Here is a 66149-nt window from a genome sequence, read left to right as displayed (position 1 = left end):
ATAGTCAGATGCTACATGGATTACATACTTGAAAAAAACTGAAAGAACAGAGTCTTCCACCTGTTTGTTTCCATGGAGATGTTATTATTTTCCTGAAATGTTCCACAATGTGCCATTAAACTGATTTACCTCCATGGAGACAAATATGTGACACCATCATGTTGTGTTAGAGATCAGATCTGCGGAAGGGCAACCATGCTTGCAGTAAAAAGGCAAGCTTTTGAAGATACTTTTGAGTGATAAAAACACCAGTAATTGAATAAATGCAACATGAATATGTTAAAGGCACTGAGCAGTCGATTTTTGGACCTTCAACCTGAAAAGTTACATCGGTTCTTGTGTATACTTTAAATTTGTACCATTTACACAATTTCAAATTCCACCAAAAGACAACAACAAATATTGACATTATCAGCAATTTAATCAAAATGTTTGATTGCATAAAACAGTGAAAGGTTTATGCAAACGTTTAGCTTTTGCTTTAAGCCATGTTATAGTTTTGTAACTTAATCAAAAATATACCTGGAGTTGTTTTGTGTAATTTGAGTGTTTTGAGTAATTCTTTATTATTGGTTTATCTACATCTCTATCTTAAAGTTCCACCTTGTGATGTCACCAAGTGGTAGTTTTCAAGTTAACAGCTACCTTTGTCCTTTAGTTCAGTAGAGATATGATGTATGTTGTTTACATCACAGTGGAGCACTTCCTGTATTACCATATGACATCACAAGGTGGAACAGAGTGTTTGCAGTTTGAGAGAACTCAGCCTAAAGACTTTTGTGTTTAACATGAATGAAACCAAACACAACTCCAGGTATGTTTGAGATGAGGAAACAACATGAAAACATAAATCAGAAAGTAGCGTAACATGGGTCCTTTAAAGTTGGCATATACACTGTAGTTTAAATGAAAAACTAGGTCTATACACTGCAAGAGCTTTTTGTAAAATGCACCAATCCACTTTAGAAACAGATGGAGAGAAAAGTGTGCTGACAGATGATCTCACTGTGCTGTCCTAAAGAGCAAACAAAGCTGAACAACAGCAGGACCGGCCCAAGCTTTATGCACTAAAACCATCTAATGACAGGGTTATGAGGTGAGCCAAGAGGCAGATCTCATCCCCACTCCTCCAGGCAACCGTCAGTGTCTTGGGCTAAGGCTATTTAAAATGTCTATAAATTCTCTGGAGCCACCCTGAAGAGCATCTTATCTGCTCTAAGGGGATGGCCTGAGTGGATTTCTGCACTTGATCCTGTAAAAAGGTCTTATCCCTCAGTACAGCTCCTGGATTGGGACCAGAGCCTGTGGCAGGTTGGAGCTCACCCCGGCTTAGATGCTCTGCTCCAGCTAAGTCCTGCATATCGTGCAAAACATCCACCTAAAGAGTAGTATTGTATTATTTAGAAGGTAATTGATTGTACTTTAAATGTTTTTTTTTTTTTTTTTTGGTATTGGATTACTAATAATCCACAATAGTTTGGTGAATATACAGTATATTTGAGGACCAAGTATTTTGATAATGCAGTGACATTGCCATACCTGCCATAATAGAGTAACTATATAACTATATAACCCCAGTTCAAAATGCTCTGTTCCACCTTGTGATGTCATGAAGTGGTAGTTTTCAAGTTAACAGCTACGTTTTACCTTTAGTTCAGAGACTGGCATATCCAGGGCTGAAATTATCCAAATGATTCTAGTGAAGGTGCATGGCATTAAAAAACAGTGGAGCACATGACATCACTAGGTGGACCAGATTATTTTCAGTTTGAGACAAAAGCTCATCTTAAATTTGCAGGGTTTGTGTGCATGAAACAAAAAACAACTCCAGGTCTGTTTGTGATGACGAAACAACATTATAACATAGATCTGAAACAGTATAATATGGGCCCTTTAATGTTAACATATTACAATAGACTTTTGTGGCAAACACAGAACTTTCAATTGCATTTAAATTCTTCCTTGATTAATCGTCTGGACATGTTTGTTAGTACAGGTCTTGGTAGTCATTCACAAGTGACAGTGGACACTAGATACTGCCGAGTAGAGGCTTGAAGGCTGTGGGTCCCTTGGAGAGTTTGTCCTGGATCAAAATGTGGCTCATTGTTCCAGTGGAGAACAGGTGCTTTCAACAAAGATGCAGCCCTGTGGGAAATTAGAGAAAATATCAAGGACTCGCAATTTCCACTGTGGCCTTTTGAAGAGAAAGCAGGCTGCATAGGCTCAAATAGTGGAAATGTGTTTTCTAAATGAATCACTAATGTGTCTATAGAGGAGACAGTTTAGTGAACCTTTCGTTTTGTGTTGGTAAATCTTTGGCACCACTCGTGGAAATTAGGACAGCAGTGGCTTTGTGGTTAAAGAGCTTGCCTACCACTGTTCAGAACAGTAAATGTACTCACCTTAGCTTTACTCAGACTAACAGCCTTGCTTCCCTCAGTCTGATCAAGAAGTTATGTCGCCATGAATAACACAAAATTATAAAGTGAACACTAATTTTGAATAATACTTTTCATACAAACCTTAAAGGTACAAGTGCAGCACCTGATTGTGTCCATGGAGATACATTAGGGAGATCAGAGTATGGCATGACTACTAAACGTATTATTTTATTATAGGTGTTTTTTGTGATCAAACCTTGGAAACCTTGAAAAATATGCATTCTACTGTAAGTGAGCCCACCTCTCCACAAAACTGACCTGTAAATTGGCATGGTGCTTGTCTGCATAGAAATAGATAAGTTTAATGTAATACTGTGTAAAATTCCAGGCACAGCAACAACATCTCCCTGGTGACAGACACACCCTGGAAAGTTACACAGTGCAGTTTTAAAAGTGTTATGTCTGTGTATAGGTGTACCAACAGATGCTAACTGCAGTGAGCTTACGCAAAAAAATAAAAAAATACTCTCTGTGTTAGATGTTCTGGTTTGGACTCTTGAGGTACTTAGCGCTGTCACATACCAGAGTTTACATTACAAATCTCCATGTAGGGTTACCTGTGTGAGCTGATGGCAGCCTTGAGAGCAGCCCTTGCCTCATTGACTGCTCCCTTTTCGGTTGATACAAGGCTGTGGTCCCTGTCAGAGAGGCCTGATGTCTCTTTGATCGCAGCCACATGACAAGGCTGTGTGGTCCCAGAGCCCCAGGACTCGTCTGTCCACAGCTACAGTTAGACAAGGTCACAAAGGAGAACAGGGACAGCACCTGACAAGAGACTATGGACCTGTATGAGTGGTGCACTGGAGGAGATGTAGAAAGTGCTTTGTAGAAGATTGTTTTTAAAATTGCTTTTATCGTATCGTTGCAATTCTTGATAACATTAGGATTTGAAATGGCAATTTTTTTTGTAATTATTGTCTATACTTTTAAAAAAAATATTGTCTATACTAATTATATATACTCAGTCATGTTCATAGACTATATATAAATGACATAACTAACCTGCTAGCAACTCCCATAGGCTCTCTTCAGGCGTACGTCACAAACCAGGAAGACTTTGGGAAAGATGCGGTTACAACTTCTTGTGTAGTTACTGACAATGGGCTTGCCTAACACGAATCTAATAAAACTGACTGTGATAAAACCCATTGATGTTAATGTCATCAGTGGTAAAATGAAGACTGCATATGTATGTGCCGTTTGAAATTATCTTAAATTTGGCACCCTCATCTCTTCTAATCACATGTACCCAGTGAGATTTGAGTTGTGTGTCAGTGGGGAAATGATGATATCTGAGGTGTGGTTGCAATTGTTGATTAGTCGAAAATAACGGAACACTACAAAGACATTTAGATGAAGAAAACTGAGCCTGGGAAGTTGTAATCACATCTTTGCAAACGTCTTCCTGGTTTGTGAGGTACTTGTGAATAGAGCCTATTGGAAGTGTTCATGGAGGTGCTTCCAGCTCCTTTGGCTCTCACTGGCTTTACTTTGAGAAACTGTTGCCCTCTTGTTGTAACTGCTGCTGTGAGCCTCGTCATTTTTGGTTTTAAAATGTTTGTATTTTTTTTCTGTGCATGATCCTAGTGTTTTCCAAATAAACCCCTATAACCTCTAGCATCGTGAACTTCATTTGACTGGAGCTGAACGCCACTTCTTTATGCAGTCTATGATCATTTTACTAATAATTGTTAAATAGATAAATGTCAAACAATTTTAATTTTTAATAGAATTTATGCATGTTCACTTGATTTGGTCACCAGTCATAATCTACTGGTTCAAATGGCTCTCCACACAAGATAAGTGAGTCCAAATTGTTATACACATTTCATGGGATTTTAAAATGTGGATGATTATTTCAATTTGTTTATCATTTTTCTAAACTATAAAACTTGGGGAAAAAACTCCAAACAAAACATATCTTACTCTTCAGTTACAAATCATTACCATACTGTATCTCAAAGCTCTGCAGTTTTGGGCACGGTGTCAATGCGGTGAGGAAGACCCAGCACAAACATGATAAGAGGTTGTCGGTTAAATTACAGACTGCACTGCGCTAATGGAGTTCAGCTCTGGGACGAGGGAAGTGTAAGGTCACTCAGTCATTCATCCCCTCTCTCTTCTCTGCTTCCTACATTCCTCAACACCAAGGAGGAAAAAACAGCATGATTATAGGGCCCACCTACAACACACAACTTTATGTCCAAAATCCACAGCGACTGGATCCAAGTGAGAATGCACGCAGGACGCTTTGAGAAAACAAGTAAAGGCCAATGCAAACATATTATTGCACATTATGAAGTCATTCTTAAAGGCTAATCACACTCATTAGCATTGGGTAAATATTACACAATGCATAGTCTGGGAAATGTATGCCCTATTTTTATTATATTATCATTACAATTTATTAACTTTTCTAGACAGTTTCCATTCAAATGTTAACACAGGTCAGGACACTTCAGTACACTGACTGACCAGCAAATGAATGAGAGAGTGAAGGTTTGTTTATATATGTATGTCAACCCTGTTCTGCTACTGTCCCAGGTAAATCCCACTGAAGGCCCAGTGATGCTTTGAGAGGCTCCACTGATCAACCATAAAACATATTTAATAGAACAATGTTGCAAAAAAGTATTGCCATTACCGTTACCCATTACCCATATATTTGTTCTCATAAATTTGTAAATTATGCAGAACAAAAATCAGACTCGTAGACGCTGCTTCAATTAATTGGAAAACATTTTATTTATGACAAACTTGAGCCACGAGCCATGTGAGTCACTACATGATTGGCTGTTCAATGATGGTCCACTGTGCATCACTTCTCTGTCTGAAAAAGCTGTGCTAAAGCTGTGCTAGTGACCAAATAGTTCTTGCATGTGAACACTAGTGATGTGTCAAGACATTTGTAAGACTCAAGATAGAGACTATTTAGAAAGATTTAAACATACATCATTTTTCACAGTTTAAACATCAGGTAGCCCAACTTTAAACTATTCAAACAGGATCCAGCTTTTTAATTAAGATGTATTATTATCATTTCCTCATGGTTATGTGCCTATAAATCTGTCCTTGCCAAACCTGTGCCAGTGAAGGGAGGATCCAGCCTGTCCTTCAGGTCACTCGCTTCATGTCATAAATTGTGAGCTGAATAAGATCCAAGACGATCCGTGAAATGCCAAGGCTTCCTTGAGGCATTTCTATTAAAAATGCTGTGTCTGCCACATGCTTACAAACTACTTGATGTGGATGTAAATTTGTTTCTGTAACCACTTTTCTATCTTGAAAAATATTCCTAAAACTCAACATGTTTTGGTATTAAGGCTAAGGTACAGTTCATTGTCCCTGCAGAGAAATTTCTCTTCTGCATTTGCCCCACATTTCAATGTCACTGCGGCAACCTGTCAGGAGCAGTGCTGTTGTCAACTTGGTCAACAAACTTTGGTTGAGAATTAAAATCGATTGATATGAATATTGCATATTCATAAAATAGCACATCCAGTAAAATATATACAGTATATTTTTAAAGCATTTGTTTCTAATCTTTCTCCTTTTCCAAAAATCTTGTGAGCTTAGTGTCCTTACATAACCAATCCTAAACACAAGCAGACCCGTCTTTGGAGCTCTGTGTGAGTAAAGCTGGAGCTTTAGGTGTGCTAGCGTGTGTGTGCATGTACAGTGTCAGAACAAAACAGAGTAATGACAACATGAGTGCAGCTGCAACACAGCCACACCTGGGCAAACACTCACAGCAGACCGCTTTATGAAGAGGTGGCACTGAGGAGAGGGCCACAAGCATCAAGTATGGCAACACTTACACAGACAGCACTGTACATGTCACTGTATTGTGCTCTTACTGTAAAGAATGACACTGTTGTGGCTTTTGATGTTGCTTCAGAACAATTATAGCTGGGGTCAAGTAGGGTTACGTTTGGTCTGTGTTTTTAAAAAATGTTAGTGATTTTTTGTTGTTGCTTATTCTGAATTATTGGTTGTTGGGACCTGTCATAGAGGTTGCCTTTATTGTCTCCTTATGAAAAAAAAAAAATCATGTTGAACAAGTAATGAGCATGAAGGCAACAGAGCCCAATCACTACGCATCCATAACATACAACTCGAACAATGGATGGTTGTTCAAATTATTGGTACAAAGATAACAGCAGTGGACAATTTTTTATGTATGCCAAAGTAAAGGTGCACTCTGTAACTTCTGCCACCCCCTTGTTTCCGTTGAGATGTTATATATAGACCAAGAAACACCGCAAGTGCAAGAACAACCTGATTAAGATTGCTTTGCATGAGAATTTAACCCACAACCTTGTAGTTAGTTGCCATGGGACAACTTTTACAGTTATATCTACAGCTCAACACCAGTTTATTGCACACAGAACATGAACTGTGAGCCTGACCATAGTTTGTGCATTTGTGTTTGATCACCATTATTTAGCTGTGCATTTGAAACAGCCCTGTATTTTGGTGTCGTTTTAGAAGGACCAGTGTTTTATTAGCTCTGGCGCAAACCTGGCTGTGGCTCTTATGGCCTTAGATAACCTTTTAAAGATGCCCTGCACAGTCTGCTGTTACTTCTAAGCCTCACCTGAAAGAACACAGAGCTCAGAGAGTCCACACCCACTCTTCAAAAGGCAAGTCAATGACATGTCTATCTCCTGTTTGTTTTTGCTGTGTACATTTAATTTATCAACATTTCTTTATGGAAACACCAAAGGGGAACAATCCCATCCATCATTATTTGATTGGCAGATCTTTATAATTGTGTGGTGTCATATGCCTTAAGCCTAAACATACACTAACTTAAAAAAGACAAGAAAATCTGGAAAATCTATTTTAATGTGAGTTTAAAATGACTTCCACAAATATTAACAGGAAAACAGCAAAAACATTCTTTGAGTCATACAGCATTTGAGAACTAAGGGTGCGTTCACACATTGCACATTCACCACAGCAAAACTGAGACTAAAACCAGGACTAAATCTGAAACTATTCTCAGGACTAAACAATAACTAGAACAGAACCAAACCAAGTCCACATCAAGACTAAACTAATATGGGCAAACTCTATCTAAAACCAAATAGTGTGAATGCACCCTAGGTCTCAATCTCAAATAGGTCGACATATGCAAAGCCTGTTTAGAGCAATACATTATCCTCTAACCTTTCAAATTTGCTTAACCAGTGCATCATCTCAAAGCAAACGCATTTATTTCAATGAATCAAACTATATTGCCTTGTAAGAAAGCCAGGGGATGGTGCACAGGTCTCCATGCACCCAATAATTTATGCGCCAAGACCTCTACTCAAGCCATTTTGTAATTGTTTTGACCCTTTAGAAATATTACCAGTACTGAACAGAGGGTTTTCTTGGAGCGCGAGTCCCACATATCAGTAGCACTCTGGGTCATCAGGTGGAGGGGTTATGACCTGACCGAAGGCCTCATTACCAAAACCGGGAGCCAATTAGTCCCCAGATACCGAGGCAATAGAGTTAGTGACAGGAAACAGCGGGAGATTGGATGAAAAATTATCATGCATTTTTGGATACACTATATTTTTTACAGCATTCCTAAGTTGAAGCCCCTTGAAATTTAGCCTTGCTTTAGTTTTCTCTTCTGGTCATGGTGAGAATATAGATGGGAGAAAGTATGGGATTTGGGTCCGGATGTAAGAAATCATTCATGCTTGATTTAGGACTGTCCAGAGACTACATGTACCATACGTTTTTGGGGGTAGGGTCTGAAGCAAGGAAAGACCCCTGGAGATCCACATGCAGCTTTGGCAGTCTGGGCTGGGCTGAGTGGGGGACTAATGAAAACAAATGATCAAACAAGGTCAAAAGGTGGAGATCAAGGCTGAGGCATGGTCCGCCCCTCTCAGTTTGCAGCAAAGGAGATTAATGAGGCCAGACAAGAGCCATTTCTCTATATCATTTACTGCCTGAAGCCTGGAGCCCACGGCACACTGGTGTGACCCACCTGTTAAAGCGTTCAGAGTCTGAGCAAAGAGGCATCTGATAAGAACGTATGTGTCTCATCTTCAAGCAGCCATTGTCACAAGGCTTATCCATATTGTGCACTAAATTTTGGGTCTTATTTTTTGTCTAAACAAAGGAAAAGACAGTCTTTGGCCAACATCATTGACTGACAGCATCATTGACTTCACAGGTTTCTTATCCATAATAAATTGTGTTCTCTCAGTGATACAACCTTATGGTAGTAAAAATGTGTCAACTTTTGGAGTCAAATGGTGCACGTCTGTGATAATTTTTAGTACTGTGTCCCTAATGTTTTTGTTTCACCTTCAAACAATTTGGATTAGTTGGGGCTAGAGCTGTGCAGAATCTTGCAGAATCAGAGCAGCAACTGCCACCTAGTGAAGTAACTATGCTAAAGCAATTTTCCTTTAAGAGAAATGCATGTCACGCATAAACGCTCAATTAAAAACAGTTATTTAAATTACACTGTTTAATTAAAGGAACACTATGTAAATTTCTGGTGGTCGTTCTTCACTATGGCATTAAATGTTTCCAGCTTACATTTAATCATGGCGTATTCAGAGCTCTGAAAGAAAAAAAAAAAAGAAAGAAAAAATGCATTGTTACTGTGAAATGGATCACAGATCTCACCTGTAATTTGGCCTAATGGCGTCACCTGCTTGTTGCCATGGAGATGGACGGACCCTCTAAAGTTTAGAGGGTCCGTACGTTTAGAGTCTAAACGTTACATAGTGCACCTTTAAATTATACTAGGCATAAATTAACACAAAATACTAACACAAGTAACATGTATTTGATAAATATGCTTGGCTTTCTTTGTTTCTGTAGTTCGGCCCAGACTATAGAGGCTATTTAGAGCCTGAAGAACTTGCCATAACAAAAAATACATAGGCTAGATAACACACAACGGATAAAGGCTGACTCCTGGTGGTCATGTTTCGCCTTTACACTTGCAATCACAACTGAAAATGGCCAAAGACAATTTTCATAATTTGAAAAACAATGCATGGCTTTAATAAATGCCATATGGTGCTAAGTAGCATAATAGCTAATATAGGCCTAAATGGTGTAGCCCAGTTATGGCCGTATATCAATTCGTGCCAATCAAAAAAGAATGAAAAAGCGCAGATAAAAATGTATATTATTGTTGCTATTATTGATTATTTTTCTGTTACAAAGTAGGCTATTAATTGTTCAAACTAGAACAATAGTCTGGCCCAGAATATTGCCTGCGCCTACATACACTGACACTGGTAAACCATACAATAAAATAAAAATAATAATAAAAAAAAATTTTTTATAAATAAATATAATAAGAAAAATGCATTTCCAAATATAATTTCAACCACATATACAATGGTTTTATTGACCAATGATTAAGAAGTAGGAATACGCAGATTAAATGTATCTTTGCTGTTCCTACATTTCCCAGAGTTCCTTGCTGCGCAGCCGCCCCTTATCGCAGCCGCTGCTCGGTGGTGCCTGTGTTCGTAGCGAAACGGTTCAGCATCCCTACGCAGAGCACGGCAATGGGGCTAATATAGGGATGATAGATCAGGATTCTGGAGGAAAAATGTAACCACTAAACGAGATGAGGAAAGAGGCAACATGGAAGACAGGATTTTGTGTCACACCGCCCTGGAGCACAGACCGTTATTTTGAGAGGAAATATGCAGAATATTCATCCTTACAGTAGGTGCTAACGCAAGAATATTCAAGATGAAGAAGCAATTCAATCGGATGCGACAGCTCGCCAACCAAACGGTGGGAAGGTAAGTCGACACTTCGCACGCGCCGTCTCACCGGTGAGGTGAAAGCAATTAGAGAGTGCTTTTATGCGCTTTTGGTAAAATGTGAATTAAGAGCCCCTCTTTTATTGTGCGTTATCAGCCAGTTACCTCTGGCATGTAAGTGAAGTGGGGAACAAAAGATAAGGCTGATCCAGAGCCATCAGTGGCTCTATGCGTAATGTCCATTGGAACAGGCTACCGCAGCAGCAGCGTGTGGGCGCATTGCTCTAGTACCTGCCCACGACTATACATTAAATATAGCATGAACACGCCGACACAAATGCACCATTCACACCCCAGTGTCCCTTAAACCGCGCTGCAGTGAAGATATGGGACTGATTAGTGACTGGATTTAGCCCCTGTCATCAAACCTGCCAGTTGGAAGTGATGCACAGAGATGCGGTGTGGGCTGCGACGTGAGAAAAAAGGGGATCGGCGCACTGTTTTTATTACGCAGTACAGTCAGCTGTTAGAAGGAGGGAAGCACCTTAAGGCGTGGGTTATCGATTCAGTGAATTTCTGAAGGTCGTATTGGCATTTAAACCCCATCTGCTGCTTTTCATTAGATTGGGCTGTAAATCATGTTCCAAACTTTAGGCTACACGTTGGGTTACATTTACACTTAATGATTTTTTTGTCAGTCTATTGCATTCCTGATCACAGCCTGCCTTAGGTGAGTGAGTGCTTTTGGACCCTGGTAGTCCACCCCTCAGTCTTCACCTCTGAGCTGACAGTTGGACATATTGGTCTGGACCGTTGGTTAAGTGGCACATATGGCTGTGTTATGTGTGGACACACCTTGCAGGCTCAGTTTGTCCTATCACTGTAACTCTTCTACTCTCGTCTTTTTAATCCAAGGTACAGTGACTCATTACCAGGGCCATGTGGGTGTGAGGCTGGAGTGGGCAAGAGGAGGGCCTTATGTGAGAGAATGGGCCAGTCTGCATATCTGTGGATCTGATAAAGCTCAATACTCTTTAAGACAGTAGCCATTAGTGCTTTTCATGAGGCTGTCAGTGACCAGCTGAGCAGCCTGCTGAGTCTGATTTTCTCTTTTAAGCTATAATGAGAAATGCCGTATTTCTATTAGAGATAATTTGTATAGCACTAGAGCAGATTCATATCTTGCAGTACCTCCAACTGATCTGAAGTCTTGACTTCAGTACCAAGCCAGACATTACTGACACTGATCTATGACCAACATGTTAACTTACATCAACAGCTCATGGGTGCTTTGGGTGGTTTCTTTAGTCATCTGTAATATAATTGGTTTTAACCCTGCCCATCTTAACTTAATCTTAACTATTCTTGGAACATGGTTTTGACAATTCCTAATGAGAGTAGTCAACAACTTTACAAAGGCGTTGCTATTACAGATCAAAAATGTGCTTGGGCATTATGCCTACAACAGTGTCAATTCTTCTGAATACAGGGGAGTAAAAAACAAGCCAGTCTAATAATCATTTTGCATTCTTGTGGGTGTGACTAACAATTGTATTGTCATCTTAAGGAACTTCTGCTTGGTTTGACCCAGCCTCTTAGAAGTACTCACTGTGACTGCAGTATCTGTGTAACCTTCTCTGATCTTGAGCTACGCTTGTGACCAGAAGTGCCCTTTTTATGGATTACCTATTGTACACATTTTAGGTTGATGGGTAAATAAGGCTCATAAGAAAACCCACCCTGACACAGAGAGAACATGCGATCTTCACATAGCACTAGTTGTCTGGGAGTTGAACCTGGGACCATCTTGCATTGAGATTAGAAATACTAGGAGACCAGTGTAAGTGTAGTAACTTCAATAACTTAGGTCATGTATTCTACTCACATTGCTAGGACCACCTCCTTGCATTTCCGTGAGTTTAAGGAGTGTTTTATCTCTGATAGATATTGGAAATATAAAGTAGTGGGGGTTGGTGATCAGGTGTGCTGCGTCAGCATCTCTTGGTCCAAGGTTGCTGCTGCTGCCGCTGCTGCCGCTGCTCTGCTTCTGCCTGTGGGTAAGATGTGTGTCATGTGACCGTCAGTTAGACCAATCCCCTCTGTGCATTAAGACTATACTGGAGTATGTGCACTCATGCATATGCTATGGCTCACAGAAACGTGTTATGGAGCAGAGACAACAGCATGTCATGGCTACATGACGTGGAAATCATTTGTCCGATGTTAGCGGTGAGATCTGATGCTAGTTCTAGCGGCTTGTTACAGGACAGTGTGTGTCATGTCTAAACATGCCAGGTTGAAGCAGCTCCAATAACCCTCCCTTATTCTTGACCCATTTCTCGATTCCCAACTCACTGTCCTATTTAGGTCTAGGACAGCATGGTTCAAGATTGTTTTCAGCATATCATAATAGAGTGCTGCATATAACAGAGGGAAAGGCCTATGTACCGCTCCATTAAAGAACAATTTCATATTTCTTCCTGACACTTTCATTTCACATTCAGTGTAATTGCAAAATTTCTGCCTGTAGGAAAAGTTTAAGCATCAAGCTCTATAAATCATTTATCAAAGAGTAGCACATGCCAACATTCCTCATCCCAAGTATTCTTTGACGTTATTGTTTTGTGTTGTTTCTTTTTCTGTTTGCCTAAAGCCTGTTAAAGCAGATCTATTATGCAAAATCGACTTTTAAGAGCTTTTAACCATGTTGTAGTTGTTCCCCCTTCTCATTTCCCCTCTTCCAGATATATCTGGAGTGATTTGTGCATGTTTGAGCAGTTACTTTCAAGACATCTTATTTCTGACCAACACTCGTTTTCACTACGGCAGACGCCCACAGCATACGTAGCCATTTTTGTACAAAAAAAAAAAAAAACATGATGCATGATGTGCAAATATCCATCAGAGGTGCCAACAACTTTATGGCTCTTTTTTGTGATGACATTTATGGTGATGTCAGCTCCCCTGGGCACTAATGCAGTTGTTTTAGATGAATATTGCAATTTAAAATGTGCACATTACAAAATAATAATCCACGGGTGTTATATATTATAATTATATAGCAGACATGAGCAGACTATGTCTTATTTAATAATCCTACTGACTTCACAATCTGAGCTATGCCAGTATTTGTGTATGTTTACCATCTATTTTGTAGTTAATTTAGAGACCACAATTGCACAGTTCCTATTTGTATATATGGACCAATTTGTAGTTCATGTAGAAATAATTATTCTTCCTATTTTAAATTCAGTACACTATCACTACAAGAGCACCCCATGGCCTATTCTGAGAAAGCATATGTTCACTGACAGGTAACACGAGCTAGCCCTTGAATACGAATGTGGCTTTTCTCCTTTACCTTTCTAATTGGCCTAGAACAGGTGGAAAATTGCATGAAGTCTTGTGACTTGTGTTCATGTGTTTGTGATAGAAATGTCAGCCATGTTTGCTGGTCAGCTTTAATTCCAGTACAAAAGCTATGTGTTGATAGCTCTGAATTAACGCCATTAGTGCCTCTGAAAGATGCCACCGTACAGACCCGGGATGGTCATAAAGAGGCTTTGTCGAGACCCATTTTGGCCATCAAAAGGGAGATGATGTAATTTCGCACACAAGCGCATTCTCTGATTCCCTCAAAAGACTGTCTCCTCCCTTATAGAAAGCATGCATTAATTTGTGCAGTACTGCAGCACTGACTAAGATAAATCTCTGACAATTATACTTCACAGGCTATATAGTCATTTTTCTCATGTGTCACAAAATATACTTTTATTGTTTATTATTACTGGGAGTTTAATTACAGTTTTATGATAATTTATTATTGACAACATGTTAAACAACAGTCAAATCCTTCATTTATTTCACTCACATTTTCAGATTTTCATGTGACCAGCTTATGAAATCAAACATCAAGTTGCATGATATATAAACAGACAGATAAAATGCACTTTAAATCTAGGTTTTTGGTATAGCTTATAGAACTGAAATGACAAAATGTTGCGCCTAAATATATTGTGTATTATACTGTGACATTATTAATTACAGTTATCAACAAACTCTTCTTGCAAATAGAATGATTTTTTTTTGTGCCAATTATTGACATGACCATATCATGATGAGGAACTAGTACAGTTGGAATTGTTACTCAAAAATATCCCATATAACACACGCCTTACGCCCTCAACATGCTCACTTCCCTCCATTCACCAAAACCAGTGCACTCAAAACATGAACAATGGATCTTTAGTTTAACAGTCTGTACTGTTATTATGCTTTCAAAACATTTTCACAAGTATTGTTATTTTCTCCATTTTCTCCATGTTGATGTCAAATATTAATTTTACTTTGTGGAAACACTTAATTGGTGTTGATTCTGCACATGTATGTTTGTATAATATGTAACGCTGATAAATTCTTAAGAAAATTACAATGTGCTTTAGGCTACGTTTATATGATGACCGTCAGAACAGAATACGCAAAAATGGCGCCACGTCTTCACTTTTTATTCCGCATTCAGTAGAGCGTTTTTGGGAGGAAATCTGCGTGCATACGGTGATGCAAAAGTGTGTGGACGACTAGGTGACTAGGTGTTGACGCTAGGCGGGTGATGTATGTGACGTAGACATGTACATGACATGAGACGGTCTGACCAGAGTTTTGCGTTTTTTCTTGTGTAAACTGGCCCTTAGTCCTAGATTAAATATGGGTTTCTGTTGGGATGTCCTTCGCTTGATTGTCTCCATGGAGATGTTATTACTTTTCAGTTTTGCAGTATGGGATCAAACTCATCTGTCTTGCATTTATTACAGGTGTTTTAATTGTTCCCACTGTGTCTCAACAAAGAACTTGGGCTGGTCATGTCACATGTTTTAAGGAGTTACATACACTTAATGTCATTCTGTGGAACACTTCAGGCTATAGGGCTGCTCCATCATGGAAAAATAATACAACAGACTATGGTAACTGTTATCACAACTATTCTAAGAAAAATAATATTTTCAGAAATAGGTTGGTGAGTCAGTACACATGGAAGTATTCTACAATTAAAAGCTCCACACTGCAGGCACATTTTTCACTTATGAAAATATGCCTTTGCACATAGAATCTTAACCCCAACACAGATCAATACTTATAACATAACTCAAGGACTTCTCAACGATTTAGTTCCTTGGGTTTCTCTCAGGACAAGTGTTTTGGTCCAAACATATATGTACCCTCCTCACAGTTATTCTTGCATACTTAACTGAAGTGTGACCTAGTTTACTGGACAACTACAGTAAGAGGGTTTTTCTGTTTTAGAAAGTCTGCATCCTACCAGCCTTGCATCTTGTCTTGACGAAAAAGGCTTTCAGAAGAATCCATTTGCACTGCACAGTAAAAAGCATTTATTGCAGAAATATTCATCTTCTTTAACGCTTGTGTGTGACTGTGTGTCTGATGCCAGGCTTGGAGGCAATGCTGAGACTCTTCTGCTCCACTACACAAGGCCAGCAGTACAGTACAGAAAACAATGGCTTAAATTGTGTTATTCTTACAACTTAAACCTGAATCTAAACCTGTAGACTCACACATGTTGGCTCATTACCAGTACAATCTGTCCAGGACTACAAGTGCTGTTTTATTCACGTTTTGATAATGCCCACATAGATTATTTATGCTGTCATAAGCCATGCACAGCGCTGCAGGGGGAGCACATGGCCATCTCACATTTACATATCGCAAGATTGAACATTTTATTATGCAAGACTGCTGTGCGTTTGGCAGACGTGTTCAGTTTGTACAAAGAAAAAAACAATGCCCTCCACCACTAATATTAATATTTGTAAATTAGTCAGCTTCTTAAGAGCCGGGAACCACTAGACTAAAGAAAGGTGTGGGGAAATATTGTCTTGTCTCTTAACTAATAACTGTGACAGAATAGATTGGACACATATTAGAAATATAATATGACTTTTGAAATGTACTATTTTACATAGGCCTGTCATGATAACAAATTTAGAAATAAATATAGATGATAAATGATAATATTGAAACTAATTTATGCCACTGACACAGTAACCCAAGAACAGATTTAACCACAAAAAATAAATGTACAATACTGTAAAAAATCATGAGCTGCAATAAAAAAACAGCAGAATGAAACGCTTAGTACTTAGTTTGCATCTGTAATGAGTCACAGAAGTTCAACATTCTACAGCTCAAATCTCATCTTATAGCCAAAATTAACCAGAAATGTCCCAGTAGTGCAAAGATAAAAATGGACCCTAGAAAATATTGTTTTATCTGTCATATATTAAAAAGTCAATGTAGTAATTATTGTGAGGGCCTAATTTTACAGACTCTTTACAGTTAAAGAGTTTGGATAAGTTGCATTGTCCAATATATGTACTGATATTAGTTCAGTCTTTAGTCCTGAGAGGACATGTTGTGTATAGCTATTTCGACACCAACCTATACTAAGGCAACACTGAAAATATTATTTATTTTCTTTAAACAGAAACAGAATAAGGTAAACAGTTGTGTTTTGTTATTGTTATTTGTCTTTTAAAGTAACTACAGAACAACTTTGGAAAATACACGTTTAATATTGTGACACATTTTGGACCAGCACTGGTCAGAAAATTGTCTTATTACACTAGTTTATAGACTAAAATGGAACCGACTGAACCGATATCTTGGGACTGATAGCCAGTTGATCAAAATGTTCATGCATATCCGATAGCAGTGCCATATCTGTGCATCCTTAGTGATTTTTAACACTTTCACTTAATTATTACATTTTGATCTATTGAATGTCTGTGTAATAAGTCATCAGCAGCTCCAGGTAAAGGAATGCCTCTACAGTGACAGATGGTCGTTCTCTTAAATCTGCCCCCCTCCTCATACCCCTCCCTCTCTCCCTTTCTCCCTCTGCTAACCACCTACGCGACTGCCAGCTCTCCTGTGTTTACTCAGCTCTGCTCCTGCTCACTATTTACTCACACTCATAAAGTCTAGATTTCACATTCGCAGCTTATTATATTCCTGTTTATGCCACTGACAGTTTTTTGTTCTTAGCTTTGTGTGTAGTGCTGTGACTGCTGTCGTCGGAACAGAGGAAATACCACTGTTGAAACGCAAACATGATGATGAAGATAAAATGTGCTCTTTGAAGCTCAGGGCAGACTTGTTCATCGGTCAGTTGTGGTCACGTTAAAATAGATCTGAAAAATGAACAGTGAACATTATCCTTAAGTCACTTGAAGACCTGAACATTTTGAGCATAACTTATCTGAAGTTTCTGAATGTTCAAAGCTAGATTATTTTACCAATTCTTCATGCTGTTTGCTAATTCTATAATAATAGTCATATGGCTGCAATTAACATGTATTTTAATTGTCACCTAGTCATGATTATTTTTGATTAGCAGACCTACCATTTATATTGTACACTGAACTTTACATACATTTACATACAATTTTAAACAAATAAAGGATGCATTGTGGTGACTGAAGGCTTTTAGATTATGAATATATACAAAAAGACAGAAATAGTACTTTGGATAATATCACTACTAGCTGATTTTTTTCACCCTTGAAATGAGGTCTGTCACGATGATTACAATATCAACTTAGCGTTTAGTATATAATCACGTTAACAATATATTTTGGAGCTGAATATTTATCCTGTGTACATTTTCTTTGCATTACTGGGGCAGTTTTAGCCATTTTTATCTACTATGACACGATTTGAGCTGTAGAAGGTAAAATAAATAACCTCTAAGGCTATTGCTGCTATTTATTTGTTGCAGCTCAGGCATTTTAATGATACTGTCTAAAAATGGTTTACTGGGATTGTCCTGCTTTGTGTCAGTGACATAAAGTATTTTCAATATTTATCTATATCTATCTCTGTATAGATATTTATGGTCGATATCAAGAATCTGAAATCAATGGAAATAACTGCATATATTATATATGTATATATATTTTTTTGTAAATAAATAATGTTTGTAAATAAAAAATATTATTCTTTGTAGCTATTAAAAATGTCTTTATATCACTGACAAAGACAGACTGTCTAGAGCAGAGCGTGACAGGTTGACTGCTAATTCATGCTGCCACTCTGCCCAGTGTGTCACATGTCTCTGCCGGACTGCTGTTCTGTCCCCCTCCTTTTAGGGGCCCTCGACTCCACTGTCCCTTGTGGGTTTAGCCTGAAGCTAGCAATGACAGGCTCCCAGCTGTAATCCAGACTTCTACCATGTGAGAGATACAGTTATAATGTTGTTACCTTCTCAAAAACATATGTGGAGTTGTGTTTTGTTTGAGTAATTCTTTATTGTTATGTATGTATCTACTTCGTGATGTGATGAAGTGGTAGTTTTCAAGTTAACAGTTAAATTAAGCTAACAGCAAGTTAACAGCCCTTTAGCTCAGTAGAGATGGGCATTGCCAAGGCTGAAATTATCTAAATGATTCTAGTGAAGGTGCGTGGAGTTTAAAAACACAGTGGAGCAGATGGCATCACAAGGTGCAGCAGAGTGTTTTGGGTTTGCAAAAAGGACCCTATGAAATACTCCAGGTATGTTTGTGATGAGGAAACAGCATTATAATACAGATCAGAAAACAGTCTTTAATACATAATATACAGATGTCTTCCTGTCTTATGGAGATACAAAGGTTTTCAAAGAATAGACAGTAACTGCACATTTTAATCAAGAAGTCATTAACTAAACGACAGAGAGTGTAGTTAAATACCATTGCCTTTTGTTCTATTGTTGTGTCCTTGAGCATACCACTTCAATTCGTGACTGTGTTTGATGATTGAATCCTAACCATTGCAAGTTTGGATCAGTGACTACACAGTGAATATTGTTTATTTTTTCTAATTTTTTTTATATGCAGTCTGTAATCACATTCTTCTTCCTGAACTGCCTTAACTCTCTGTATGTGGTCATTTAATGCAAAAGTGCCATATCCACAATCACTTCCTGTCCGCTCACAAGCCGTTGTCCAGGAAGCTGGCTGTGATTAGATCCATCATGCTTTGACCCAGTTCCCATTAGACCTGTCACAATAACAAACTTTAAAGCATGACATATTGCGAGAGAGATATATGTGGTAAACGATTATATTGAAACTACTTTATGCCACTGACACAACCACAATAAAATGTGATAATCCTGGTGAACCGTTAAATAGACAGCATCATTAAAATGACTAAGCTGCAACAGAGACATAACAGAATCAACCAATAATTAGCCACAGAAGTCACTTTTTCAACCTCTATAGCTCAAATCTTATTATATTGGGACAAAAACACCAAAATCTCCCCACTTTTTAAAAGAAAATGTACACACGATAAATACTGAACCTCAAAATATATTGTTCCAGATTTTATATATTGAACAATAAGTCAATATAGTGATTAACATGACAGGCCTATTTCCCTTGTTCCTTCACTAACCTACTGATGCAATTAACTAAAATATGTCAGATAAGAATATTATATCTGGAAATATTTTTTTACATTTTTGCAATAGGGTCAGACCTCAGATTACTGGTAATTGAGCCTGAAAGTTGTGCTACACTCTGTACATAAGACAACAATGACCACAAGGTTTTCCCTGTGGTCAATAGAAATGGAAACTTGACTTTTGTTGGAATAAATAATAGAAACTGACCATTATTTCCATTGGGCAGTGACTGGGTCAAGGGCACAATGGCCGGAAGAGTTTGTGCAGACAGGAAAAGGAAGCAGTGAGAGTAAAGTGTGTGCGTGGCTTTGGTAATAGCAACAGGGTCAACAGGTCTGGACCTCATGCTAAGATGAACTGAAAAAGCTCATTTTGGCTCTGCACTAATCAGTCATAACGCTATGAATGAAGTGTACATAGATTACATGCTGGGTAGATATTATATTATACAAAATTGATTCTTGTGGGCTTTAAGTTATGTTACACTGATGTTACCTCATCAAAACCATACCCAGATATTATCACATGACATCACAAGGTGGAACAGAGTGTCTTCTATTTAAGAGAAGAACTGAGCATATATGCAGGGTTTGTGTGCCCTGTTATAATGTTGTAAACTTCTCAAAGTGTTTTGTTTCATTCACACATGTTTGAGTCACACTCTTTAGTTTGTCTACATTTCCAAAGCTGAAAATGCTCATGATGTCATGAAGCAGTAGTTAACAGCTACCTTCCTGTATTACCACATCACAAGGTGGGAACAGAGTGTTTTCTGTTTGAGCGAAAAACTTGGAAAATATGCACAGTTAAACATTTGTGAATGAAACAATAATATACAACTCTGTGTATGTTTGTGATGAGGAAACAACATTATAATATACATCATAAAGTAAAATAATATGGGTCCTTTCACATTTATCTGGTGAAAATGAATAGATTTTGATTTTGGATTTGTGTGACATGGCTACAAAATAAATTATAACTCTAGACAACTGGGTCAGAGCATTTCCAAAGCAGAAACTCTTTTGGGGTTTCTGGGTGAGTAAAGTAGGTTTAGAAACATTCAAAAATGTGGTCTAAGGAAGTGGAAAGTAAAGAATGACAAAATAAATGCTGATGTGGAGTTTTAAACATGCCAGAATAATTAAAATATTATAATCACAGATAATAAGTGGAAGGTCATAATTTCATCCAAACATGCTGTAATTGTGTATCTATTGTGTAATGGTTTCAATAGATTTTTGGAACTGATTTTGAACAGCAAGCTGCCGACTTTTCCCTTTTTGTGAAACTGTAGTTGGAACGTACTTTGCTGAAGAAGTACTACTGTGAGTCAAGCTGCTGATGGCATAAGTAAAACTGTGATGCCTCATTGCCTGCTCCAGATGAGTAGTTTTATCTGCCTTGCTGCTAGTCCTCCAGAATTTGGCTCAGGCCCCAGTCTCTCCCCTGTCCTAGTGGGACAGAGTGCTCCCCAGTGGGACAGGGCACATTGGATCAAGTGGCCTCTGCTTTGGGTCCTGTTGTGCTGTAGTGTTTTGACATCAAGATTCAACAATAATAATACATCGGGTTACAACAGATTTAAAAGGGCCACCCACATAATCCAAAGAAACCCACTCTCAAATGACTGGAGCATGATTATAAACGAGAAAATAAAACTTTCTACAAACCCAAGGCAGTTCAGAAATAAGCATAAAATGCAAATGAGATGTGTATGAGAGAAGTATTGACATTACAATATAGTATGATTTATTGTCTGCAGAAATCTGTTATTCAGTGGAAATACAGAGCAGAAAGCATCAAATGTAAAATCCTGTAATTAAATGTTAAGTAAAATTTAATAAAATATCTTAAAACATCTTACCACTCCTTTTTGAACAAAACTTGATTACATACTGTTATATATCTTATGTATGTATTTTTCCATTTTCCTTTAATCATGTATAAACGTGCATAAATTACATTGTGGTCAGTGGCCATACCGCACCAATTTGAAAATGCTCACTGAACTTGGAAACTAAGCAGGTTTGAGCCTGGACCTGCTTAATACTGGATGGGAAACCCCTGGGAATACAGTAGCTCTAAAGCTCTCATTGTGTCATTATGTGTGACTCTTGACTCACATTGTCTAGCATGAATGTGATATATGAGTGTGTGATTGGTGGTAGTCAGAGGGGTAGATGGAGCTGATTCCGTCAGTCTGCCCCAGGACACTTGTGGCTGTAACAGTAGTTTACCACAACCGAGTGAGAAGCAAATAAATAATGCAATGTAAAGTGCTCCTCTGGATATCTTTAATGGATGCTTTTGAAATCCAAAGCAGTGTACATCACTGTTGCTGTTTCAAAAGCTGTGGTTGTAGAAATAATTGTGGGACTAATGATATTATTTGTTATTATAAGATTATTATTTGAATCTGATTTTAATGTTAAATGTTAAGGTGTATAATTATTCTAACCTTTGTAATTCATTTTTGGAAAACACTGTATGTGAATAGTGCTTTACAAACAAAGTAGCCTAAAAAAAAAAAGCTTAACAATTTGTATTTTTTTGTTTGCAGGGCAGAAAAAACAGAAGTACTGAGTGAAGACCTTTTACAGGTGAGCTAGGAAACAGTAGTACCATCTCACATTGTACACAAGGAGCATGAGATTAAATGAAAGCAATTACCACCATCGCTTTTCTCACTAGAGTCTTTAAGCAGGTGTGAATGATGTTATTAAGGCGGGTGATAAGAGGCTTGGGGGTAATAATAGGACTGTGCTGTTGCAGGTGGAGAAGCGCCTGGATCTGGTCAAACAAGTGAGTCACAGCACCCATAAGAAGCTGACGGCCTGTCTGCAGGGCCAGCAGGGGGCCGACCCGGAGAAGAGGTCTGTCAAGTCCCCATCCGTGAGTATCTCTTTGTCGTTCACTATTCATTTATGATGTTACACTGGCATTTTCTAGTTTTGCATATTTAAAATGTGTCTAATTTAAAAAAAAATACAAATGTGTTTTATAGGACCATGCAGGTCAATAACATGCAATTATGTAATCAAATTTTAGTAGAAATTAGATCTGATAGTTTCAAATCATCAATGATCAGCTTGTTTTTTTTAATCAAGAGGCCAACAGCCAATCCTCTGTTAGTGAACGCATCTGGTTTAGACTAGAGTGTATGTATGTAAACAGCACTGATTAAGTGCTTGTTTTATATTTGTGATATTATTTTAAATTATATATGTTTTTAACAAGAAAAGAAATGTTGGATCAATATAAGAGAAAAAAATACATTTATGTCAGATTGCCCAGCCTTAGTGTTTCAGAATGGCATATGAGATTGGAAAATGTGTTAACTTTGGCTGTGATTTATTTATTTTTTCTCTCTTTATCTTCTTTATTTCATTTATTATTAGAAAAAACTACCACTTACAGTTTTAGCACAATGTTTGGTCGAAGGGGCTGCAGTGTTGGGGGATGACTCTCTATTAGGGTAAGTGCTATTTCACTGTTTTGGAGAGGTTTGTTTTAGTCATATAATTATACCATGAGTCTTATTATTTTTGTGTTTGAATGAACAGAAAGATGCTGAAGATAAGCGGAGAAACAGAGGAGAGATTGGCCCAGGAGCTGATTCAGTTTGAGTTTCAGATAGAGAGAGATGTGGTGGAGCCTCTCTACGTGCTGGCTGAGGTGAGAGCTACAAGACACAGTCAAGATTAGTCACTATATCTAAACAAGCACTGATTGTTAATGTGAAAATATCTCATGGAAATTGCTGTGAATGGTTGAGGGATCATACAAGAGTGATTTGTGTAGAATATATAGAGGATTCAAGTCTGTGAAACCTGCCTAAGGAAACTTTAGCTTGAAATAACGTGAATTGTTTATTAAAGGTGCACTACGTAACATTTCTAGTGGAGGGTCCGTCACCTGATGTCACTATGGAAATGTTATTTCTTTGTTTAGAATGTTCCACAGTATAGATTAAACCTATCACACGGGAGACAAGCAGGTTACAGCACTACGCTACAGAATTGCCCCTATTCATGGAAGGAATTGTTTTATTTTTGAACTATAGAAACTCCAGTGTTGTATGTAAATGCTAGATGGATATATCTTAAGTTATATCATGGAACATTCCAGGCAAAGCAATAACATCTCCGTGGAGACAAATAGGTAGCGAGTCCTCCACCAGAAAAGTTGCACAATGCACCTTTAATGCTGTTTCAAAGTTTAAGTTTGTATTATGTTTATTTTCCTGTAGGTGGATATTCCCAACATCCAGAAACAGAGAAAACACTTAGCTAAACTTGTTTTGGACATGGACTCTGCACGAACAAGGTGAAGAAAATTACAGAGTAACGATTGGGACAAAAATATATATTATTATTGCGATCATTGTTTAAAATTTCACTTCACTTTACCACAGATTTCAGCAGTCATCAAAGTCGTCCAGTCACCCGAGCACACTTCAGCCTGGAGCCAAGTCTGAGTCTCTGCGTGAGGAGATGGAGGAGGCCGCCACCCGAATGGAGATCTGCAGGGTCAGTCAGCCTGTTGAATACATACACAACATTTAGGCCTGTCGTGATAATATCAGATCAACTTATAGATTTGTTATTTACTTTTGCAGCTCAGGCCTTTTGATGATATAGTTGATTTTAAATGGTTTACTGGGATTGTACTGCTTTATTTTAAGTTTTTTTTAAGTGTCATAAAGTAATTTCAATATTTGTTATTCCAATATTTCTCTTTAGCAATATATGCTTCAAAATTAGTCGCCTAACCACATTTACACAGAGGAACTATACTACTATTACCATAGCTACAAAAGCTACTCAGAATATGAAGTTTCTTTCTCTGGTTTTAGATACATTCATAATAAAAGTACATGATACTTCCTAAAGGTGTAAGTTTTTATGGAAGAGGCTCTGTCACTTGCTAGTCTCCAGTGCATTCATTGTTTTATTGCTCAGAATATCTTAGAAAAACATGCTTTCTAACTGAGAAGGGTCACCTCTGCTCATATTTTACCTGTAACATTGCCAGATGATGTCACATCCTTGTCTCCATGGAGATAAGTTTAATGCCATAATGTGGAACATTCCAGGAAAAGCAGTAATATCTCCGTGGAAACAAGCAGATGGTGAACTATCTAAAGTTACATAGTGCACCTTCCAACATAACCTATGTAAATGGTTGTCTGCTTTCTCTTTCAGGATCAATTGTCAGCAGACATGTACAATTTTGTGGCCAAAGAAATAGACTATGCAAACTACTTCCAGACGGTAAGCAAACAAAACATTATTGTTGTAATATCAGAACCCCATTTTGATATAGAGCTTTGTTTATCTGCAGTTGATAGAAACACAGGCCGAATACCATCGGAAATCATTAGAGATTCTTCACAGTATTCTGCCTCAGATTAAAGCGCAGCAAGGTGAGTCATAACAAACACAAAGACGCCACATCCAGCTGTAATTGCTTTTTATTTGAGCACTAAGGGGGCTTGTAAATATTTTCCAAGAGTAATAATGATCAGTTTTAACCAAGAAGCGGAGAAAAAGGGCAGAATCTGTTTGCCTGTGTGTGATGCCAGTCTGTGCCGTGTGTTACAGAAGCGTGGGTAGAGAAGCCGTCGTTTGGCAAGTCCCTAGAAGAGCACCTGAACATTAGCGGGAGAGAAATCGCCTTCCCCATCGAGGCCTGTGTCACTATGCTACTGGAGTGTGGCATGCAGGAGGAGGTATACGTCAGATCATTGCTTCTGTTTTATAAGTACACTTTATATCTCTGTAGAAGATTTTTTCATTTCTGACAACATTTTTATAATAGCAATGACACATGGAATGGAATTACTACAAAAAGAGCACATAAAGCCAGTGGTGGAATGTAACAAAGTACAAGTAGTAATGCACTTATCTGTACTTTACTTAATTTACTAAGTAAATTTTAAAGTCTATTCTTTTTTTTTTCTTCCTACAATTGAGAGTACTGTACTTTGTACTCCACTACATTTTTAAACTGGACTGTAAAGTTAAACTTTTTTTTTGTGTGTGTGTGTGAGATCTGCTGAGTTTTTTTTTTTTTTTTTTTAACTTAGATAGGTAAAAACTATCATTTCCATTAGTTCAAGTTGAACAAAATTGAGCACAAATCTCAAAATCACCACATTTAAAGCTTTATTAGATCTCACAGTCTGCGCTAAATACTTTTACTTTTTACTCTTATTTTAATGCTTTCACATAAGTAAATTTTGTAATGTGACATTTTAGCTTTTACTTAGTATTTTCTGTTCCAGTATCTGTACTTTTACTTAAGTAAAAAAATAGAACACTTCTTCCACCACTGCATAAAACTCATAAGCACGTGTATTGGGTTCATGCATTCTGTGTAGGATGTGATTAAAAAAAAACAAAAAAACATATATTCTTTCTGTGATTAGGGTTGCCTCTCCACAGATCTGACCTGTAACTTAGCCAGGTGGCTTCACCTGTTTCACCTGAAAAATTACAATGGTTAATTTTTAAAATGTGTTTGTACAGTACTAACAAATTACCTTCTCCTAAATGTGTGCAGGGTCTCTTTAGAGTAGCTCCATCTGCGTCAAAGCTGAAGAAGCTAAAGGCCTCTTTGGACTGTGGGGTTCTGGATGTGCAGGAGTACTCCTCTGATCCACACGCCATAGCAGGTGAACTACGCCCACAGAAGTGACTCGTTCTAAGCCTATTGCCATAACAACAAGCCTCTGCACTTGATTACCAAACAACAGAAGATAGAGAAATGCTTTCAAGTACTGTGGGGTTATTTAAGGCATATGATTGTGCATATCACTTTCTTTAAAAAAGTATGTTTCTTCCTCTCATTTCCCCAGAGCGTAGTTATGACATTACCATTTGGCAGGGTTAGTTAGTATGACAGTTGGTTGTAATGAGTGGTGTGATTTCCGATAACAGATAATGCTGTCATATTGTATGTGTAAGTTTGTTAATTAATTTTAACCTTTAATTGATTTACATATCACAGTATCACGGTTTAAATAGTCCTAACGTGTGTAAGAGGAGGCTGCTTCAATGTGGTTGAGTTTTGGCTATGGTACTAACCAGCTTTCATAGGAATATAGTGCAGTATTGTTTTTCAAGACTCCGATCAGCTCTGTATTCCACATATTTATTTTTTGCTTTGTCTGAATCCACAGGGGCATTAAAATCTTACCTCCGCGAACTCCCAGAGCCACTAATGACCACAGAACTTTATGACGAATGGATACAGGCTTCCAAGTGAGTTGCTGTCTTCTCATTATAGTGTACTTGGTGAAATCATGCCACTGGCTGTGAAACTATTCTAAAAAGTGTGCTCTGCCAAAATGAAAAATACTGAAATGTAACTGGAATCACATAAATATAACATATTTGTTTTTCAGCATTCAAGATATGGACAAAAGATTACAAGCACTTATGGCAACTTGTGAAAAACTTCCCACAGACAATTTGAACAATTTCAGGTCAGTAACTCAAGCTATTATTAACCACTCGTTCAAATACTCACTGGCCTAGATTGGCAATTGGTAATCATTATTTCATTTTCTGCAGATATTTAATTAAATTCTTGGCCAAGCTGAGTGAATATCAGGAATCAAACAAGATGACGCCCGGTAACATGGCGATTGTCCTCGGCCCCAATTTGCTGTGGACACACACTGAACCGTATGTTTTTCAACTTTAACCATTTTATTGCGTTAAAAAAAGCTTGCTTCATTGTTGCTCTTTTTTTTTTTTTTTTTTTTTTTTTTTTTTTTAGGAACATGACTGAGATGATGACAACAGTGTCCCTGCAGATAGTTGGCATTATTGAACCTATTATTCAGCATGCTGATTGGTTCTTTCCTGGAGGTGAGACAAGTATTGTAGTTGTAGGATTTGTGTGTGTGTTAACAACTTCAACCAGGAGGCTTGGTTTCATCATAAGAAATACTGGCTTACAATAAAAAAATTCCAAGAATAGGTTCTCCAGTTACAAAGGGTCTATTATGCACACATTTAGTTTTAGTGTGAAACAGTGTGTTACATGAACCCTCAAAAAAAAAAAAAAAAAAAAAAAAGCATTAAATTTAAACATTTTAACATTGAATTATTTAATATTGTGTGTGTTTGTTCAAAACTAATAATTAAGATTAAAAACAAAATGTGAAAAATTGCGAGAACATTAAAATTGATGAGCTGTTCTTGGCACTCATATGCATTATCCATGCCTCTTGTTTTGGGATATATACAGAGCTGCATTATGCATACATTAAGACATAATCAGTCTGGATAAGATTCATTGTTTTGTGTATTTATAAATGGAACTAATATTTACAAATCATTGTTTATGATAGTACTTCTGCTTTGTCTCAGAAATTGAGTTTAACCTGACTGGCTGCTACGGGAGCCCGGTCCACACCAACCACAACTCCAACTACAGCTCCATGCCCTCACCAGACATGGACCAATCAGAACGCAAGCAGCCGCACGACCAAAGCCGTCGCCCACTGAGTGTTGCCACGGACAACATGATGCTCGAATTTTACAAGAAGGATGGGTATGGTGCCAAGTGTAAAAATTTCCTTCCCACTTAATGCAGAGTCTGTGATCCTGTATTTTCTCTCATCACACCCCCACACACAGATTTTAAATTTGTATTAGAGAAGAGTAAAAAAAATCTGTTCAAATTGTGGGGTCATTTTAGGAGAAGTTATACTGGTTTGTGCAACCTAATCATAGTGATGTAAGTAACAAAATATATTGAGTATTTTACATTAGCACTTAATAGCTAAGCAATCAATGTTATAATAATCAATCAGCCGATCCATATGATTTGTGTTGCTCTTTACAACACCACTATAATTACACAGACTTCAAGAAAATGAGCAGCTTTGATTGGCATTGTTTCTATAGCAACAGAGTAAGACTGGTTTTCTTCAGCGTTGGTTTTCGTCCTCCCACACTTGCTCCTCCCTCCCAGTCTGGCAGGCTCATCACCTGTCCTGAGTCATTCACAGGAATTTTACAAAAATCACTGCAAACACTAATCTTACATTAACTAGCGTTAAAACATTGGTCTGCTGTTTGCCGTTCTGTGCTACACAGAGCTATTTGCATTAGGATCAATTAACAGTGTGATATGCTTAAAGGTAAAAACCTTTGAGAATATCAAATATTCTCAGTATTCAAATTTATGAGACTTTAATCTTCAAATGTTGAACTAATTATGGAATCCATTTACTTTGAATTGTATTTGCTTGTTTGTTATTACAAAGTACTAAGTTCATCACTTTTCATACCATGCTCCTTTTCCTCTCTCTTCCTACTAATGCAGCATTAGGAAAATACAAAGGTACTTGTAGCATACATTTTCTTCTTCCTCTTCCCCTATTACTTTCTTACATAATACATAATATTATTTTATTGTCTCAGTATGGGCGTTAGGGTGATGGATACCACCTGGGTCTCTCGTAAGGGCTCATCCACATTGTCGAGGAAGACTTCATCCACTCCCCCGGGAATGCCCGCTCCAGGCTCCTCTGCAGACTCACTGATCCCAGAACAGCCTGGGGAGTTTGTGACATCACCCTCTGCCACACCTCCACTCAGTGACCGGGCCTGGTGAGTCCTCTTGGGTTATACATGATATCCATCGCTTAGGCTTGTGTAAATTACCATTACCATCACCATCATCTCCTCTTCAGCTTTATCTGACAACCCTCCTGCGCTTTAATTAATCATACCTTATTAATTTGCAAAAACAGCTTTAATTTCTTTTCTGTAATTTCCTTCGCATCCTGTTTTTGCTTTTCTTTATGTCACTTTGGCTAATTGTAGCCTCATTGTATGGAGTCTTAGTCCACTTTTGGACACTGCATTCAACCTGGAGTGTGCTTCAGTATGCAGCTTTTTGCAAGCATGCACGCCCTTTTAACATCATTTTGATGTTGATTGGTATTCTCAGCTTCTTTTCTATCTATCTTTGATTGTTTTTTTTGTTTTTTTTTTTTTTTGCCTTTTTGCTATGGTATGATTATTGTTGCTATACACATGACAACTCACCTCATAGCTGCTGGCTCTGCCTGTGTGGCAGACACAAGATAATATAGCTTCTGGCTTGGCTGGCTCCCCCACCTCTTCTGTTGCTCTTTCAGCGAATGAAAGGGCTTTGCGTCTGTTTCACACTGCTCTGGGCTGATGGCAGGAGCTGCAATGCAAACAAGTCCTATAGAGTGAGCAGATAGGGTTTCCATGTGCAGCCTAGGGAGACATTTAGTCATCAGTTCAGCCTGATAACACAGTCAGCAGAACGACTGGGCTGTCCAGCGCTGGCTCCTCACAGCTCCATGCAGTGTGCAGACACAAGATGAGCCCAACGGGACTCCCGCACCTTTCTTTTGCTTTTTCTCTGTGCTTGTTTGTATTGACACTATGCTGACCATGGGCCAACTAAGAGTATCATCCTGGTCATATCTGGCTTACGGCTCTCCCTGTTCAGTCACTGGAGCTGTTTTTTTTCTGCTGTCTATTCTTTTAATATCTGCAGCTCAGAGCTCGTGTTACCCAATCGGCCGGACACCTCTCATGCCCACCCACCTCAGGGGGAGGACCGGCCCCCTCCTCCTTACCCCATGTCTTCGTGCCACAGTATGACACACCACTTCTACCCCAAACCCCCGCCCTGTGCCCGTCCGGTGGCACCAGGTCCAGAGTCTCAGCCCCCTGGATCACCTCCAGCACCCCTTCGCTGGTCTGGCTTTACACCCCCAGCCCCACCCCCCTCCTCCTCATCTTCGTCCTCTTCCTCCTCACTTGATATAAATTCAAACCCCAAACCCAGCTGTCTGCACTTTGCCAAGCACAGTCCTCCGGGTGACGTACCACATGCCCCTCCACCACCAGACACAAGCGCGTCACCTCTGTACATCAAAACGCCCCTGGTTCTCACCCGCCACGATCAGGCCTTTGGTAACCCCCCTAGCCTCCCTTCATCTGCACCCCCGCCCCCTCCATGGGCTGCTTGTTCAAGTGCCAGAGAGAGAGGACCCCCCAGACTGACTAGGTAAATACTACACACCCCTGCCTACAGTGGAGCAGTCTGATGCTGCTGCTGTTTTTCTCTGCTTGTCCTCCCTCCCCCTCCAGCTGACATACACTACCTCACAATCTGTAGCATTCACGTTGTCCAGACATCTGGTTGCCTAGCAACTGAATATGGCTTATACCATGAAACTGGTACATACTTTTATGATAAAATGGGACATTACAAATATAGGTGGGCAAAATAATGTGCATATATACATTGAAAAGTGATATATGGAGGGGTTGTCTACAGCTACTGTTTGACCTGTACTCAGATGTGGTGATAACAAAATCCCAATTCATTACAATGTTTGTGGAATTAAATGCAACTTTCTTGTTATAGAAGTTAAGGTATCAATATTGAGAAAAGAACTAGACCTTTTCGGAATAATTTGATTATTACCTTGATTTAGTGTGGGATCTTTTCCTAGTATCAAAATTCAAGTCTGGTATTTAGTATCATGACAACAATAATTGAGAAGACAGCGCTTTGTCATTAGTCTTCGAAGCTACAGAACAGTATGAATGACATGACCTACTTCTTAATCTAAAATCAAATATAATATGCAACGATATATCAACTACAAACAACACCACTGACACAGTGTGTTTTTAGATACAGTATATTATGCAGTTGGTGGTGTATGATGTTGATGGTAATGGTGGTATATCTATGTTCATGTAACTATATAAATAAATAAATTGATGAATTATATATATAATTCATCAATTTATTTATTTGCTATTCCTCTATTCTTGATGCTAACATACGTTGTTGTTTCAGTTCCCTGAAGAGTAAGGAGCTCTCCCCTGTGATTGGACACAAAGCCATCCAGGTGGCAACTCCAACAGTTCCTCCTAACTGTAGCCCCCAGACCAGCACCCAGTGCCCCCACTCTACAGAGCACAGCCCACACTCTTTGCGCAAAGGTCTTGATTGTTTTTATCATTTAATCTAACTCAAGAAATAACTGTGGTAACTGAACTTTTGTTTGTGCTCAGGTTCTAAGAAACTGGCCCCAGTGCCTCCCAAAGTCCCATACTGTCAGTCTGGTGGAATGCCTGACCAGTCTGCGGGACAGCCATCACCCGTCAGCCTGTCTCCCACTCCTCCTAGTACCCCCTCGCCCTACGGACTGAGCTGTCCACCTGGGCCGCTTCCCCCCTCTTCTCCAGGACAGACCCCACTTGGAGGACCACATTCTCTGTCATCCCCACCCTCTTTAACAGGAACACTTACCAAGTCCCGCCCTGCTCCTAAACCCCGGCAGAGACCCAGCCTGCCACCCCCCCAGCCCCCCTCAGTGCCCTCTGGACTCATTGGACCCAGCTCCGCCTCTGTGCCACAGCCTTTGGAGCAGGGTCTGATGGATGGCCTGTCGCCTGGAGAGAGCTTGTCCACAGGTAATCTTCATCTCATGGCCACAACACCCCCGCCACCCCCACCACAGGGGGGGCTGCAGCGGCCCACTCTCAGACTCGCTGTGGCTCTGCCCAATGGAGATGGTGGACGGGTGTAGGACTGACTCTGTAGGACTCACCATAGATTTAAACACATCTCCTCAAATGAATATCTCAATGAATTCAAGTTGCCTTTTAGACACAGATGTCAAATGATACCTGTGCAATACTCAACTTTTGTGCACTTGTAGAAAAGAGGTTTGGACCTATGTATCCATTGCTTGTGTTCTGTGATCGATGTTTCTGGGTAATGTGGAAACATCAGAGAAGCATAGCTTGTCCTGCTTGTACTGGAGTTGCCATTCGACTCATCTTGTGCTCTCTGTTTATCTGTGTTACCCAGACCCTCACTTGGCAGAGGTAGGTCAACAGCTTACAGCGCTCACGCACAGACTGGTCTGTTCAGCGCAGTAGCAGGAGTGGAGCCTAGATCCCAAACATGACACTTTACATAATGTTGTAATAATTAGCTGCTCTGACAATACATACTTTATATCACTGTTACATGCATTAATTTCTTGTCCCCCTGCTACTATTGTGTACCTTGCAGCCGTATGAGGCCAGGGATTCTATGTGGGCTAAATGTGAGGGGGACTTTAGGGTAAGCCAGACCGCCCCCGCCCCATGCGCTCCATTTCACTGCCTGGCATCTACGTGTGGCTGCCTCTGGGCCTCCTGCAGCCTGCCACAATGGACATATCAATCACAATTGAGATCATATTCGCAAATTCAAGATTTGATTCAAACAGTGCATGGCTCAAGGATATCCTAGAGTGCACCACGCAGCGCTCACATTGTCTGTACAGTGTAAGGTCCGTTCTTAAGATGCTTTTCTAAACCAGTATCTAAGCGACAAACATCCCCCTCACTTGCCCTGCCTCTAGTCTAGGGGGACCAGGTAAACCCCCTATACTTCTTATGGCAGGTTCATTGCTTTAATAACCTTTGCACCTTATTACTACGCTGCCTCACTCATCTCATTCCTACACAGGAGCTAGTCTGCCTGAGCCTGCTGCTGCAAATACAAAAGCAGCAGCTACTGTAAACGTTTCAATGCAAAAATATCTAAGATGTATTTCGGTTCTTACTTGGTGTCTTCTGGTGCCATCAAACATCTTGTTGCCTCTGTGTTGGTTTACTTGACCAGTGTTGTAAAGAGTTATGTGTCCTTGTGCAGTGAATTTGATGTGTTTTCTGTATTTTGAAAAGATGCTGTCTCACAAGACACAACAAGCTTACATATCACACTGTAGTGACTTGAATACACTGGTAACACCCTGTGTAGAATATGAAGCACATGTAATCTACTAATTCCTCCAACCAGGTCAGAAACCATACACCACTTGTCATAAATCCAAACCCAAAAATATTAATATTATTTCTGCTTTCTTCCGTTTTACACTTCATTGCCATTCTCATCTGCCCTTCTCATGCCATCTCATTCTCACCATTCTGCTCCTCATCCTCCCCACATGCTCACCATTAGATATCTTCAATTATGAAATCCCCTCCATCAATGTCAATCTGGACAGCCTCATCGATGAGTTCAGCGGCGCCCCCTGCAGGCGGTCCATGGGAGTGACAGACTCTCCAGAAGGGGATGCTGTGGCTGAGGAGGAGCCCCAAAGTACCACTCTATGACACTAAGGCACCACAGCTTTCAGCGCCTCTAATCGTGTTCACTCTGCTTACTAAGGTGACCAATGTCTGATGGAAAACAGTTGGCCTCACCTATGCCCACCTGAGCCCTGCCTAACCTGTTGCACATCAGCTAGACAGCAAAGATCCAGTATTATAGTTAATTGTCCACATGCATGACTACAAAACACACACAAATGTCATTGTGGAGGAACAGTTGCCTTTTAATGGAAAGACTGGATTTACAGACCAGTATTTCAATAATTTTACCACTTTGCTTCAGTTCATTATTTCTGTTCCCAAGAGTGGTCTGCCTTTGTATAAGTTTTTATGTTTGCCTTATGAGAACGTGCTTTTGAAAGATTTTCTTTTGAGATCAGTAAAAGTCTAGGCTTACAGGGTGAGTGTTAGTGGATAGTGGTCAGTGTTTGCTCACAGGGTATACAAGCTTTGTGCACATCTCACCAAGACCCAAAGATGGTCCCAGCCCAGGTGGTTGTATTTTACTATTTAGTGTACCTTGCTTCAATCACAAGTTTTATTTACATTACCCTATACATTATTTACACTTAAAATCACCACGTACCAGCACATTATAAAAGAATGTTATTGCGAACTTTGAACTGTTACTCTCTAAATAGTCAACAGAAACATTGCACATGAAGCCTAAAACTCTCGGTGCCAAGGGACTCAAAATGGCAGTGTCAGACACCCTCTTTGCAGAAGATGCCCATGTTTCAGACTGGTGATCAAGGACACCACTGCCTTTAGGTTTGTATAAATCTTTATCATGTTTTAAGTGCTTCAGGTTGAGTGACCTTTGACCCCGAGTGTAAATACAAAACATGTACATAAATTGATGTATATAAATCTGAGATGAAGAGTCTATGACTAACTGGAATATATGATAATATATGTGCTGATATTTATCATGTGTGGAAAATATATTGATAAAATAATCACATTATTTTTGGTCCTGCACAGACTCAGTATTTGTGATGTTTCACTTAAATAACCAGGTTACAAAGATGCTGCAGCAATCACAAACACTCATGTATTTTTTTTATTTTATTTTTTTTTCAATCCTGCAGTTTTCAACATAATCACTTGTGTGTAAAAGTTCTTGATGGGTTATTAGACCATATTTTAAGACATTCATGATTTGAATAGAAAAGTGAAAAATTTATCTTCAAATCAAATTATTTTACATGTGCTGCAGACACTTCAAACAAATGGTAATTATGTTTATTAAAGTGCAATTACAATGTCAGTGCTTCACCTCAGGCACAGTCTTTTAATCTTATGATTCGTGAAATGCTTTCAATTGGAGAAGTTGTAAAATCTTTTTTTTTCTTTTTTCTGTTACTAAAGATAATTTACAATGATTTTGCATATTACATTGATAGCTGTGGTGATAATTGTATGTCAACATTTGGCCTGTCATGGGTCACTGAACAGGTTTATATACTGTATACTGGAGGTCTTGTATCTGTTGGAGCCATACATTTGAGGAGGTGTCCTTTTTGTGTTGACCGATTGTGACTTTACTCAGACCATCCTATGTAAAAGGTAAATAAGATTTAGTATGGCCTGCTGGCATGTAATGCTTCTTTTACATCTATCAGAAAGCATGTGTTAAATTCATAAGCGCAATGATGCTGCAGAGATTAAGTACCCTGGTGTATTACAAGTTACAATTTAATTTTAGCATTGTTTAACTTTTAGTAATGGGTAAGAATATCAACTGTATGGTACATTAGGACATATTCTCTACACTTCATAAAACTTTGTTTACATTTTGGGAAAAATAGAAAATAAAAATGATGTGTAATGCATGCATTTAGAGAAACGTTTTGTATTCCACATTTGTGTCAAACACTGTCTTTGTAGGGTTTGTACAAGGGTTAACAATGTAATAACAAAGAACTGTGTGTTGGAAATGGGGATCTCTTTGAAAGGTCCTGTTTGGGTTTTCATAGCAATACGGACAGGAGTGGATGAGTGTGGATGTACTGCCTCCTTCTGCTTTCACTAGTGTACTGAATATGAAGTTGCTGCTTGTCGAGCCCACCATGTCATCCATTCATCCGCCTCTGCTTAGCATATCAAGTGGAACACAGTTTGTGTACTGTGAGGCCTATACCTGCAAATCTGATCAGAATGTCAAGAATAAATATATATTAAAGTCTACATTTGTAATAAGCTGTTCTCTTTTGGCCTTATTACTGTTTATGCTTGACTATGTTCCCAACATTAACAGACCAGTAATGACAAATGAATCAGAGCTGTCGTCCCACTCAGAGAAAACACATGACAACAGTCACTTCAGATGTATAACCAGTATGACTGGACCAGCAAGATGACTTGAGTTACCATACAGGGAAACTAGGAGTGGACATGTTTGCTAAGAAGATGGCAGATATACTGCCAAATCTTGTTCTACGAAGGACAAACTCTGTTCTTGAATCAGAAGAGTGTACTGCAACACACAGCAAAGCAATGTTGTAAGTCTAGGTATCTGCACACCACTAACAAACAAGCCAAATAAGATAGACTGGTGCTGTAATCCAATGCTGTGGTCTGGTCTCTCCTTACAGCTGTATCCCTGCTATAGAATATCTTCTTAGACAGTTCACTGCATTAATTATTTCTCACTTTTAAGCATTGTCCAAACAAAAGAATCTGCAAACATTTTGTTGGAAAATGTGCCACTTTCACATCTACTTCCAAGCAGGAGTATTGCCGCCCCTCACTTCACAGAAGTAGGCCTACATCAACCTAGGGCATTTCTGTCACAAAAGCTTTTGTCCTCTGCTTAGAAACTGGGTATCCAACAACAAAGTGGCAGTAGGCTACAAAAAACAAAACAAAAAAACAAGTGTGTCTATTAAACCTTTAAGACAATGTGACGAAGGATTAATAAGGTTTTCAATGGAAAGAATTTTATTTACACAGGCCTACCTGTAGTCAAGATAAATTAATATAAATAAACATGATGCACGTGGACTATGATTTTGAGAGGGCAGCAAGAACAACAGCTTAGAATAAATGTTACAAACTCCTAATTTTAAAGGTCACTGGTGATGGACAAAATGAAAATATGAGGGAAATGGAAAAACAAAATCAGCATAAGAGCTATTATCGTAACTATTTAAGTTTCCAAAGTTTAAAACTAATTGCACATAATATCCAAGTGCATATTTCAGTCCATAGCCTACAAAAAATGTTTTATGCATTGGCACAGTTCTTACGGAATATGGCGTAGTTATGCCAACAATATCCAGGGTAATGTTGCAGCCACCAGAGCGAGAGCAGTAAAAACAGAGAGTAAAAAGAGCAAGCACCGCGCCGTAGTGCACACCCTGCGCCTTCGTCTGTTTGGCTGAACCACAGTCATAACCACACTGAGCGCATCTTCCTCCACCATAGGACGACCCTCGGCGCTGATTATGAAAATCTGTGATGCGTTATGAGTTGGACAAACCAGCCTCTGCCTCCGTAGTCGTTCTGAAATCCATCTAACAACATGAGAGATCCAGTTTAGTCCCCTCGGTAAAGTGTCCAATGGAGGGCTCGCGCGCTGATGCTGCTGCTGCCCCACAGAGAGGGGCACGGGTACTTCCAGTGTCTGTCCTGCCGCTTCTACATCCTTGTCCGCATTGAAGGACACCACGGCTTCCTTTTGTTTCCTGATGAATGTGAGATGTCTGCAGATTGGACAAACTATGGTGTCTCTTATGTTTCCATTGGTATTGACGCTCACCAGGGTTTTAACGAGGCAGTCGTGACAGAAAACGTGGCCGCAGCTCAGCGTCCTCTCAGTCCCCGATAAACTCTCGTAGCACACCGGGCACTCTCTACCATCCTCGTGATCATCGTTTAAAAATGCCATCAAACAGAAAAGCACCGGGAGCAATTTATTCCCGAGCCCCGTGTGGATGCGAGACGCTCCCTGTGTGTCTCCTGTGTGTCTTCCTTTACTTTAGCCTGTGGGTGGAGGCAGGAGCGTCTCGTTAAACAGGGCCTACCACCTGCGGTTGATTGGGTTGCCTCCTTACATTTTTTTTTAGATACCTCTCTCTCTCTCTCTCTCTCTCTCTCTCTCTCTCTCTCTCTCTCTCTCTCTCTCTCTCTCTCTCTCTCTTTCTCAAACTGATTTGGCTTGTGATAGGCAATCGCATTCCAACCGAGATCATATTGATTATAGGCCTTTATGGTCCTATTTTATGAATCAAAGACCCAGGGATATCTTAATTGTGTAGGCTATGACCTATTCATGGTTCTCAGCTTCCTTATTAGGTGATATTTTGAGGACTTTGCCAAGATTAAAGCCTGAAGACAGCCTATTGAGTTGTTAAATGCTATGGCAACGGTGCCTTAATCACATACATTGACTGAAAACCACATCCATGAGTTTTACTAAACGGTTATGATTAGGCTGTATTTTACATGGCAGCCATACGCCACCACGTGGATATTAACAGACAATACTCCCATCACTTTTCTGAAATGGAGCAAAGGGAGTTGGTGGTTTTCAGACTCTAAAATGTGTTGATGCCATACTCTCAGATGGGGGGCAAGAGACAGATTTTCCTGTTGATTACACTGTACTTTGCCAAAGAAATATCCTAAAAAGTAAAGTGATACATTTTGGATCTAATAATTTCTATCGGTGACTAGATTAAAGAACTCACTATTTTTTAGCAATATACAATATAATTTTAGCAATATACATTTACCTGCCCCCATCTGTATTAAATGTTATATGCTGTGATGTAATCTGAAACCCATCAATTTAAATGGCAATTAGTATAACACTATTATCACATTTCAATCTTAACTCCAGGTCCATAAACACAACAGTGATTCACGCCCATCAGTCTATTTAAGAAACCTCAGCTATGTTGTTTTTTATTTGTTTATTCTGTCCAGGCATCCGCGGTATCAGCCCACTGCCCTGCCCAGTTTACGTAATCCTCATTTACGTCAGCGCGCACGCACATGTCGGGTCTTACGTTAGTTCCGGGAGACGCGTTGGCATTTCCTAAACACAGCGGAGACTCGCTCGGTGAGTTTGCGCTCTACAGTCTCGTCTCAGGCCGGGTTTGATCCGTGTGTGTGGACTGTCAGTATCTGGTGGACGGCGACCTACTTCACCACAAATCAGCTGGATTTCAGTTTGACATGAACAGGTAGGTTTTTACGATTTAAAGAGTATTTTTGTGTTCAATTCGCTGTAGTTTTCCGAGAGGTGAAGCGGCTGCGCGGTCACAACTGGCAGCTCCATGGGCGTTTATATGTTTGTTAAATTTGTTATTTTTCTTGAGATTCTTCAGTATTCAACTTGTTTTGTTTAGATTTAAGGGTGGACGTTTGTTTGTCTCACAAACCAACGCAGATATCATGTGTCGCCTCACTGACAGGGTGTGAATTAACAGCTAGCTTAACCTTAGGCCAATTACATATAAAATATGGAACCCAGATATTCAGAATTATTATTTCCATGTAAACTCCAAGGAAAATATTTTAAGTCCAAACAATTTAATCCAGAACAATTAAAAAACATCATGTGAACGTGGCCATTGTGTTCTAACAGTGAGTTTATTAATCATTTCAATACCAGGTTTAACATTTGTGCGTTTACCTTTTGGATATTTCGTGGCAAAGTACAGTGTGATAAAGAGTAGAGGGATGTGCAAAAATATTGAAATATCGATATATCGTATCGTTTAATGTGATGACACAGTATCGATATTGTGGGCTGCTCTATCGATATATCACCAAGAGTATTTTTGGTTTATTTTACTAAATGATTTTGTTACAGCTACAGTTTCGTTGTTTGTTTAGTGGAAGGAAACTCGTTTGACATTTTCGCTGTTTTGAGGATTAAAATGTTTGTGTTTCATATGAACTTTGCACAAGAAGTGGTTTAACAAAGATTTTCCATCACAAAGAGTAAAACAGTAGACTTCACAGAGGAGACTTTACAGAGTAGATTTCACAGAGTAGGTCGCACTTTTTATCTGCGTAACAGTAAGTACAGCAACACTTACAAAACAACTCAATTATAAAACAAAAATGGTTAATTTGGAAAACCAAAAGGTGTGCGTGATACCTGAGGAGTAGGACTACTATAATAACTTGGTTTGGAGTTGGTAGGTCATCTACCTTAGAAGCTATTAAAAAAAAAGGCAGATCTTTAAGGGAAAAATTCCTAAAAATCCCACAAAGGGTTAAATTGGAAAACTAAAAATGTGTGCGTGATACCTGAGGAGTAAGACTACTATAATAACTTGGTTTGGCGTTTTTAGATTAATTGATCTGGAAGATATTGAAAAAATGTATTTACTAATTAACCCTCAAAATATATAAAAATAACAAATATTTTATAAAACGTACATGCACAACCCCTTTTTTGTTTCTTTTTATTTGATTCCCTTTTTATTTTTTTCTTATTTAATTTATTTTATTATTATTATTATTATTATTATTATTATTATTTAGCAGACTCCATTCAATGCAATTGTAATTTATTGACGGTCCCTAACCCGCGGACTCAGCGGAGCTTTGGTGTACAGCTCCCCGCACCGTGATCGAGCAAGCGGGGCACAGGCAATGAACATCTCCGCTGTTGATGCGTAACTGAATATCGAACGTCTAACGTAAAACTAACTTCACCACGGTTATACTAATGTGGTTAGTGGGATGAAACCATATACAGTCTATGGATGAACCCTCAAAGAAAAAATATTGGGCCCTTTACACAGAATTAGCTCTTACTAGTTTTCTACTAACATGAGTAAGGGTGACAACATTCTTACATTATCAACAACAAAAAGAGGATGTATACGCAGAATTTTATAAAGTAGATACAGCTTCCTTTTCTTCTACTGTGCCGATACTGATTGCTAAAAAAAAAAAAATCATTCTTATCTTGTCTAGTGGCTGCTGTCCCACTTGGGAATTGATGCAAGTGACAAACATGCAGAGGCCGCTGTGACACTGGTCCAAGGGATACTGAATTGGATCAGACATGTCATTTGTAATTGTCCCTTTGGGGTTTAATAAAGTTGAATTTCATATCTTGTAGTTTTTCCCCATTGCAGGAGTATGCATGTGACTTCAAGCATGATATTTCTAGCACTCCTAACCACTGAGCATAAAGGAATTACTTAGTAGGTTTCATCAAAAGATTTCCTTAAAAGGCTATTAACAAGATAACCACAGAGACGGTTTCCACTTCAATTCATCAATAATCCATCAATAGAAAGCCCCAGTTTCCAGTGTTTGGCATCAGTCAAAGAAAATCATCTGCGCCTGCTAAATTAGCTTTAAATTACCATACCCGGAAAAAGCGCTGAGGGTCTGGCTGGATTTAGATTTGTTAAGTAATTTCTTCCAGAGTTTTCCCCCCAGCCCTTCCTTCTGGCCAGTGGTTTCCTCTGTGAGTGTGTGTGGACACGTGAGGGGCCCACAGCGGAGAAAATGTTTATGACAACATGTGAGAGGAATGTAAGGGGTAGATCAGTGGCGGGAATCAGACTCAACATATTCCTCTATTAGTTGGGACGTACTTTTGGGAGAAATTATAGAGGTTTCATCTTTCTGCTTAGTCTGGCGGCTTTCTCTGAAGTAATTGTAATAGTAGAAATAGTATTTTTAGATTCTTATTATATTTTACCAGTACATCAAAAATGTGCTGAAACAAGATTAGAGATAGACAGATATATCAAGCTAATATTTTTTTAGTGTATCAGCTATTGGCCTCAAATCTCCAGGCCTTATAGGTTTGTGGTTAAAAAAAAAAGGACTTGGAGGGGAGCTTTTAGTAGATTTAAATTACATAATTTGGGGAAAATGATGAAAATTGGCCTTTCATATCAGGACAAAAATATCTGCAGAACTTATGGGCCAGCGGTTGCTCTGTATTCTAAACAGTCTGCATCGACCATGAAAAAAAAAATAACATACTGGTAATTTCTAAACAGGACCAAATTCAGGCAAGTGTGACTATGAATGCACCCAAATTCATACAACTTGGACATACCATAGCTGTTTTTCTAGAAGTATGTAGGAAGGAGTTATCACAGTATCCTGATGATGAATATTGAGTGGTGGATGTCCTGGCAGCAGAAGTTATATTTCCTTCCACACTTTGGCTGTTTCCTGATGTGTTAAAGTATTTTCTCAAACCTCCCCCATTTGCTCACACAGATCAGAGAGAGGGGCTCTGTAGAAACTAAAAAAGGAACAGCTGGCCAGTTAAATCCTCACTCACCACTTCAAACTAGTCATTTTTACTTACAGATATGCTTTTGTGATGTTTTTGTTTGATTAGCAGCAGTGGCTCATATTTGTGACTTGGTTTGTTGTTGTGATTGTGATAGAAGAATAAGATGAGACTTGCCCAATATATGAATATATATATTTTAATTTTTGCAATCTACAAGCTTTGATTGTGATTTCTTGTTGAATTTTTAGGTTGCCCTGACATGGACACAGAGATGATTCCTAAATTTTCGACAAAGGATGAAGAAGTAGATTACTGGAAAACTCAAGCTCTGAAGTACAAAAAATGGTGAGGCCTGTTACTACTTAAAAATGCATAAATGTTTATTTTTGAAATAACACTTTTAGTAATATATCTTGTTTCTATACTTTACTACAGAAATAAATAGAGGCTTGTAATTGTTCGAATACACTTTTCAAACACTTTTAATGATTCAATTTATATTCAGCCGTGTTTTAAATGGTTGCCCAGTTTATGATGGTTTATATAGGAGGAAATTACCACGTCTTTTATTCTGAGGCAAAGAGACCACAGCTGATGTTCAAATATTTTTTTTTTATATACTTCAAGCAACATTTTCTCATTTTCTTCTCATAATTGCTAATTTTATAACTGTAATAATAATAAAGAAGTTCATGTCTCCTATAAACTCAGGATCTTTTAGCCTTTAGCTTTAGCCTAATGCTGCTTGTTGTGGTATGTGTGGAACGACCCCAACACAACAACTGATTCATGAATTCCTCTGAAGAGACACATTGTGAACCCAAGTCAGCTGATCTCAGTGTCGTGAACTGTTAACTAGCAAATGTGTGTAGTGTAGGAAAACCTGTCTAACCTTCTGTAAACTGTGAAAGTGTTCAGGAAGCGACACTGGAGACCTAATTAGTATGACTGACTTGACATTTACTTTGATTTGAATAGTGATTAGTGAATTATTTAAATAGTGTTAGTTAGATTTTTTTGTTAATTTCTTTGGAGTAAGAAAAATCATAAAACAAGAAATGGCATATAGTTAAATATTTTGATTTAAAGACTTTTGAAAATAACCTAGAATAGTGAATCCTGCCTATGACCTTTTGACTTTCGCTTCACACAAAAACAAATGACAGGACTGTTTTTCTACTCCTGTGGACTCACTGCTGCCACAGAGCAGCTGCCCCTCCAGAGCCTCTGTATATTTAGCACACTCAAGTCGACACAACTGAGTCACATTTTTGTTCCTCTTTGGTATTTGCTGAATACAGGTGGAAAACTAACAAAATTATTGTCAGGTGTAGAGCAGGTAATCAACATAATAGTGATAACAATTACTTCAGTCATGCACAAAAAATGGTGCAATGACAGAAAAACATGCAAAAGTTTGAAAGTACATGAATAATAATTTCAAAAAATTTTAATTTCAGTTATGACCCAAATATAAATACAAGTGATTTTCTACAATTAAGCTGCTCTACCTGAGATTATTATGTAGGTTTATTTTATGCAACATGAGTTGAAGCTACTGGAACACACCATAGTTATCTTGTATTATTCTGTAGCACAATAGTACTGACAAAAGCCGGCAGTGGGGTGTTGAATAGTGGTTAGAACGCCCAAACATTGACACACATATTCTCTTGTTGTTCTCTGCAGTTGCCAGGAAGCCCAAGAGGAGCTGCTGGAGTTTCAGGAGGGCAGTCGTGAACTGGAGGCCGAACTAGAGGCACAGCTGGGTCAGGCTGAGCACAGACTACGAGACCTGCAATCTGAAAATGAGAGACTGAAGAATGAAATGTCCAACCTCAAGGTAACGGCCCTAAAGCCTTGAAGCGTGCGAAGGTTATCTTGGGAGGTCATTGATTACTTGTTACACAAGAGGATATCTGATCTGACGCTGAGCACAGGGTCAAGTGTCCGCCAGGTAATCCTCCTCCAGCACCTTTTTATTGGGCGTAGAGCTGTAGAGGGAGGACAAAGGTTACCTCGTGGGAGTTTTCATTATCTTATCTTCATTATCCAAATTGAGTTTATTTTTAGTACCACATAATATATGTATATAAAATCTGTGAAATTAATCCAGAGAAGCCAGGCAAACTCTCTTTGCATCTCTAGGGCCCACAGTGTTTGCAGTCCACTACTGTGTCATTAATTAAAGCCACTTTACCCTGCTTCTTTTATAAATTAGTCTTTTAGTTTTTTTAGTTTGAGAGCTAGGCAGACAGATTAAAATACCTACTTCCTCCTTTCACAGTTTAAATGAATTCATGACCCTCTGCTGTTAACAACGTGTTTCTGTTAATTCTGTGTGCTGTGGTCCAGGGCAAGAAGGATATCTCATGAAGGCTTTTTTTGCCGAAACGTTATTTTAAAAATAAAGGGGCTTTTGGACATCAGCCATCTGAGTGTGCAATGTATTTTCGCTTTTGTCTGATCAAATGTGCCATGCTCTATTATTTATTTAATAACGCTTATACTATATGAACTGTGAAAATACATCAACAACCATTATATTTTCCATTGCAGGAGAAGCTGGAGCAGCAGTACGCCCAGAGTTATAAACAGATCTCAATGTTGGAGGATGATCTGGGGCAGACGCGCAGCATCAAAGAGCAACTCCACAAATATGTCCGAGAGCTCGAACAGGCCAATGATGATCTGGAACGGGCCAAGAGGTCAGAGCAACTCCATGTTACATCAGTGTTTTACATAGTACTATTATGGATTGTATTAATTGTTTTATCTTCTACATAGGGCCACCATTGTCTCACTTGAAGACTTTGAAAGTCGTCTAAATCAGGCCATTGAGAGAAATGCCTTTTTGGAAAGTGAGCTGGATGAGAAGGAGTCTTTGCTCGTATCTGTTCAGAGACTGAAGGATGAAGCTCGAGGTAAGAGATGACAAAGATTGTAGTCTTTTCTTACTATTTGCAAAGCTTTCAAACTGTAGTTTTGATTTTGAATGCAAAGTATCTTGCTGCTCTAATTTAAACTGTCTTTCTTTAACAGATTTGAGGCAGGAGCTCGCTGTCCGTGAGAGAGCATCAGATAGAATGTCTGCGCCAAGCTCACCCACTCTGGATATAGACAAGATCGACTCTGCAGTTCAGGCCTCTTTATCATTACCAGCAACACCTGTAGCAAAGAGCATAGAGCAGGCCTTCACTGCTCCGAAAGGTCAGTGCAATGCATTTATTTTCAATACGTGACAAGAAAGTAAAATGATATTAACTTATTTTTGTTTGCTACAGCATTGTCCAACGGTACCTCAACCCTTACTCCTTCAGCTCGTATATCAGCCCTCAATATAGTTGGTGATCTCCTCAGGAAGGTTGGGGTAAGAACAGCTTTGTCAAAAAGATTATTTTTTCCATTTGGACATTTGGAGGACATCATTCTAAAGACCAAGTTTTCTCTTTGTTCTAGGCTTTGGAGTCTAAACTTGCTGCTTGCCGAAACTTCGCCAAAGATCAAGCAGCAAGGAAAAACTATGAAAACGGCACACTCATCAACAGCAATGCCACCAAGTTCTCTCACTCTCTTCATACCACTTACTTCGACAAATCGTAACTTCTGCTTTTCAGTTGTCTTCCTGTTTTGTTGTATTAGGACATGTTATTGAAATCTGTTTCTTGCAGGACGGTTAATGGACTGGACCCAAGCCCACTGAACTCCTTGAAAACTTCTCGAGCTGTGTCTCCACCGGGAATGCTGCCTCTGAGTGTGTGAAGTGCCATCCCTCCACAACAATATCAAACTATGGCACAGAGGGGACTCTATTCAAGTATGGTGTGAAAGGAAAGTGTGGATGACTGTTTATGAGAGGGTTTTTAGACTTGAGTGAATGTTCTATTACCATAGTAATGGAGCTCAACAGTGACCACCCACTGCAAGGTTCCAGAAGAAGTTTTACATAAATTTTGCCCACAAACATTATATTAAAAAGTATGAAAGCTTGCTTGAGGCAAGTCAGCTATGTAGTAACTAATGACCACAGGACCTAAAATGGAATTTAAATCTGTTTTAAAAACTTGATAAATATCAATTATTAATACACCCAATTTAAGTTTTTTTTTTTTTTTACTGAAAACAACAGCTTTATGGACATTGGTTACCCCATAGATGGTTAGCCTCCATTGTGCCTTTTAAACTTTTAATATCTGAATTTTCCAAAAAAAAATCTGTGGGGAAAATTTTATGCAAAGTTTAATTCCAGAGCTTTGACAGGCTTTGACCATTGAACGGCATTAGTCTTGAACGCAGCTCTGAAAGCACTGACGGAGGTTGTGAACACGTCTACGCAGCTACTTTCTGCATGTGCCTCAAGCTGTACGGCTGTATTGACGTCACTGCAAAGGTGATCCTCTCTGTTACATACAAAATGACAGTTCAGCTATTACTACTGCTTATGTTCTCTTTTGCACAGTCAAATAAAGATTCAACATAGTTTAAAAGGGACTGTTTGTATGAATGGATTTTGCACATTTGACCGTGAAGCTTTAAAATGCCATTTGATTTAATGCATGTGTTATTTATGAAAGAGGTATGGCTGGACCTATTGAATAGTATGACTGAAGTGAATGTTGACCGTTCAAAGCAATGTAGCCAGTGTTATTTTTTTTATTTTATTTAATTTTATTTAATTACAGGCGGTTTGCTATAGTTTTTAAATGCAATTTTAATGTCAAACACCAGTGTCAATCTGCACTTAAACATATACACAGTTACTGTATTTGTTGCGTTCCTATTGACAATTTAATGTTTTATTTGAATTTTTATGCAAAGTTATATAAATTGTAACAGGCTCTTGCTATATATCTCAAGATTACTGCTTTGCAAAGTTAGTGTCTTTGATTTTAGCAGTATTGCAGACCTCTTAAACCTGTATGTGCAAAACCAATATGTTCAAATGTAGTTAGCATTAAGTAATTTCAATTCATTTGAATTGTTGTTGCATTCTTTATCTTATGGAAAATGACTTGGAGCACTGCATAAGCCTGCTTCATATGTTCTGCCATCACTGTAAATAGCTTGTAAGAATGGTTAGTTTGCATTTGTAAACACTGACTTTAATGCTAAAGTCTTATTTATTATATTACAGATTGCGTATGGCATGAGTTTGGATACTGAGATTCATACTGTGGAAAGTGTATTCAATTATCAGTTTGTCTAAGTTGTTTTACCAAAATAAAAAAAATAAAAAGAAAAGGGTTGTGTGATTTGATGTTGTTTGTACAGCTATATTTATTGAGCAAATACACAAATGATTTATTTATTATATATGACCACTCACTAAAAACAAAAAAAGGAATATTAAAACAGGTTTTAAAAGTAGTTGCAATGTGTGAAGTGAAATATCTACGTATGGTTCAGTGTCATGTTATACTGAAGGGTATGTCACTGAAGGCCCAGTTGTTTTTCCATATTGTCTTTTAATACCATTTTCTTAATCTGCAAATATAGCATCAACATTGTCACAACAATTGTGATTTTTCTATAAATTAGTATGAAAACAGTCAGCAAGTCACCTTACCTTTCCGGAAGGTGTCAATGGAAAACTGTCCAGAAACATCACATAATGTGGGATTTTAAAGTAGGAGATCTATAAAACAACATGGTTTTAACATGGATTCTGTGTTGCATAAAGTCATTTGAGTTTTTCTGACCTGTCCTTTGCAGAAAGATTGAATCTCTTGTTGAGTGCAGCTCTTTCCATCTTTCAGTGTGATACAAGCACACACCTGCTCACCCAGCCTCTCGTCTCTCACTCCAACCACCTATAGAAAAAATGTATCTTTGGCTACAATATTAAAACTGGCTTATGTGGATTCCAACTAGGTTTGACAATGAGAGCTCTTTTGCTGCCATCTAGTGGCATAATTACATACCTGCACCTCTTTGACTTTTGGATGTGTGAATAAAAATTGCTCTATCTCAGCTGGGTAGATATTTTCACCTCCTCTGATGATCAAATCTTTTATCCGTCCTTCTATGGCACAGTATCCCTTGCTGTTCAAACTGGCTATGTCCCTGATTGTGACAAACAAATTGTCAAAATTGTTATTAAGCAGAAATACTACAAGATACAAGATTATGAGTATTAATGAGTATAAAGATGGTTACTTTGTGCTTACCCCGTCCTGTACCAGCGGTCTTTACCAATGACTTCTCTAGTTTTGGCCTCATCTTCCCAGTATTCGAGCATCACACAGCTGCCTCTGATCAGGAGCTCTCCTGAAGCTCCCAGAGGAACTGTGACCCCAGTCACAGGGTCCACCACTTTAGCCTAACACCACAGAACAACACAAGTCACTGTTTTAAAGCTCAGATAAAATACTATTTAATTAATATTCATACCTCTGTGTGGGGCATTATGCAGCCAATTGTATTTAACTTGAGCTCATCGACGTCCAGAGGGAATCCTAAGAAAGTTGCAGGACTATTCTCAGTTGTTCCATAAATTACCTAAATTTACAAATAGTAAATCACAATATTGAACCAGACACAGTACAGTGAATAAATATCTTACAGTGATTTCTTTCATGTTCATCTCAGCTCTGAGTCTCCTCATTATCTCAGGAGGACAAGGGGCTCCTCCCATAATACCTGGCCAAAAAGAGACAGTATTACATAAATAATAATAATGCACTGGATTTATATTGTGCATTTCAAAATACCAAAACTTTTTACAGTGCATTATTCATTCACTCTACACTCTATGATGGTAAGTTACTACTGTAGCCACAGCTGACTTGGGGTAGACAAATGGAAGTGAAATTTCATATTTCCATACAGTCATTTACAATAGCTCCTTACCCCCTTCTACTGAAGATAAGTCGAATGTGTGTAGATCTCTCTGGTTGAGCATGTCTGTGTGCATTGTGGGAGTCCCATAGACAATGTTACACCTTGAAACAAAATTAAACAGAATCAGACACACATTTTGCAGCAGGGTGACTGAGTGGCTAGCTCTCATGCCTCACAGCAAGAAAGTTCTGGTTTCAATCCCCAGGTTACCCAGGCCTTTCTGTGTGGAGTGTATATGTTTCTCCCCGTGTCTGGATGGGTTTCCACTGGGTGCTCCGGTTTCCTCCATCAACCCAAAACATGCTACATAGGTCTTCAAGAACAGCTGATAGTCAAGGTGAGTTAAATACAATTAATCAATGAACCTGCCCAGGGACTACAGGTGGAAATTAGCACTGATGCTACAACCTGATGTACAATGCATCTCTCCTGTTAAGGTTAATGCAAAAATTGTGTGCTGTCCCTGTCTCAAATAAATAAATAAATAAACATTTGAGAGAGTATGTTTCTTATGATTACTGCAGTTTACCTTTCTTTCTGAATTGCCTTGAGGTTGGCCTGACTGTCGTAGCCTTTGGAGGGAAAGACCAAAGTAATACCATGTGTTGCCAAGCACATCCCTCCGACTACAGAGCCAAAGCAGTGGTAAAAGGGGACAGGTGTACACACACGCACTTCAGGCTGCAGGGGGTTGAAAAAACATGTACTTGATAGTTGTTTTTTCCTATTAAATATAATGAGAAAAAGATACACTTACCCTCCAGTCATAGCCCATTCTGAGACCCACAAAATATGCATTATTTACGATGTTATGATGTGACAGGCAGGCTCCTTTCGGATTTCCAGTTGTACCCTAAGACAAACAATGATCACTTTTTGGATTTTTTGTAACTAATTAATACTATGTTCTATTAATATTATATTATATAACAAAGTTAAAAACAGCATAATCAAAAAATCTATTCAGTAAGACCATTCAAATCAAAGTCAGTTCAACACAGTTAAAAGCAAAAACTGAATACCGAAGTAAACTGGATGTTAATGGGATCATCACATGTGAGCTTGCTCTGCAGATCCATCAGCTCTCTGTGGTGCCGACTCTCGCCTGCTTCCATTGCATCCTGGAAGTGTAACATTCCTGGCTGCACACTGTCCATCAGGATCACCATGCGCAGGTCTGGAAGTCTACAGGACGAGAATAGAAACCACATTGTAAATAAATGATTTTACTGTCCTTTATGAGAGCTGTTTTACCTGGAGCTTTGGATATGAGTTTTTGATGATGTGCCAATCTCTGGACAGAGGCTTCTGAGGATTTCACTGAACTTTTGGGTTTTGAAACTAGAGGGGCAAATAACTGCTTTACACTGAACCTGCAAATAAAAAAAAACAAACAAAAAAACAGTGACATGTGTATTACTAAAACTTTGCATAAGCAATTTTGATTTGCTCAATACTTTGTACCTTTTTAAGAGTAAATTCCACCTCCTTCATTTGATAGGCTGGGTTCAGTGAAACCTGCAGCAATAAATTTGATAAGCTATGCTTCAGATTCACTGATCAATACATGCATTTACTTTAGACTCAAGACAGACCAGTATCATGCCAGCCTTGGCTGTGGCAAACTGAGATAGGATCCATTCATATGAGTTGGGGCCCCACACTCCTACACGGTCTCCTGGTTTTAGGCCCAGGGCCAGTAGTCCTGCAGCCAGCCTGTCCACCTGCACCAGAATAAAATATAACACTTACACTGGAGAAGCTTTGGTGCAGTAGGTTAATAAGTGTTGATCAGGGTCACAGTTCTTATCTGCACAACAGCTGTTACATCATTGTTCTACAGTCAGTCAATGTTTGATAAAAAGACCAATGCATTAATAGTATTAGTCCCATAAATATAGTTTACATGATAAGATATATAATCTTCTTTACATTTGTTTGTAATAATTAACCCTGTCCCGGCAGGCATTGCACATTTGCAACAGCTAAATTCCAAGTACCTACTTACTCCACATCCATATTATATGAGCTTTTTTTTTACTCAGGAGTCTTTTCCATGCTGATAAATGTGGGCAATGCAGACTGCGCAAGAATGGCACATACACGCAAACGGCCTGCCAGAAGTGCAAAATACTTTTTTTGTTTACAAAAGATAAAAAAGTCAGAATTGTATATTACTACCCCATATTATAATTTTCCCCAAATATCAGATTTTTCCTGATACTAAAAATTTATTTGAGCACACATCTCCACCCACATCTCAGTCTGTTTCAGATTTTTTTCTTATTTATCTATGACGTAGACAACATATGTAAATGTTGTTACTCTTTAGAATCTTTGCAAAAATACAGAGTTGGTGTCATGTTTGTCCATGTATTAGTATTCTAAAACTCACATCTTGGTGAAATTGTGCAAAGGTCTTCCTGACCCCATCCTCCACACAGACCAGAGCCTCTCGCTCAGGCCAGCGCTGTGTGACTGACTCCAGGGCCTGGCTCACAGTGAGAGGCAGCAGAGACACTGAAGACGTGCCGTGGACATAACTGCTGTGCAGGGTGGGCTGTTGAGGAGGGCTGTCCACGTGCAGGCTCCTGTCATTCATAACCAGTCTAGAACTTCAACAAGGAACAGCAGATTAAGACAAACAAACAATACATACCTGGACAAGCTGAGACAACTCCTTCTGGCAGATTTCCATTTGTAACTAATTCTGAGTATGCCCTGCAGCAGCATAATGCTCAAGGGGTGATGACCTACGGACGATGCTAACCCAGGCTCAACTATTAAACCAACTATTGTGTAATGCCCTCTGTCGCTGTCAGGGGTTGCTTAGTTCGTGATTCATAGTAAAGTGTAATGTTTAACCACCGCTCTGCACAAACCTGTCACCCTCTTTTTTTTGCCAACATATCCACCTTGTGGGACTCCAAAAAAAAAAAAAAAAAAAAAAAAATCTCCAGGATTTTAACACTCTAACAGTCACACAACCAGTCAACAGGCACTAATCCTTTTGATATGAAAATGCACCTAGATTTATAATGCATATTGCAAATGTGTTTAAGACACTGTGAATGTGTTCAGTTTCATAACATCCTCATTCACACGTTGTTTGAGTAACTCTAGTCTGTCTAAATCTCCAAAGCTCAAAATGCTCTGTTCCACCTTGTGCTACCTTTTACTTTTAGTTCAGTAGAGATTAGGTCTGAAAACATTCAACAAATTATTCTTGTGAAGGTGTAAGGAGATTAAAAACACAGTGGTGCACTCCCTATATTACCTCAGGGCATCACAAGGTGGAACAGTGGTTTCAGTTTGAGAGAACTCCTAAAGCCTGAATATACAGGGTTTGTGTGAATGAAACAAAACACAACTCTAGTTATGTTTTTGATGAGGAAAGATTATAACAGTAATCAGAAAATTGCACAAAACCATCAATACATTTCAGTTCAATCACAATTATTAATCAGTTGCAAATAGAGATTATCACTTTTATGCACAACAACTTAGTTTTCTTTTTCATACATATATATTGCAATGGATTTTATATATTTAAAATGCCATTATTGTACTTGATCCTTTGTGGTTGTATTTATCAGCCTTTTTATAAAGAGGTATTATTTTTGCTAATTTCATTTTGTCAGGGAGAACTAGACTGTATATCTGAAGGGCTCAATAACAGATTCATTTATATCTTTCACAATCATCATGTCCAAACCCTCACATCAGGTCCAAAGCCTCACAGTCAGTTGATCTTTTGTTTTCACAATTTTATTATTATTATTATTTTTTTGTTATTTCTTCTTTTCACACCTTGTCCAGAAAAATACTGTTCACACTGTCAATAATTATATTTTCACCTAACTTATAAAGAGAAACTGGAACTGTCTGGAACTGCTGAGAATGAATGACATTTTGTGTTTTAATAGCCTTAAATACTCAAATCTTGATGTATAAATATAAAAATAATATACCTTTTAAAAAATATATAAATATAAAAACATCCCTTCTAAATATACAATTTAGACAAAAGTACAAAGAAATTAGTACAAAAGCATACATATTTGGGATATCAAAATACTTTCTCTCATGGATATTATAACTAAATAATATACAAAAACATATGTAACCAAATTAGCAGGCTACTTAAAGGTTGTATGGAGGATTTTTTTTTTTTTTTTTTTTTCAAATTGTCAATGATAGCATTATAGAGATGCAGTAGCCTTGTAATTATGATGACCCAAAAAAAGACAATAAAAATTCATCAACTCAGGACGTGGTGGGGCCAGCTAAACATTTGCCAATAGATAACGAGACTGCCTCATTAGCAGTTAGCCGCAAAAGAAAGTCAGTTTTTGAGGTCACTGAAAGAAGAAGACAAGAGGAAAAGCAGCGAAGCCAAACTAAGGTGATTCTTGAAGATTCATTCCAGCGATGGCGCGACTGAAGCAGAGGCAGGGTCTAAAGACTGACGCACTGGTCGCCAAATTGACTTCTGGACAGGTAACTTCTGCTTATTATGAAAATGGACTTGTTTTTTATTTCCAAGAGCTAGACAAACGTTTTTCAGGACACGAATGCAATATCCTATGTCTGAAAACGTAATTTTCAATGCAAAGAAAGAGTCCGCTTGCTGCTGCGTGTTGTAGTAGTAGCTTCATTCGCACGCTCCCCGTTTCGCTCTTCTCCCTGCTCCTCACTTCTTTTCCGCGCACGAACTCTCCGCGCACCCCCTCCCCCTGCTCCTCACTTCTCTGCCTTACCTAACCAACACTGTAGTTAGTTGTTTACAAGTCATGTGCAGCGATGAGGACTTTCTGGCGTAAGGAGGAGGCGGGAGGAGGCGTTTCTACGTAGGGAGCTGTGGGGGAGGGGGGGTAGTTTCACACATGTGCAACATTTGAAAAAGGACAAACAGTCTCTGGATTTCTCGTTCCTTGGAAAATCCTCTATACAACCTTTAAACACAGGTAAGGACTGCAGGTGGTGGTTAAAATGAGGAAATGAGACGTTTTGAAAAAATAATTTAACAATGTTTATTACAAGAATATAGATATTTGAATTCAGGCTATAGTTAAAAACAAATACAAGTCAGCAGGGATTATAAAATAACCTAGGGTAGGCTACAAGTGGCCGCACCCGGTGCGAGCAGCAACCACCTGGGAGCGGAGTACCCATTGGGCTCCGTAAACAACACACGCGCACGCACACATACACGCACACAAACACGTGCAAAGTGAGGGCATGTAAAATACCACAACACAGGAGGTGTTTAGTCCAAAGTGGGGAACTCAACCCTCCACCAAGTGGGGCGACCGCGCTGCGCCAACCCTAGGAAAAAAAACAAATTACTTTAAAATATACACAGAAAAGCCAGAGTATCTACGTATAACTAAAATCGGAACAGAGGCAAATAATATCAATACCCAAACCACGAGAACCCTAAACTGAAAGAAAACTAACTTAAATAAACCTAAATAAACCTAAACAAAACAGCAGTGGCCAGCAGCGTCTATAAAACAAACATTCTGTTAGCGCGAACATCCCGTAATAGATTATCAAAAAAAAACTACCTGAAATCGAAGCTTGTCATGGGCCAGGGGAGCACGCGACGCAGGGGACAGGCTGTAGTCAATCTAAAAACACACACAATAAAACCAAGAAGCATTTCAAACGCCCACTACTATGCAGTCAAATAAATGTTGGCACCTACCAGGCAGCTATATTAAATATAAGCGTACAGGTGAAACCAAGCAGCAGCTCAGCGATACCCCTGAACCCTGCGTATAAATAGGGTGAGTAGCCTAATTTGGCAATAGAAGTGAAAGTAGGGAGAGGGGTCGTGCCTGCCGGCGCTATGCCCCTATGTTGGCCGACAGTGGCCAAACTATGTGCAGCTACATATTGAGGTTTTGAGTCTATGTCACAAAACCACGTGATCTGGTGTTGATGCCGCCATATTGGAGGTCAAACTATCCATCTGGATGAACGTGTAGTATTTGTGTGCGATAAAATTTGAATTGAATAACAATGCTTTTAACCTGTGTTGCTATTGGATGTTCTGGCCGGAGTCAATCTGCTAAAGAAGGAGGCCAATGTATCTTTCTATCGGATCCCTGCTGATAAAGATCGCAGACAGAGGTGGAGAGCGACATAAAAAGAGAGGGATGGAGCCCACTGACCCTCCTTGAACCGCCACCTTATTGTGGTGGAGGGGTTTGAGTGCCCGAATGATGCTGGGAGCTATGTTGTTAGGGGCTTCATGCCCCTGGTAGGGCCACCCAAGGCAAACAGGTCCTGGAGGACGGGTCAGACGAAGAACGGTTCAGAAGCCCCACATGATGAGTGCACCAAAAAGGCCAGATACGTTGCCTAGATTGGCATCACCGGGGCCCCACCCTGAAGCCAGGCCTGGGGTGGGAGCTCGACGGCGAGCGCCTGGTGACCGGGCCTTCCCCCACGGGGCCGGCCGGGCACAGCCTGGAGAAATGACGTGGGGCCGCCCCCCCATGGGCCCACCACCTGCGGGAGGAGCCATAAGGGGACTGTGCAAGGAGATCTGGGCGGTGGTCGAAGACAGGGACCTTGACGACCGGATCTGTGTACAAGGAGACTAGCTCTGGGGACATGGAATGTCACCACACAGTGTGGTTTTCATCCTGGACAGGGAACACTGGACCAGCTCTACACTCTCCATCGGGTGCTCGAGGGTTCATGGGAATTTGCCCAACCAATCCACATGTGCTTTGTGGATCTGGAGAAGGCATTCGACCGTGTCCCTCGTGGTGTCCTGTGGGGGGTGCTCTGGGAGTATGGGGTTCGGGTTCGGGGCCCTTTGCTAAGGGCTGTCCGGTCTCTGTATGACCGGAGCAGGAGCTTGGTTCCGCATTGCCGGCAGTAAGTCAAACCTGTTCCTGGTGCATGTTGGACTCCGCCAGGGCTGCCCTTTGTCACGGTTCTGTTCATTGTATTTATGGGCAGAATTTCTAGGCGCAGTCAGGGGCCGGAGGGGGTCCGGTTTGGGGACCACAGGATCTCATCTCTGCTGTTTGCAGATGTTGTTGTCCTGTTGGCTTCATCAGGCCAGGACCTGCAATGTGCACTGGGGCGGTTTGCAGCCGAGTGTGAAGTGGCTGGGATGAAGATCAGCTCTTCTAAGTCCGGTAATGACCGAAAAGGATGAGATCGCGGATACAAGCGCTCAAAATGAGTTTCCTTTGCAGGGTGGTCACGCTGGAGGGACTATGTCTCTCGGCTGGCCTGGGAACGCCTCGGGGTCCCCCTGGGGGAGCTGGAGGAAGTGTCTGGGGTGAAGGAAGTCTGGGAGTCTCTGCTTAGACTGCTGCCCCCGTGACCCGGCCCCGGATAAGGGAAAGAAAATGGATGGATGGAGCCCACTGAGTACAATCGTGTGTGCAGTCAACATTTAATTTCTAGTGAGGGACCACCTCCACACAAACGAAGAAGGGATTTACAGTAAATGAAATGATATATACGAAAGTATTTTTCTTGCCGGTGTACCGGCACAGTATCCCCCACCCTCCCACCCCCCGTCCTCATGTTCGCCGGCAAGGAATCCCCCCCACCCGGCCCTCTATTTCCACTGTCACGGGTCGCTCCAGCTCATATTTTGACCCTCATTCTACTTACCCTGGATGTTTTCATGAACAGATGTAATGGCTTGGTGATCAACAAAGATCTCACCCATCCCGCTAAGCTATGCTTCTAACCTCTTGTAGCTTTTCAGCTTGATTGGTGTAGGACGATGTCGAATGAATGAAGTAGTTGTAAATATCTGGACACTGAAGGTTGGGCACAGAGCAAGCACTGATTAGACTGACAGAGCGCTCCATCGGAATTAGATCGGGGTCTATTCCACAACCCAGGAGGATGACTTTAACTTTATACCTTTCTAATGATGGCTGATCTAACGAGCTGGCGATTTCGGACAGTTTTATGTAATTTGCGCAGTTTAAAGTAGCCATGATGATACTGTAATAAAATGAATAATCCCTGTCTTGATCTCCAGTATTGGCCGCCAAACATTAAATCACGTGACTGCCATGTCACATGCAAAACCTTGCCTTGCAAAACCCAAAGATTGTACCCATTAACATAAAGTGGAGTCAATATGATTGACTGAGATTCAGGAGCAGGACCACACCTCAACCTACCCCTGCTCCTCTACTGTCAACCACAGCTCAGCTCAACCACGCCTACAATTACCCAGAAGCCCTATTAACCCACTTCTGTAAATTGAAGCCAAAATGACAGTAAATTTGATATGAAAATCACTTGACTGTTAACTGTTCAGTGCTTATGTTTTGACAGTGATGAAGTCTTGTCTTGTTTCTCTTGTCTAGCACCTAAGCACCGTTCCGAGGTGACCATTGATCATACCCTGCTGGGCCTAACCAGTGCTTACTTGATCCAGAGTTGGCTTGGCGAGGGCTGCATCGGCTGCGTAGGTAAGTGACAAATCATGGAGAGCAAGCAAACTGTGGCTAAGATCCTGAAAGAGCAACAGTTCAAAAACCTGTTTATCATGTTAAACTGGCTGGCCAAAAAGACTTGTTAGTTTAATGGTCACAGTCTGAACCAAAACTTTTAATCTGACAAGAGTATTGTTACACTGTGCATTTACTACAAAAGTAAGTGTAAAAGTATACCTCATGTCTGCTGAACCTAGACCTGGCTAGTAATAAGTAACTCATTTGCTTCGTTAATGAAATCCTGGAGCTGACTTTCTGTCCTGTATTACTTCATGTATTTAATATCATGTTCTTTGACTTGACAGTTTTTACTCTAGGCTCTGTGTCCCTTGGTATCCATGTTGGAGAAGCTCAGTGTCCTGGATCCCATCTGTACTAACATAGTGCACTTTGAGGAGCACTTTCAGTTCACGGGTCTGCATTGTCTGGCCTTTGAAATGCATGATATAGACCTGTTTAAGTTCATGGTAAACAAGAACTGCACACCGCTCCAGCTGACAGAGATCCGGCCTATTGCCCACCTGGTATTGAGAAATTTACAACAGATATTATAACTGTGCAAATGTACCATATGAATATGAATATACTGAATATTATATGATTTGTAAAAAATTCAAATGATGCTATCTTCTCTCTTCTGACTCTGCAGTTGTCGGTGGCTTTAGATGTGCTCGGTGTCCTGCATACAGACATCAAACCTGACTACGTGATGCTCACCAACCTGCAAGACCAGCCGCTAAGAGTCATGTTAATTGATTCAAACTGACTAACTAGGACTATCCACGCCTAAACAAGGACCAAACTAGTTTGAACTTGGTCTCATTGTGTGTATGGTTCTCCGGGGCTCCTGAGGTCACACTTGGTCTCCCATACACCAAAACCATGGACGTGCGGGGGGTGGGCTTTGTCCTGGCTTTTCCTTGCTGATAACCTGTTCCCTGTACACTGCGAATACCAAATGTTAAAGCGTGTGGTGGTTATAGTGGGACTGCCCTCAGACCACTGAACTCTACACCTGGAAGTTTTCACTAATGTTCAACACCCTGAGAAGAGGGCCTTCACTGACCTTCTTAAAGGAATGTTGTCCATGACTAAGGAGCAGAGACTGACTCCGAGTCAAGCCCTCCAGCATAGCTTTTACAATGTCTCACCTGTAGGATGCTAAACTCCAAGCATAGTAAGTCGACATAATCTACATCTCAACCATTATAATAAATATATAAATATAATTATGTAAAAACTCAAATAGTGTGTGGGTACTGATTTATGGGTGTGTTTTTCAATTTGACAATCTCAGGGGAGTTGATGTTGATCTGTTCCTGGGTGGATTTCTCTTCATGTCCCCCAGAAGATACAATTTCGAATGTAAAAGTAGCTGTCCAATCAGCTGCTCCAGATTCAGCATCTGATGGTCAATTCTGGCATCTGGTCCCTATATGGAGCTAGATGTTCTACATGCTCGCACCTTTCTGCACCTTTATGTTCCACTTTCTCAAGTGAACATACAGCGCCCCCAGCAGCTCGGATGAGCGTGAGCTGGTTTATTATTCAAGCAGCTCTGAAATCTTGACCCTCCTCGGGGTGACAGAAAAAGCCATCACTGTCTGAGTCAAAGACATGTCCCTAAATGCTCCTTTTTCTGGAGGATTCGCAGAGTTTTCTAGAGCGTGGCAGAGGCCTTGTGCTGCTGTGTGCGTCTGCATCACTGATCATCATCATGATCAGTCATGAATTTTATTAATACATTCATTATTATTCCATCATTCACTTGTTCTGGTCTTTTATTTTTACATAAATCAAATTACACAAATGTAAATTTCACAAAAGTCTTGCATTAAGTACAACCAACAGTTGGAAGAAATATAGTAGCCTGCGCAAGTTATAGATGGAATGGTGAAAACCAACATGTAACTGGGTTTTGGTGACTACTGTTTTTATGGCCTGAAATTTCTACTGCTAGCATAATAGTCAACATGAAATACTAATGTACGAGATGACATAATGCATTTCAGTCAATTCAACTCTTCAGCTTGTCTTGTTTTACCGGTAAAATGACACACTGCACTTTGTTTGAACATGTTAAAGCATGAGTGCTGTTTTTGTGCAGTTTGTTTGTGCAGAGCACAGTTGTGAAGCATGACCACTTTCAACCTTTGCTGTTGATAAATAACAGGTACTAAGTTTGCACTATTTACTTTTTGTCACTCTTGCACCACTACTGGCATTGCTGGTCCTCTAAAGACTGCAAGGAGGTGTGTCTAACCTGACTTGTCAGGTTAAAACCAACAATAACAAAAACTGGGGCTAAACCCCCTCTAATTACTTTGGTTTATTTAATAAATATGTTGCTTAACCAGTGTTCTTTGTTTCTTTGTCATTCTTATGGTGAGTATCATTTCAGGTTGGCATGGTCTGACAACTACACAGACTAAAATGTGTAATGTTTCAGCTTTTTAATTCCTCTAAACATCATGACTTTCGCAGATTGACACTTGATTATGTCAGCAATTTAAGTTCAACATCAGATCTGTGAGTACAGGCTACAGTATTCAACCATGTGCTCTGTCTGTTGGTTTAGGAATGAGCCTCAAAATATGCCACATAGTTTTTAAGGAGGACCCTGCGCAAACCGCTGGAATACAAGACCCAGTGGAAAATTCCCAGCATGCACTCAGCTCCTCACTGAAACCACTGCTCTGGGACGGTATCTCAAGAAACTACCTAAAATGTATATTTTGTTGTATAGAGCAATACAACAGTTTCAACTTTTATAATATTATATTATAAATAACATAAATATATTATTTATATACATTTTATGTTATATAAATATGCAATGTTATCTACAATATTTCATTAAAACCTGTGTTACATATCATTATATTCCCAATTTTTTCTCAATAATGTCCTTTATTTCGATCTTCTTAATCTGTAAAAGAAAAGAGAAAAACCAACCATTGATCAAAAGAATATGATTGTGTTTGAGCATGCGCATAATCCAACCTTTCCAGAAGATGTCAACGGAAACCCATCCACAAACATCACATAATGTGGAATCTTAAAATTTGAGATCTATAAAACAAAACAAGTGAGTGCTGATGCTGCTCTGTTTCATAAAGTTGTTGATATTTTCCTGACCTGTCCTTTGCAGAAAGATTGTATCTCTTGTGAAGTGCAGCTCTGTCCATCTTTCAGGTTGATACATGCACACACCTGCTCACCCAGCCTCTCGTCTCTCACTCCAACCACCTAAGCATCACCAAAACCTTTTATTATCAAGTATTTCACATTTGAGAGTACTGTGTATATACTCGTAGCATAAAAGCATCTCTTTTGCTGCCATCTAGTGGGGTGAATACATACGTGCACCTCTTTGACCTTTGGATGTGTGAACAAAAACTGCTCTATTTCAGCTGGGTAGATGTTTTCACCTCCTCTGATGATCAAATCTTTTATGCGTCCTTTGATAACACAATATCCCTTGCTGTTCAAACTGGCTATGTCTCTTAGAAATAGGACAGAAAGGAGAATTCATATATGAGCTCATGTTAGATGATGACGAAACAAAGTCTGAAAAATCAGACTGATATGGTCACAATATATGAACTGTGTGAAGAAAGATGCATGGATCTGGTATGAGTATTAGTAGAGCAAAGTATCTCCAAAATGATATAGGTAACTTTGTGCTTACCCCGTCCTGTACCAGCGGTCTTTACCAATGACTTCTTTAGTTTTGGCCTCATCTTCCCAGTATTCGAGCATCACACAGCTGCCTCTGATCAGGAGCTCTCCTGAAGCTCCCAGAGGAACTGTAACCCCAGTCACAGGGTCCACCACTTTAGCCTAACACCACAGAACAACACAAGTCACTGTTTTAAAGCTCAGATAAAATGTTAATTCATTTAATTCATATTTTTACCTCTGTGTGCGGCATGATGCAGCCAACAGTTTTGAACATGAGCTCATCATTGTCCAGTGGGAATCCTAAGAAGGTGAGAGGACTATTCTCCGTTGTTCCATAACCTATCTGTGAACAAAGTAAGTTTAGTGTAATACCGGGGCACCAGACAGATCACACGACTCTTACCATAATTTCTTTCATGTTCATCTCCGTTTTGAGTCTTCTCAGAATCTCAGGAGGACACGGAGCTCCTCCAATAACACCTATAATAAATAAACTATTAAAAATAAAATGTCAAGCACATGCAGAAACTCTGTTAACAGAGTTTGCCAAAATATACTGTCTGAATATCCCAACCACAATGTTGCTGTAACACACATAATGCAGAATACTATTAGCTCCATGAGGATCCTTACCTCCCTCAATAGAAGACAAGTCAAATGTGTGGAGATCTTTTTGGTTCAGCAGGTCTGTGTACATTGTGGGAGTCCCATAAACAATGTTGCACCTTATAAGAAAACTATTGAGTATAAGACATTTCAGCGAGTATCAATAATTTCTACTTTACCGTTCATTCTGAATGGCCTTGAGGTTGTCCCTACTGTTGTAGCCCTTAGAAGGAAAGATCAGTGTGACACCATGTACTGCCATGGACACAGATCCCATCACAGAACCAAAGCAGTGGTGCAGGGGGGGAGCAACACACAAACGCACTTTGGGCTGGGCAATTGAAAAGAAGAATTATTTTGGAATGTTAAGATCAGTGAATATTTTTACCTAATTTATTACAAACTTTTAAAACTTCTTTTTATCAAATCAGTGCTCATAAATGTACACATGTGAATATAAGCATTTCATACTAATTACTTACCCTCCATCCAAAGCCCATTCTGAGACCTGCTAAATATGCATTATTCACAATATTATGGTGCGACAGGCAGGCTCCTTTTGGATTACCAGTTGTTCCCTATAAAACAAAATAACAAATGATGCACCATATAATTACTTAAAAGGAAACTTAATATTAAGAGATGATCACTCTCTCTCACACACACACACGCACACACACACACACACGCACGCACACGCATGCACGCACACACACTATAGATTTTTGTATTTGATAATATTATTAATTAAAAAGGCCATTCCACAAGTTGCCCTTTTATTTTGAGATACAATGATGTAGGTTACCGAAGTAAACTGGATGTTAATGGGATCATCACATGTGAGCTTGCTCTGCAGATCCATCAGCTCTCTGTGGTGCCGACTCTCGCCTGCTTCCATTGCATCCTGGAAGTGTAACATTCCTGGCTGCACACTGTCCATCAGGATCACCATGCGCAGGTCTGGAAGTCTACAGGACGAGAATAGAAACCACATTGTAAATAAATGATTTTACTGTCCTTTATGAGAGCTGTTTTACCTGGAGCTTTGGATATGAGTTTTTGATGATGTGCCAATCTCTGGACAGAGGCTTCTGAGGATTTCACTGAACTTTTGGGTTTTGAAACTAGAGGGGCAAATAACTGCTTTACACTGAACCTGCAAATTAACAAAAATAAAAATAAACAGTGGTATGTTTATTACTAATACTTTGTATAAGCAATTGTGATTTGCTCAATACTTTGTACCTTTTTAAGAGTAAATTCCACCTCCTTCATTTGATAGGCTGGGTTCAGTAAAACCTGCAGCAATAAATTTGATAAGCTATGCTTCAGATTCACTGATCAATACATGTATTTACTTTAGACTCAAGACAGACCAGTATCATGCCAGCCTTGGCTGTGGCAAACTGAGATAGGATCCATTCATATGAGTTGGGGCCCCACACTCCTACACGGTCTCCTGGTTTTAGGCCCAGGGCCAGTAGTCCTGCAGCCAGCCTGTCCACCTGCACCAGCAAAGTTGATAAAATATCAACTTTTTTCATCTATCTGTCATCAGTACAAATATATTCATCCAAATGTCTTCTCTCTGTCTGCATAAGATCTATACAAGAGATACACCATTGACAAACCCTGACAAAAATACTGCATTCATCATTGTCAGACGTAATGAACTAAGCCTGTATAGTTTCTGTATTGAAGTATCAAATGTTAAATTAACAAACCTAAATCAACTTTATTTATGATGTTTAACATGTGCATAACTCACATCTTGGTGAAACTGTGCAAAGGTCTTCCTAACCCCATCCTCCACACAGACCAGAGCCTCTTGCTCAGGCCAGCGCTGTGTGGCTGAGTCCAGGGCCTGGCTCACAGTGAGAGGCAGCAGAGACACTGAAGACGTGCCGTGGACATAACTGCTGTGGAGGGTGGGCTGTTGAGGAGGGCTGTCCACGTGCAGGCTCCTGTCATTCATAAACTAAGTCTAGGACTTCAGCATGAAACTGTAAATTTTTTTTTTGGTCACTTTGGCACTTAAGTCTAAATTTTGGCACAAATTCCAAAACTTGACATTTAAGAAGCAAAATCACGTTGGCACAAATTTATGTAAATTTTCAAGCTTTAACTCTTCTATCAAAACTCCAAAACACTTTTTGCAGGACCTAAAACACAATGCAACTTTAACATTGCCATAGTCTGTTTACATTAATACTGCACACTCTTTCCAAAAGTCCATAGATCGAAAACACAAAGGACAAAACTGAATACACAGTAATCACAATATGAACAGATTTCATAGAAAACAGAAGCACTAGAAACCACAGTGTGAAACACTTTTGCAGTGAAAGCCTTTGTGAACCAAGTTTTTCATTCAGAATCTTTGAGATCCATGTCTGACACAGTTCAGATATCAAATTTAGCTTTTTTTTTGTTCCCTAAATGTTTGTGTAAAATTTAACACATTTTTCTTCATTGTCAAATCATCAGAAACTGTGATACTGGTCTAATGGTTATACAGGTCTCTGACTCCTTCACACCACATGTCTAAGAGTGTGGGAGCATTCTTCAGACAATGTCTGGATGATGGTTGGAGAAATTAACAAATCTCATGACTGCGTTTGTTTTATAACAAAGTGTCCTTTTTACACCAGTGTGTTACGTTTTGTTCACAAAGTTAAATTTTATTCTGAATTTTATATGTCTTGTGTGAATTGTTTTTTTGTTTTTTTTTATTAAAATGCGTGAAAGATTTGCCAGATATATGAAAAGTTTCAGGAAATTAAAGAAAGCGATCAAAAAACACTGTAAGAGAAGCAAAACATACCTGGACAAGCTGAGGTAATTTCTTCTGCAATATCTCCAATTGAACATTGTGAGTAGCAGCATAATAAAAAGCCAAACAGTTATCTCTGACCATACTTGTGGATTGCATCTACTGTTGAGTCTCTTGTCACACCAGCCCCTTCACTGCAGGAAGCAGGATGTTGCTGCTGTTTGCTGCTGTACCTGACAGATTGGTAAATATAATCCCCACTGTTTAAGGGGAAATTAAGTGGCTAAACTGGTGGATAAACATTTATTGATTTCGTTTAATTTACTGTAACACTACATTTTCATGAATGTTTAGCACATGTGACCTTTGCCTGTCGTGTCTCACTGCACTTGCTTCATTTGAATTCATTTGACTTACAGTTTTTTTAATCACTTTGACTCACTTCTCTACTGAAAATTCACATTTGCAAAACAGCTCACACAGAACAAACAGGGTTACAGTTTTCCTAAACAAAGTGTAATCTCAGCAAAGTACAGTTTTAAATCAAAACTGATAAATCATCCCCCAAAAGCCAATTTTACCATCAAAACCCCCAGACTGTGGTCTTGTGTTTGTTCTTTCATTCATTTGACAGAGCGGCTCAGAAACTTTAGTTCTGCTTATCGGGAACCAGAGAGAATCACTGGTTTAGTGCAGTCTGACACTCTTTCACAAAAATATAACTGAAATAAATATTATACATAAATTTTACTGATTTGCTTTACTTTACGGTATTTTATCCAAATGCTTTTGAATTGAGAGTTGTCAGTTTAGCGAATACATCAACACTTGCTATACGTAATGTGTGTGTTCTGGAAAATCAAACAGGACATTTACACCAAGAGTACACAGGATATGACCTATGTGAGCTCAACTATAATCCTTTGTTGATAGATTTTGGTGCTCACAAATACTTTGTTGTTTGCATGTTTGAGTTTCTTTATTGAAAGTAATAAGTTTGGGCAAACATCCTTTACCATGTGTAAACAGACCTGTAGTATTGGAAAAACAATAGTTGAATTCACTGATCATGTATGTTAGGGAATGAAAGTCGTGTCAAGTGTTTAAAAAAGAGCCTGAGAACTGTAGGAACTGATGAGAAATGTTCCACATGATATGACCACCTGAGCCCCTGTTCATGTACATGTTTGAATTAAATGATCAAATTATACCAAGTTTCAAAAAATGTAAGAAAAAAACTGTAAGTGGTTATAAGAGATCTAGATATTGTGCAAACATCACTGATACCTCTAAAACGTGTGGCCATACCAGCTTGTCAAAGCCTGATCCTGTCAGATCACCACAGCCGCAGAACTAAGGAACATGACATCTTCGTATTAAGGATCCACCAATACTGGTATCGGATAGTGGTTTCCAAATATCAATTCAGCCAATACATATACATATACTTATACATTTATGCTATTAGAGTATTTACTAGTATGTCTTTCACCATAAATGACTCATCATTCAATGTAAAGCTAAATCAGTATATTTTGGGACTCAGTATTTATCATGTGTAAAATTGCTTTGCTAATGTAGGGAGATTCGGGGTATTTTTGTTGTAGCACAATTACATTTAAGATGAATAAACAATTTTAATTATTGACCTATACCAGGCATTGTACAGCTCCTGGGCCACATACAGTC

At 39.2% G+C, this 66149-nt stretch overlaps 5 protein-coding genes across 5 annotated transcripts; 2 read left to right on the top strand and 3 right to left on the bottom strand.

The window, feature by feature from the left end:
* The first annotated feature begins 23209 nt into the window (after positions 1-23209).
* Positions 23210-33999, top strand: arhgap44a (Rho GTPase activating protein 44a). The gene is made up of 18 exons (XM_055152743.1): positions 23210-23321; positions 23896-23972; positions 24061-24175; positions 24851-24919; positions 24990-25071; positions 25250-25377; positions 26211-26322; positions 26830-26911; positions 27055-27135; positions 27224-27337; positions 27432-27523; positions 28028-28211; positions 28989-29006; positions 29087-29275; positions 30201-30716; positions 31521-31666; positions 31739-32140; positions 33684-33999. Exons 1-18 carry the CDS (start codon positions 23214-23216, stop codon positions 33836-33838), a joined length of 2670 nt encoding a protein of 889 aa, XP_055008718.1. The 5' UTR covers positions 23210-23213; the 3' UTR covers positions 33839-33999.
* Positions 34000-36755: 2756 nt separating this feature from the next.
* LOC110169584 (RING finger protein 222) lies at positions 36756-37853 on the bottom strand. Its single transcript, XM_020935140.2, has one exon. It carries the CDS (start codon positions 37725-37727, stop codon positions 37101-37103), a length of 627 nt encoding a protein of 208 aa, XP_020790799.1. The 5' UTR covers positions 37728-37853; the 3' UTR covers positions 36756-37100.
* A 1015-nt stretch (positions 37854-38868) lies between these two features.
* Positions 38869-47309, top strand: ndel1b (nudE neurodevelopment protein 1-like 1b). The gene is made up of 9 exons (XM_020932012.2): positions 38869-39027; positions 42317-42413; positions 43758-43911; positions 44628-44776; positions 44856-44992; positions 45111-45278; positions 45353-45438; positions 45528-45667; positions 45740-47309. Exons 2-9 carry the CDS (start codon positions 42328-42330, stop codon positions 45828-45830), a joined length of 1011 nt encoding a protein of 336 aa, XP_020787671.1. The 5' UTR covers positions 38869-39027; positions 42317-42327; the 3' UTR covers positions 45831-47309.
* LOC110168585 (medium-chain acyl-CoA ligase ACSF2, mitochondrial-like) lies at positions 47290-51664 on the bottom strand. The gene is made up of 16 exons (XM_020934037.2): positions 51568-51664; positions 51304-51499; positions 50504-50632; positions 50373-50426; positions 50163-50281; positions 49931-50093; positions 49666-49761; positions 49438-49589; positions 48918-49009; positions 48631-48707; positions 48459-48566; positions 48236-48387; positions 47990-48131; positions 47768-47878; positions 47635-47703; positions 47290-47552 (listed from the first exon to the last, which is right to left on the bottom strand). Exons 1-16 carry the CDS (start codon positions 51639-51641, stop codon positions 47499-47501), a joined length of 1788 nt encoding a protein of 595 aa, XP_020789696.2. The 5' UTR covers positions 51642-51664; the 3' UTR covers positions 47290-47498.
* Positions 51665-60275: 8611 nt separating this feature from the next.
* On the bottom strand, positions 60276-63662 carry LOC110168593 (medium-chain acyl-CoA ligase ACSF2, mitochondrial-like). Its single transcript, XM_055153071.1, has 15 exons — positions 63456-63662; positions 63064-63192; positions 62933-62986; positions 62725-62843; positions 62493-62655; positions 62170-62265; positions 61867-62018; positions 61715-61806; positions 61485-61561; positions 61317-61424; positions 61089-61240; positions 60761-60902; positions 60536-60646; positions 60401-60469; positions 60276-60326 (listed from the first exon to the last, which is right to left on the bottom strand). The coding sequence occupies exons 1-15, from the start codon at positions 63660-63662 to the stop codon at positions 60276-60278; spliced, it is 1722 nt and encodes a 573-aa protein (XP_055009046.1).
* Between the last annotated feature and the right edge of the window lie 2487 nt (positions 63663-66149).

Source organism: Boleophthalmus pectinirostris, unplaced genomic scaffold (genome assembly GCF_026225935.1).
Source record: "Boleophthalmus pectinirostris isolate CB_2022bp ecotype Guang Dong unplaced genomic scaffold, ASM2622593v1 HiC_scaffold_17, whole genome shotgun sequence".
In the NCBI taxonomy this organism is placed as follows: Eukaryota; Metazoa; Chordata; class Actinopteri; order Gobiiformes; family Gobiidae; genus Boleophthalmus; species Boleophthalmus pectinirostris.
The sequence above is the reverse complement of the archived record's forward strand: the minus strand, read 5'-3'. Positions and strand labels throughout refer to the sequence as shown.

Bases quoted from the DNA above. Each gene is read 5' to 3' on its own strand.
- LOC110169584 (XM_020935140.2), bottom strand. From the start codon at position 37,727: ATGGCATTTTTAAACGATGATCACGAGGATGGTAGAGAGTGCCCGGTG.
- LOC110168593 (XM_055153071.1), bottom strand. From the start codon at position 63,662: ATGAATGACAGGAGCCTGCACGTGGACAGCCCTCCTCAACAGCCCACC. The intron at 62,844-62,932 runs GTACAAAGTATT...GTTAATTTGCAG, and splicing joins TGGAATTTACTCTTAAAAAG to GTTCAGTGTAAAGCAGTTAT. The intron at 60,470-60,535 runs GTCAGGAAAATA...TTTGTTTTATAG, and splicing joins AATCTTTCTGCAAAGGACAG to ATCTCAAATTTTAAGATTCC.
- LOC110168585 (XM_020934037.2), bottom strand. From the start codon at position 51,641: ATGCTGCTGCAGGGCATACTCAGAATTAGTTACAAATGGAAATCTGCC. The intron at 51,500-51,567 runs GTATGTATTGTT...TATGAATGACAG, and splicing joins AGTTGTCTCAGCTTGTCCAG to GAGCCTGCACGTGGACAGCC. The intron at 48,567-48,630 runs GTAAGATATTTA...TTGTAAATTTAG, and splicing joins TGAACATGAAAGAAATCACT to GTAATTTATGGAACAACTGA.
- arhgap44a (XM_055152743.1), top strand. From the start codon at position 23,214: ATGCTGAAGATAAGCGGAGAAACAGAGGAGAGATTGGCCCAGGAGCTG. The intron at 24,920-24,989 runs GTAAGCAAACAA...GTTTATCTGCAG, and splicing joins ATGCAAACTACTTCCAGACG to TTGATAGAAACACAGGCCGA. The intron at 25,072-25,249 runs GTGAGTCATAAC...CGTGTGTTACAG, and splicing joins TCAGATTAAAGCGCAGCAAG to AAGCGTGGGTAGAGAAGCCG.
- ndel1b (XM_020932012.2), top strand. From the start codon at position 42,328: ATGGACACAGAGATGATTCCTAAATTTTCGACAAAGGATGAAGAAGTA. The intron at 44,993-45,110 runs GTAAGAGATGAC...TTTCTTTAACAG, and splicing joins ACTGAAGGATGAAGCTCGAG to ATTTGAGGCAGGAGCTCGCT. The intron at 45,279-45,352 runs GTCAGTGCAATG...TGTTTGCTACAG, and splicing joins GGCCTTCACTGCTCCGAAAG to CATTGTCCAACGGTACCTCA.